The sequence below is a fragment of the Ipomoea nil genome, unplaced genomic scaffold, assembly GCF_001879475.1.
Source record: "Ipomoea nil cultivar Tokyo-kokei standard unplaced genomic scaffold, Asagao_1.1 scaffold0143, whole genome shotgun sequence".
Classification (NCBI taxonomy): Eukaryota; Viridiplantae; Streptophyta; class Magnoliopsida; order Solanales; family Convolvulaceae; genus Ipomoea; species Ipomoea nil.
The window spans coordinates 1,642,355-1,714,443 of record NW_017616571.1 but is presented as its reverse complement, the minus strand read 5'-3'; the positions used below and the strand labels follow the sequence as shown (position 1 = coordinate 1,714,443).

Below are 72,089 nucleotides of genomic sequence, written 5' to 3'. Positions count from 1 at the left end.
AAAAACAAGCTTCACTTAAGACTTATTTCTAAGGGAGGTGTATTTCAAAAGCAGAGAGACCTCACAATCATATAAGATTAAGGCTTTCTTGAATGAAATTTGAGAAGCAATGCGATCTAAGTACAGAATCACAAATCAGAAGATTGGATTCAATGTAGAAATATGCGATCCTTTCATTGAACTACTTACTGTGGTATTCGCAGAAATTTTGAGATCATATTCTCATGATTATCGATGCCCTGAACACAAACTTTGCTCAGACTTCCCAGCCTGACCTCGTATTTATCATTAAGAAGGATACTGCGAGATTGAATATCCCTACAAGGCCAAGATGAAGAAAATGATTAACATTAATGAGAAATCAGAGAGCAACGCAGCCTACCTAGCAGAAGAGAAGAGATGGAATCCGCTGTCATTTCTAACCGACAATTTCCTACACTTTTAACTACTCCGTATTTAATTTCTGCTACCAACAAGCTAACAATCACTTTCATCACAATCACCTTAAATAACACTTGATTGCTCCATCTCTCTATCCCTGTTGTATATACATTATAACCCTGAAATTCAAAACATAAAAATAAGTCAGCTAACCATCTTTCCAATACTTGTTACAGGTATTATCACTGAAAAAATATATTAGGAGTTACCTTCACTTATATGTTTTAACAGCCTGCTACCATCTTCAATCTTATAACCAATTTCAAGCCAATTGGTGATATGATAGATGTTGCAATATGCAAGAAATAAACAAACCCAATTCTGGAAAAAAATATCTATTCATGTCTGTCTGAACCTCAAAAACGAATACCAGATTCCACAATATCATGTTCAAAACCATTGCTGCCAGTAGATAAAGACTTTCTTCAAGGAATGTACACCAAATAGACAACACCGGGTGACCACCTCCTGAAGCCTCAATAACTTGAGCAACGCAGATGAACTGTCTAATCCTGTGAAGTTGCATATCCAATATCTGTTGAAAAATAGTCCGGATTATGCAATGCGATAAAATGTGCTTCATCCATATCCTTCATCTGCTCTTCATCATACCATGTTACTGCATTTAACCAGTTTATTATGTGTATTACAGTAGACGTGTACAGGAAAAAGGATTGTACATGTATAAAGCAGTGTCTAGCAATCAGAGAGTGAGATAACATTAATGAGAAAAAAAAAAGTTCAAAATAACATGGAGTAGGCACAACAGATTTCTTCCTTTATATTCAAGGCCTAACCTTTTTCAGTATAGAAAACGTTATAGTGATAGTAGTGCATAAGAAATATTATGATACCTGTGAATAAGGGGAGGATAGCATTCATGGTTTAAGTATGACAAAGCTTCTGCAGTCCCAATTGCAATTTTTAATCTTGTTATCCAGTCCAAGGATTGTACATCTTCACCTTCGGAATTTGATACCATGTACAATAGTGATCCAGTTCCCGGCCTCCGCCTCTTATTTTCCCCAGGAAATGTATACACAAATAGATCTGATGAACTTCAAAAATAAATAAAAATATATAAATATAAAATAAATTAGGCAAACTTACCGTCAATGTCGCCGGTGGCGAGGCGAAATGCGTCGGCGGCGGCGCTACTGCTGACGGACGGCGTTGCTGCTGTTGGCGGCGAGGAGGCGCGCGGTTGGCGGCGAGGAGACGACCAGAGGCGGTTGCTGTGGCTGACAGACGGCGGAGGAGCGACGATGAGTGACGATGAGCGACGAGCTGGAGCGAATTTGGGGATCGATTTGGGGGATTTTCAGATCGATTTGGATTATTTGGATTTTCATCAGATCGCGACAAGTTAAGGAAAAATGAAAAAGAAAAATTGACCAGTTATCGGCGGCACCTTCTTGAGAGGGTGCCGCGGATACCATTATTATTATATTAATAATAAAATATTCGTGGCACCTTCCATAGCGGGTGCCGCGGATTCTCTTATTATTATTTTAATAATATAATATCTGAGGCACCTTTTATAGCGGGTGCCGCGGATACTCTTATTATTATTTTAATAATATAATATCTGAGGCACCTTTACCTGGTTGGTGACACGGAAAGTTTTATCATTTTCTTTCTACAACACCTTCTTTGTAAAGGTGTCTTGGAAAGTATGTCTTGTATTCTCAATTTTGTACTAGTGTTCCCGAGTTGAAGGAACAAGATGCACAATCTGTGATGACGGTTGGCTATTGGAAGGATTCGGACTTCCTTTGCCGAAACTACATCCTGAACGGACTGTGTGACACACTGTATGATGTATATCGAAAGATAAACACATCAAAAGCATTGTGGGAAGCTTTGGATCATAAATACCGAAGTGAGGATGCCGGCTCAAAGAAATTTGTGGTTGGACGATTCCTCGACTTCAAAATGGTTGATTCAAAGACCGTGCTAAGTTAGGTAGATGATTTGCAATTAATCTTTGATGAGATCCGTGACGAGGGCATGGTGTTAAGTGAAGCCTTCCAAGTGGGATCTGTGATCCACTTGTTGCCTCCAGGTTGGAAGGACTTCAAGAACTACCTTAAGCATAAGCGAAAGGAAATGAATCTGGAAGACCTGATCCAGCGACTCAGGATTGAGGAGGGGAACAGGACGAATGATAGGAAAGTTCCTATCGTTGTTGGCGCTAAGGCCAACGTTGTGGAGCACAGTAAGAGCTCCAAGAGGAACAAGAAGGACAAGCGAAAGCTAGGTCCGAAAGGTGGCGTTACCAAGAACAAGTTTCCTGGTGAATGCTACAATTGTGGTAAGCCTGGCCACAGAGCATCTGAATGCAAAGCTCCACGAAAGAAGAACAAGAGTTCTGAAGCCAATGTTGTTGGAGAAAGTAGTCAGAAGGAAGTCGAGATTAGCCTTTCGGCTATGGTGACCGAGGTGAACCTCGTGGGCTCAAACCCTCGTGAATGGTTCATTGATACCAGTGCAACCAGGCACTTGTGTTGCAATCGAGAGATGTTCAACACCTTTGAAACCGTTGAGGGTGAAAAGGTGTGGATGGGAAACTCTGCTCAGTCTGCTGTGGAAGGCATGTGCAAGGTAGTTCTGAAGATGACTTCCGGGAAGGAACTGACGTTGAACAACGTGCTGTATGTTCCGGAGCTGAGGAAGAATCTTGTGTCTGGCTCACTGTTGAACAAGCATGGCTTTCGCATGGTGTTCGAATTGTCCAAGTTAGGGATGTTTGTTGGTAAAGGATATGTAACTGATGGGCTCTTTAAGCTCAGTGTAATTCCTGTTATCAATAAAAGCAAAGTTAATTCTGTTTACTTGCTTGAGTCTTCCAATTTGTGGCATGGTAGACTATGTCATGTTAATTTTAATTCTATGCATAGATTAATTAGCATGGACCATATTCCTAACTTTCAAATTGACACAAATAATAAGTGTGAAATTTGTGTTCAGGCAAAACTAACGAAAGTACCTTTCAAATCCGTTGAAAGGGAAACTGAACCACTAGAATTGATCCATAGTGATTTGTGCGATTTTAGATCGATACAAACGAGAGGTGGTAATAAGTATTTTATCACGTTTATCGACGATAGCACACGATACTGCTATGTGTATTTGCTTAAGAGCAAAGAAGAAGCCGTTGATAAATTCATTCTTTATAAGAATGAAGTGGAAAACCAACTTATCGGAGAATTAAGAAGGTTAGAAGCGACAGAGGTGGTGAGTACGAAGCATCGATTGGTGACTTCTGTGCAAGTGTAGGTATAATACACGAACATACGACACCTTACTCACCTCAATCGAACGGCGTTGCCGAACGAAAGCATCGTACATTGAAAGATATGATGAATGCAATGCTTATAAGTTCGGGCCTACTTCAAGATGCGTGGGTTGAGGCGATTTTGACAAGTAACTACCTTTTGAATAAGGTACCCCGCAAGAAGCTCGATAAGACTCCTTATGAGCTGTGGAACGGTAAGAAACCTTCTTACCAGTACCTGAAAGTGTGGGGGTGTCTTGCCAAAGTATTGGTGCCAACACCTAAGAAAGTAAAGATAGGTCCTAAGACGGTGGACTGTATCTTTATTGGCTATGCACATAATAGTAGTGCTTATCGGTTCTTAGTACACGAGTCCCATAATCCGGACGTACTTGAGAACACGATAATAGAATCAAGGAATGCATATTTCTTTGAAAATATATTTACTTGTAGGTCCAACGAGGGACCTAGTACGTCAAAACGAACGTTTGACGAAACTATGGATAATGATAGTGGGGAATCTGAGAAAGAACCCGAGCTCGAGCTGAGACACAGTAAGCGGGCGAGAGTTGGAAAATCATTCGGTCCTGATTTTCTAACGTACTTGTTAGAGTACGATTCGGGTACTCTAACTTGTTTATTAGAAAACGAACCCGATTTTCTATCTTGTTTGATAGAGAACGAGCCTCGAACGTATGTAGAAGCCGTGACTTCTACGGAAGGACGAATGTGGAAAGAGGCTATAAAAAGTGAAGTGGATTCTATCCTACAGAATCACACTTGGGAACTTATTGATCTTCCTCCGGGTAGTAAACCCTTAGGATCCAAGTGGGTATTTAAAAGGAAGATGAAACCTGATGGTTCCATCGAGAAGTATAAGGCTAGGCTTGTAATCAAGGGTTACAGGCATCGCGAGGGCCTCGAATACTTTGACATGTATTCTCCCGTGACGAGAATAAACCCCATAAGGATGATACTTGCCATAGCCACGCTGCGGAACTTGGAAGTTCATCAAATGGATGTGAAAACCGCTTTCCTAAATGGTGAATTAGATGAGGAAATCTATATGGAACAACCCGAAGGGTTCGTGGTTCCGGGCCAAGAAAGGAAAGTGCGTAAGTTGGTTAAATCGCTGTATGGTTTAAAACAAGCGCCTAAGCAGTGGCACGAGAAGTTTGACCATGCGATGTTAACTAATGGGTTTAAAATAAACGAAAGTGACAAATGTGTCTATGTTAAGGAAACGATAGACGGCTACGTCATTCTTTGTTTATATGTCGATTATATTCTCATCGTTGGTAGTAATGATCGGATGATCAAGTCTACCAAAAACATGTTAAATGCGAGATTTGACATGAAGGATATGGGTTTGGCTGATTTAATCCTCGGGATTAGAATAATTAGAAGACCTGATGGTCTCGTGTTGAGCCAATCACATTATATTGACAAAATCCTTGAGAAATTTAACAAGGATGATGGTCAAATGGCTAGAACACCGTTTGATACAAACATTCATCTAACCAAGAACCACGGAAAAGGTATTTCACAAGCGGAATATGCTCGGGTTATTGGTAGTTTGATGCATCTTATGAGTTGTACTAGGCCGGATATTGCCTTTGCGGTTAGTAAACTCAGTAGATATACGAGTAACCCCGGTGCCATGCACTAGAAGGCAATAGTAAAGGTTATGAGATACTTGAGGTATACTCGTGATCTTGGACTGCACTACGGGAGATATCCCGCTGTACTTGAAGGGTATAGCGACGCGAACTGGATATATGATATTAAGGACTCTAAGTCCACCAGTGGCTACGTGTTTACACTAGCCGGTGCAGCCGTTGCGTGGAAATCCTCTAAGCAAACTGTGATAGTTAGATCCACAATGGAATCTAAGCTGATAGCCTTGGACAAAGGTTGTGAAGAGGCTGAATGGCTACGCCATTTTATAGAGGATATTCCTAATTGGGAAAGACCGGTACCTCCAATATGTGTGCATTGCGATAGTAAAGCCACAATTGGGAGAGTACAGAGTCATATGTATAATGGTAAGTCTAGACACGTGCATCGTAGACATAATACCATTAGACAACTGCTCACAACTGGTGTTGTCTTGATTGACTACGTAAAGTCAAAAGACAATATAGTGGATCCGCTGACCAAAGGGTTAGGCAAAGAAGTTGTGGAGAAGTTGACACGAGGAATGGTTCTAATGCCCTTGGACTAAAAAGTTCTATAGTGGATACCCAACCTAGCTGGCACATCGGTTCAATGGGACAACTAAATTATGGAACGGAGCGCGTCACTGTGGGGGTCTCGGACTCCCTACCACTCCTCGTTAAAACAGTGACTCTCGCACGAGGCTAGCATGTTAATGCTTTAATGATTCTTGAGTATGCGGGATACTCGAGAAAGAATCACCTATGTGAAGTGAGGGTCGCTTCAAAGGAGAATTGATGGGCAACAATTCTTTAGAAACTCTCGCAGAACCAGGAACGGTGACCCACGACCAAAACGGGCACACTCGTGAGAACAAGAGCATGTGTTGGTCCCGATAGGGTGGTGAAAGTCTAGAGGGGGGGGGGGTGAATAGACTTTCAAGCTTTTTCAAACTAAATAACTCTTTGGTAACTTCAACTCTAAGTAACAAGTAAATAGAGTAAGTTAGATCTGCACAGCGGAATAATAGAATGTAAAGAGTTATGCCCAACCAATAATTTAAATGCGCATGTAAGATGGGTACAGATGATATATAAATGACAAAAATATCTTGAATATATAAAGGAGATGGTGCACTCAATATATAATAACAATATTCAAGATTGTAAATAAATATCGTGTCACGTCGAACGTGTGACGAATGTTACATGCAACACGTCAAACTTGCTTAGAATAAATCACTATTTAAGCTCGAGAAGTTTGAGTTACATGAATACGTGAAAACACACTAAACCCGAACGGTTAATATTAACTGTGAATAGTAAACGGGTTAGTCGGATAAGATAGATAGATAGAGCAAATTATGTAAGTGCGGTATGTAAATGAGAGAGACAATTTATAGTGGTTCGGAAGTGCCGTAATCTTCCTAGTCCACTTTACTCCATTCACTTCTAGGAGTAATTCATTATTTTCCACACACAGTTACAATAGTGAATAAGCGCTACACAAGCACTTCTTCCGGATGTTTTGCACACAGCTACACCCAACTCCGAGTGTCTCGCACACAGCTACACTCTACTTCGAGTATTTCGCACACAGCTATACTCAACGCCAACCAAGTGTCTTGCACACAGCTACACTTAGCAACTACGAGTGTTTTGCACACAGCTACACTCACTAGAGTATTTTGCACACAGCTATACTCTTTTTACAATTACAAATACAAAGGTAACTGTATCTCTCTCCAACTAATTTTGAGACTATTCAGATTAAGTCTCCTAGAATATTTGAGCACTTGCACTTTTGAATTTTGCACTTTTATTTCTATCTCTTGATCTATCTTGTTCACATCTTCTCGTATCTTTAAGTCTTCATGGCTTTTTATAGGCAATCAAATATATCCGTTGGAGTGGGATAATTTGATATTTTGAATTTTGAATCTTCATAGCCTGATATTGTTGACAATAGTAGATCTTCAATTTTGATTTGATTTGTCAACTTGCCTGACAAAATAATATTTTAACACAACTTGATTTTCTAGTTGTTTCTTAAAATATTACTTTAGTTGTCAATTTGAATATCCAACGAATCTTTGAAATAAATTCATCTGATAGAATTTATTTCTAGGATAAGTTTTTATATTCATGTCTTCATAAATATTTTTTTCCGTTCTGATCAAATATCTTCAGGCAATTTTGGATTCTTGTGGCATGTGGGCTGATCCAAAATAAATTCCTTCGAATTTATTCATATTCTGAACATCTTGCTTCTTTGCCACATTGTGCTCCTTTGACTTGAACATTGTGCTCCTTAGCATACATTGTGCTCCTTAGCACACATTGTGCTTGTCCAAAAACTTGACTTGTAAAAATAAATCCTTGGGGGGAATCGATCTTAGGTGTGATCGTTTTGAGTAAAGACTTCAACCATTTCGCCGTTAGGCTCATCCGGTTATTCCTTGCAACGCCATTCCTTTATGCTTCTTTCTCGGATGAATACTCGTAGGACCAAAATTAATTTCTCAAATTAATTTTGTTCTTCCTATGGTAGATTCCTTTTGATTCGATACTCTGATTTATGATGCTTGTACTAAAAGACTTAAAACTAAGGGGATCTAAAGTACATTTGGCTCATCAAAACTTACAAAAATATTCCTATCAGCATGGTTGGGAGATTCCTGTGTGAGATATGTCATCGTCTACACAAACGGCAGTAGGTTCAAAGACATCGCGTTCTACCGTACAGCCAATAGAGTAAACATGTCTTCACAAGGGAAGGTTCAAAGGGTATAGTGAATCCCTACCTATCCTATGCAGGGATCGACCGTTTGAACACAGTTGTTTCAGATTTCAAAATACCACGAAAATCAATTTTTCATTCATGTGGGGGATTGTTGGAAAAAATAGCTTAAAATGGCATAAAATGGCATGTTAAGTGGCTATTTTGTGGTACAATTATTAGTGGGGTCCATTTCTGATTTGGGTCGGGTCAAAGTGGATTCGGGTTCTTCGTAGTGAGACAAAGAGATTGATATATTGTACACTCAAAACGGATAATGGGTGAATGAGATATTGATTCTCAAAGTAGACCCATTTGAGTTGGAAAATGAAGGGAAAAGTGAGCTTTGTCCCACATTGGTTTGGAAAGAGGATTTGCCCCCTTTATATACAAGAGCTCTTTTAGAGCTTGTAGAATTGTATAGCATAGAGGCTCTCTCGTGTGGGGGGGGGGGGGGTGCAAATCAAATTTCAACAAGAAACGAGATCGGAAGGCTTGATTCAAGCCCGAGCTCGTGTGCGCCGGCACCTGCGGGGACGAATGTCGTCTGGAAATTGGTTGGCCTTGCGGGCTAAGACTGTATAAGGGCCATGGCCGAAACTTCCATGTTTCGGCCAGCACGAACCTGTCCATTTTGTGACCGTTGGGTGTTCAATTCTACTATTACGGAATTAATTCTTTGAATTAATTCCAATTTTTAATCTTTGAATTGAAATGAAACCCATGTTAATGGTTGCTGTTACAAGAAGGTTAAGGGGTGCCCTTAAGTGCCTAATTAAAAGCTATTTAAATCCTCCACCCCTATATAAGAAGGAGTTGGGAAGTAGAGATTAACACACTTGAAGAAACTGTCTTTTTGCCTCAAAAACTCTCTGCTTCTACTCTTTCTTTGCCTACTGTGTTCATAGCCTTGTCTTGTTCGCTGGATTCATTTGTTTGGGTGCTCAAACATTGAATCACAAGCAAGTTTTATCTTGGGAAGCCTAGGCCACACCGCTCCTAGCACTTTTGGGAGGTGGCAAATAAGGTTTTAAGGAAAGAGTGATCGCTTGACTCCTGCAAAAGCCCAACACCAAACACTAGCCAAATTCTCCATCTTTCCTTCCCCTATTTTTCCAGAAAAATAATAATCTTATTTTATTTGATTATTATTTGCGTCGGCAAATCAAATTCCAACTAGAAACGAGATCGGAAGGCTTGATTCAAGCCCGAGCTCGTGTGCGCCGGCACCTGCGGACACGAATGTCGTCCGGAAATTGGCTGGCCTTGCGGGCTAAGATTTTCCAACACACGCCACTGGATGTGGCCGAGACTGTATAAGGGCCATGGCCGAAACTTCCATGTTTCGGCCTAGTGGTCGAAACTGGAAGTTTCGGCCAGCACGAACCTGTCCGTTTTGTGACCGTTGGGTGTTCAATTCTACTGTTACGGAATTAATTCTTTGAATTAATTCCAATTTTTAATCTTTGAATTGAAACACATGTTAATGGTTGCTGTTACACAGGAAGGTTAAGGGGTGCCCTTAAGTGCCTAATTAAAAGCTATTTAAATCCTCCACCCCTATATAAGAAGGAGTTGGGCAGTAGAGATTAACACACTTGAAGAAACTGTCTTTTTGCCTCAAAAACTCTCCGCTTCTACTCTTTCTTTGCCTACTGTGTTCATAGCCTTGTCTTGTTCGCTGGATTCATTTGTTTGGGTGCTCAAACATTGAATCACAAGCAAGTTTTATCTTGGGGAGCCTATGCCACACCACTCCTAGCACTTTTGGGAGGTGGCAAATAAGGTTTTAAGGAAAGAGTGATCGCTTGACTCTTGCAAAAACCCAACACCAAACACTAGCCAAATTCTCCATCTTTCCTTCTCCTATTTTTCCAGAAAAATAATAATCTTATTTTATTTTATTATTATTTGTTTTCTACCAACGGATCCAACATATATACTTAGATGCCACTTATTGGAAAAGACACGCAATAAACAGATCCATACTTCATTTGTTGTAAGGTAGTGTATATTGAAAGGGTTTTGGGTGGAGATTGAGTGAAACTTCCAGATTGGAATACATGAGATATGCGATGCATGAACAAGAAATGGATAACGATGTTTGGAGTGAGAGAGAGGCCACCGTCCCAGAATCGTATTTTGAGCCAAAATGTCTTCTTAGTTATAATATGCCACTGGGATTAATAGTAATAAAAGTTTGCCAAAAAAAAAAAGAGTAATTTTTTGAAAAAAAAAAAGTAATAAAAAATATGAATAAACAAAATGTCTTCTTAATTATAAGATTATTAGTATACGTACACCTATTAGTATGACTATATTGTTGTAGAATATAGTAAGTTACTATTCCTAATTGCTCTCTTTGCACATGGTAATCAATGTTAATTTTTTTTTTTTTACATAAATCGATACATTTCATTGGTGAAATTTTGATGGTTTAATTCGAATATGTTAGAGATATAAATACCCAAATCTTCATATGTAATTAAAATAACGTTTCAATTAGTTTTAATCATCTAAACAAATTCAACTTATAGATAAATGTGCAAACGTTTATCCCGAAGCGAAAACACTTATCTGTTAGCATATATTGTTTGTTTTTCCATAGAATGAAAACTTAAGATCATACCACAAAAATCGCATTAATGGCTCCAACAGTATCATAGGGTCTCAACATTCAGGAAGATACGTTTATGGTGTATTTTACAGTTCGGTACAATCCCCATTGAGCATTATAACTCATAGTAATTATGCATTTATGGTTGTATTGTAAAACTACCACTAAGGTCGACTAATAGGTTAATTAAATATTAATATGCCAAATTCCTTAAAAAATATAGGTTTGTACATGGTCAGTTTTACGTTGTTGCGTCAATAGTTAACAATTTGTGCATCGCACGAGGATGAAACCCACATTACTTCAACTACAAATGTTGTGTACTACGAAGTATTTAATAATTTGTAATTTATTATAATAGAGTGTGTTAACTTAAATTTCTGTAAAATAGATTTATTTTAGTTCACAGTGTATAAGTTATTTTTAATGTGTGATATTAAAAATTTTATTTTTATATGGTCGAGTATATGTAGTATAATATTTAATACATTGATATCAATGTTGATAGGATTCAAGGCTCAGATTCGGACAGAGTTAGAGAGATTTTGAGAACATATGATAGAATGCGAAGAGTCGGCTATAGGTTATGTTTTTATATCCTCAATGATGTGTTGGGTTGTTGGGCTTCTGATTAGGTTATGTTTTGGGCCTTCATTTTGGGGTTTAGGGTTTAAGGATTAGGGTAACAATTGTTACCTATTTGGGATGCGATGTGGCAACATTTGTTTGAGGATGCGCAATTTCAACTACGTCAACAGTTACAAAATACATGTACACATTATTTCATAACATTGTGTTGTTACATTGTGTTTATAAATTCAATCTAAGTAAAAACAATAAAATTAAATAATAATTTTTGCTAAAAAATATTGCAAATTTAGTGATGAATGACTCTCAGAAGATGAACTTTGCCTTAGTTGAGATTGAAAAGATGTTATCAGTAATTGGAAAGAGTTTGAGGGACTTTTCAAAAATGGCAATTTCAAATTTTGAGAGCTATAGTGAATATCAAATAGGTTGATACAAGAGGAATTGACATATGATTGTGATGCTCAGAAACACGAGAATGAAGTATTGGTTAGTCAATTAACATAAGAACAAAAGGTCATATACGATGAGGTGTTAGGAGATACTGAAAGCAAATATGGAGGGTTAGTCTTTGTTTATGGGTATGGAGGTACTGGTAAGACCTTTTTGTGGGGAACATTGTCTTCAGCTTTAAGGTCTAAGGGTGAAATTGTTTTAAATGTTGTGTCTAGCGGCATAGCTTCTCTGTTATTACCAGGTGTAAGGACTGCCCATTCTCGATTTTTCATACCTATCTCTGTTAATGAAGATTCAACTTGCAACATAAGTCAGGGTAGTCCATTGGCGGAGCTTATTGTGCAAAGCAAGTTGACCTTTGGTGGTAAAACAGTTGTTTTTTGTGGCGATTTCAGACAAATTTTACCACTAATTTCAAAGGGCACACGGCAAGATATTGTTAGGGCAAGCATAAATTCCTCCTATCTTTGGAGATCCTGTAAAGTATTTAGGCTAACTAAGAATCTGCACCTTAGAAGTGTACAATCAGAGTTTGAGGCTAAAGAGATTGAAGAGTTTGCAAAATGGGTAGCTAATATAGGTGATTGAGTAGTTGGTAATTCAACTGATGGTGAAGCAGATACTACAATTCCAAATCACTTATTGCTCAAGTGTGACGATGATCCTATTTTTGCAATTGTTGATAGCACCTTCCCTTTGTTTCGACGCGGTATAAGTGATCTGTCCCGTCTTAAAAATAGTGTTACTTTGGCTACAACATTAGATGTGGTAGATAGCATTAATCAATACATGAATTATCATAATCGGGCTGAAGGTATAACTTATTTGACTTGTGATTCTGTTTGTAAGTCCAATTCAAATGTAGATATGTTAGCGAATTTGCACACCCCAGAATTCTTGAATGGTTTGTGATGCCCTGGAGTACCGAATCATGCTTTGATTTTGAAAATTGGATCACCTGTTATGCTTTTGAGAAATATTGATCATACTCTAGGACTGTGTAATGGTACGAGGTTATTGTTACAAGGCTGGTTGATCACGTGTTGGAAGCCCAAATCATGTGTGGTACGAATGCAGGAACAAAGGTAGGTCTTAATTCCCAGAATGTCACTAACATCGTCAGATCCAAGATTGTCTGCACAAATTCCAACGATAGTAATTTCTTTTGATGTTATCTTATGACATGACAATAAACAAAAGCCAAAGGCAAACACTCTCAAAAGTGGGATTGTTTTTGAAAATGCATATCTTTAACCATGGACAAATGTACGTAGTTGTTTCAAGGGTTAGTAACCCAAGGGGTTTAAAATTTTTTATTTGTGTAAAAAATGTAACATGTCTAAGTATAACGAAAAATATTGTGTATAAAGAAGTCTTCAACAATGTGTAATAAAATTACACAAACTTTATAATTTCAAATTACATATTTTTCCATCTGATTATATTATACTGTATATTCTATATACTATATATATAGTCGTGCATCACACGAGTGCAACTACTAGTTAAAGTACTATAGTAAACCCTTCTATATATTAAAGTCATATAGCCAATAGTCATGGTCAATCAAATTGTTGTATTTTCCCGCCCAATCCATATAAAACTACATAGTTTTGAACATTAGGTTGTTAAACTTCAATTTTTTTTCATTTATTTCGTGGTTTTTTTTTCTGATTTTCCTGGCAACAAAATACGGAGTAATTATTTAAACTTCAATTTTCAAATCTAATTTAGTGTTTCAAGAAAAGTAAACAGTTGTTTTTCATTTTTCAATGCTTAATAATTGATAAAGTAATTAATAAGTATCAATTACCAATGTTGTTTACTCTTACAAGTTACAATACAACTATACAAGCCATCATGCTAAAAATAATGATCACATTTTTTGAATCTAAATTCTGGTGGAAAATTGCCTATAAATACATGTTTTGAGGTGAAATCCACATTTCCATTGAAAGCACCAGGAGAGAAAAAGATCAAGAAACAAAGGTGGTAACTCATTATTTCTCTTTATTATCATTTCTATATTTATGCAAATGAAGTGGACTGGGAGAGGCAAAACTGATAGGAACCCTTCTTTAAAGGTTTCAAGAGCATATACAATACTGTTAGAAACCCTTTTGAAGAAGGTTTCAAACTCCATTGAGACCTGAAATCATCAAAAGAGTATGGTCAGAACTACTACAATAGGAGGCAAGAGGAAAGCAAAATAATCAAAGTCAGGTATTTATTTTAGTTTTGAGTTAATACCCAAAATCGTCATCGACTATAGTGGTTTTTCTCAATTTCGTCCTAAACGACTTTGGTGACCTAATACCGTCCCAGACTTTTGTGTTTCGCTCAATTTAGTCCCAGACTTTTGTGTTTTTGCTCAATTTAGTCCCTCATTTGTTATTCTGTCCATTTGGTGTTAAATAAATAGACAATTCAGTAATTTTAATATTGGCATCTCTTTACTCATAGACATGTGAACTGCGAAATCCCCTTTTTTTTTTACGAATTACTCCCAGAATTACTCCTAAAACTGCGAATATAAAATTTGATTTGCAGGTCCGGGAGTAATTCTGGGTGTAAGTCGTACAAGAAAGAAGAATTTCCCACTTCACAAGTTGAAAGTAAAGAGAGATCAATATTGACATTACTGAATTGTCCCTTTATTTAACACCAATTTGACAAATAACAAATGGAGGACTAAATTGAGCGAAACACAAAAGTCTGGGACGATATTAGGTCACCAAAGTCGTTTAGGACGAAATTGAGAAAAACCACTATAGTCGAGGACGATTTTGGGTATTAACTCTTTTAGTTTTCTATGAGATTGTATTGCACAAGGTAGAAAAAAAAAACTTGGTGTAATGACAAATACTAGGTCTTTGATGGAATTTAGATTTTTAACTTGGTGTATTTGACTAAAATACTAGGTCTTTGATGGAATTTAGATTTTCTCATAGCATGTACATGCTACTTTCTATATACTCAGGTCTTATCTGCAATTTCTGCTTCTACTAACATTGTTCAAAAGAGTCCATAGCAAATATGTTTACCTCTTTTTCTCTTGATACCCAGCAGCATCAGTTCTTCGTACATCAAGTTCATGCTTCAGAGTAGCTAATCAAATTTTCGGTAGCATTTTCTTCCTCACAAGTTGCAACAGTATGTTAAACACCAAGGTCAAATTTTCTGGAAAACAAATTTTAAATTTAAACAAAAGGGTCAAATTTTCAAGAACGGTAGAAGTCCTATATTTCTTCCTAAAAAAACCAACAATTAGGTCCCTAAACTAACCAAATTCATGCAATTCTTTCAATTTGCAGGTTTCCAACAGGTTATATTGTCTTTTTTGTGCACTATTTTTTTGTGCACTATTTTTTAATTAAATATCAAAGTTATAATACAAAATAATGCTATATATTTATTTACCAAGTATTTTATTAATACCATGAAAAAATTAAAAAATTATAATTAATAAAGCCAATCATATTAACTACTTGAGGAATTTGTTGACAAAGTGAGTATTCAAATCACATAACAAATTGAAGTGAGAATTACCTCGCAATGTCATTGTTTGACAATCAGCAGTTAGCGGTTAGCGTTAGCGGATTTGACCAACGAATTATATCAACGGTTTGGTAAAAAGATATTTGAAAAAATTAGCTGTTTAGATTAATATGTAAAATGACCTAAGGGTATACATATATTTAATAATAATAATAATAATAATAATAATAATAATAATAATAATAATAATAATAATAATAATAATAATTGTTTTAAAATAATAAAAAATATAAGAGAAAACGGTCAAATAGGCCCTCAAACTTTTCATAAGAAGTTAATTAAGCCCTCCAACTTTTCAAAGTGGCAATTAGACACACGAACTTTTAATTCCTGTGCAATGAGGCCCATTGACCGGGTAACCACCGATAACACCGCCACCCGGTAAAATGCTCTATAGACGCTGACTAGGCACCATCTTTATACATTTAGCATGCCACTCATCAAAAATTAAATTAAAAAAAACAAAATATTAAATTAAATATAAAAATTAAAAATATGAAATACAAAAATAGTAATGGGGAAATTAATTTTGCTATTCAGATTGAAGGAAGAGAACGAAACTCCATAACCCTAAGACCCTAATCTTACCATCAAAATCAATTCTCCCTTCAATCTCCAACTTCATTCACCCAAAATTGAAATTTACGAAGGAACATTGCATGCTAACAACAAGATGAATGCTATTGTTGTTGACTGGAGCTTTGAAATTTACGAAGGAACATTGCATGCTAACAACAAGACGAAGGCTATTGTTGTTGACAGGAGCTTGAAGACGAAGTTATTGGCAGTAAAGAAGTAGGAGACAACAAGACGAAGGCTATTGTTGTTGACTGGAGCTTGAAGACGAAGTAGGAGAAGTCGGACGAGTTTGTAGTAGGCTATTGTTGTTGACTGAGGCTCGAACTCACAATCTTCCAAATGGAAGTCCAACCCGGGTACCATTAGACCACATAGTCTTGGTAATAAACCTAACCCTTATTCAACTGAAGATTTTCATATTAGCAAAGCAAAAATGTATAGTGGGTTTTGTATATTTGAAGGCAAAGATATGAGTTTTGTATATTTGAAGGCAAAAATATGGATTTTGTATATTTGCAGGCATAGATATGAGTATTTGTATTTTAAATAGTTTTGGCAATGGATTTTTTTTTTGACTTGGTGTGAATTTGAATTGCTTTGTGATATGGATCCCCTACAATGTAGTTAATAATTGAGACAAACTTGGGTAGGTGTAGTCCTGCGTTTTTCTTTAGTGTTTCGCAGTTGATTTTTTTGACTTGTTGTGGTCCCCTTACACATGGTGTTTGTTTTAGGTATAATGTATATATTAACTATATAGAGTACTTAAATGTATACAATGACCTACACTGTATTGAAATATAAGCATTTTAAATCTAGGATTTGTATTGCTTAAATCTATATAGGTCTTTGTATTCTTTGTATTGCTTAAATCGGGATATATTTTAAATCTGGGATTTGTATTGCTTAAATCTATATAGGTTTTTGTATTGCTTTAATTTACATAGGTCTATGTATTGCTTAAATATAGGTCTTTGTTTGTTTGTTTGTTTTTTTAGGATGCATTCCACTGTATGTATAAGAATTCATCATGGTGGCAGTTTTTTCCAACACCCTGTTATGAATTATGTAAATGGTGAGGTTGAAGAGGTTATAATGGACCCAGATTATTTATCGTATCCTCATTTGCTGAAATATATTAAAGAGAACAGGTATGGTCAAATTCAATCTCTGTCGTATAAATTACCTTGTGAGCGTATGGAAAACCTACATATGCTCAATAACGAAAGAAGTACACTTGACCTTATTCATTTTGCGTGTTTGTGTGGTCAAGTTGATTTATTTGTTGAGCATGGTATAGACGATGCAGAGGTAGTTCCAGAGTTAGCATTACCCACACCTGTAAATGAGGTAGTTCGAGATGGTGCTGTGTTAGAAGCTGAATATGATCTTGGGGTTGTTACACAACCAGAGAGTGAACATGCTCCAACTGAAAAGCATGGTGATGAAGAGCAGTTCTTGAGTGATGATTTAAAAGGGGAAGAGAGTGATGAAGAGCAGTTCTTGGGTGATGATTTAGTAGGGGAAGAAATCAAAAATAGTGATGAAGATGATGACCTTGTGGATGTTGAATGTCATGCTGCCTCATCTAATGATGATGAAGAGAATAGAGAGGCTAGAAAGGTAGAGGTTGAACCTGAAAATGTAGTTGGAAATGTGAATGAAGAAGTGGAAAGTCAATATTATGACTCTGAAGACCCCCCAAGTTATCAATCTGAACAGGAGGATGAAGAAGCATCATTTCAGCAATCCAAGAAGTCAACAAGTAGATTTAGAAACCCTTCATATAATCCCAATGTTGAATTAATTGAGCTTGAACTGGGAACTCTATATGATGATGGGAAACAATTCAAGAAGGCGATGATAAATTATGCGGTCTACGCAAAGAGAAACATTCTGCAACAACCCAAAATTTTATTTTATAAATCCAATTTTAAGAAATTCCAAAATAGCCATTTTCACTCCAATAAAAATTTTTGCGATCAATTGGTGTTTGAATAAATTATTTTAGTCACATTTTAAATTAATTCGACACCAAAACTTATTTTTAATCCAAAATCCTAAATTTTCGGGTACTTCGCGTACCAAGTTTTAAATTGAGAAACTAATCTGAGTGAGACCGGGAGAATTTTTAGAAGCCTTAAACAAGTGTTCATCTAGAAGACTCTTTGAGAAAATTCATTTTCAACCCCAAAGTATTTAAAAATATCATTTCTAGCCCTTGGTCCATGATACAAGGTGAACCACAAAGCTTTGTCTGATACTTTAGAGAGCAAGCTAAAATTACCCTTTTGCCCCTAACCAATCATTGGCCACCTACCTAGGGTTTTGAACCCATATAAATAGAACATATTCTCCTTGTTTCTCCTGATCGATTCCATTTGCCTCTTCACTCCAAGCCTTAGAAGAAATCACAGTAACTGTTCTGCCATTCATTCCTCCATCCATTTCATTTTCATTTCAAAGACTTTGTTCATTCTTTACCTCCCATCTTTGAGTTGCCTTAAGCTTAGTATGCATGTATGTTTGTTTGAGGAAGATAGGTGGGGGAAGGTAGTAATCTCTGAAGGGGAAAGGAGAAGGGATCCACACAAGAAGAAGAAGCTACAAGAGGTATAACCCCATGGATTCCTTCTTTGTTTTGGCCCTGTGAAGCCTTGTTATTGTGTAGAAATGAGTAGAAATTATGAGATTTTGTAGTGTTTATGCTTAGAAGTGATCTAGTATTTGCCTTTGAGTTGTTGAGAATGTTTTGGACTTGTTTGGATTGTTTTTGCAGAAGAAAATGACATCTGGTGCACACCGTGTGTGCACCAGATCAGACCAGCGGCCCTAGCCGCGGCCCATCAGGAGGGCCCTTGTGGCTCAGCTACGTGACGTTTCGGACTAAGTGTTATGGGCCCTTGTGGCTCGGCACTTCGGCATCGTCTCGACGCACGTTTTGGCTTTGATATCGTTGTTTTGGATAAAAAATGAGTATGATATGAAGGATTTATTGAAGAATTGCTACACAGTTCATATAATTGTTAGTCCACTGTGTATGAGAAATGCTTGACTATGTGATCTGATGATATTTTTGTATTGAGTAGAAAAGCATGATCCTTTGAGAATATGATTTATTAGAAAGCATGACTAGATTATAATATTTGATCAATGAGGAATGAAACATATTTTGTTGATAGAAAGGTATAGGATTTTCTATGTTGCAAACCGAGCATGATATTATATTCTTGAGTACTTCATGTTGTTTTTATAAATGGTTTAGAAGCATGTTATAGAGTATTTTGGCATTTCACATATGTCATATTTCAAAAGTGCATAAAGGCCAACGTGAGCCCAAGTATTACTTTCAAAGTCATAAGCATGTGGTATATCATTCTTGAATGGATTGAGGAATAGTAGAGTTGTTACATGCATGAGATTAATGCATGAGAGATATATCTATGTATTATCTATATTGGTGAGGTTTTGGAGGATACCGTTTGAACTATGTCCTCTCCGGAGATATATATGGACATTGCGGTCCCAGTACATGTAACGCGGCGTATTCTCATGTTATGAGGTTGCAAACTGCCCGCTAGGCTTGGAATCCTAGTTAGGGGGTGCGCACACTTAAAGTTCGATACCTGATTCCACAGCGCAAGAACCACGAGATTGGTTCCATAGACGGTAGGAGATATTGAGTCGGATTTATGTCGTTCCCGATGGGGCAATTCACTCTTCGGTGAAACCCTGAGCCGTCTACGAGCGAGAAGAAAAGAAAGTGAGTCAATAGAGACTCAAGAGAAATGAAAGTGAGTCATTAGAGACTCAAGAGAAAAGAAAGTGAGTCAATAGAGACTCGAGAGAAAAGAAAGTGAGTCAAGAGAGACTCAAGAGAAAAGAAAGCAAGTCATTAATGACTTAAAGAGACCTCCACAGAACTTACTCTATTTTTACAACGAGTGTATATATATATATATATATATATATATATATATATATATATATATATATATATATTTATAGTATTGTACGAAATTGCATATGAGTATGATTTATAGTATTGCACGAGATTGCATATGAGTATGATGTATAGTATTGCACGAGATTGCATGAGTATGATGTATAGTATTGCACGAGATTGCATATGAGTATGATGTATAGTATTGCACGAGATTGCATATGAGTATGATTATAGTATTGCACGAGATTGCATATGAGTATGAGTATAGTATTGCACGAGATTGCATATGAGTATGATGTATAGTATTGCACAAGAATGCATAAGAGTATGAGTATAGTATTACACAAGATTGCATATGAGTATGATTATAGTATTGCACGAGATTGCATATTGGTATTATTATAGTATTGCACGAGATTGCATGTGATTATAGTGTTGCACAAGATTGCATTTGAGTAGAATATCGTATGTGATTGTATAATGAAAATGTTGATTTAAGATTGTACATCAAGCATGATCGTATAATTATATTTGAAGCATTGTACATCAAGTTTATGTGATGAGAATTTGAGAGCATGAGAATACCTGTTGTTTAGTTTATTATCATGTTACTACTTGTAAGCATAAGTTGCTTGTTAAGTTTATTGTGAAATATACATGTTGAAGTATCTAGATTTGTAAAGTCATATGTTTTTTAGGTATGTTTGTTGATATTATAGGTTGCAAGCATCTAGAAAGTATATGATAGATCTAAATATGTTTATGAGATGAGTTTGTTGTTTACACGAGAAATCAAATGTTTTCAAAGTATATGTTATAATATTTTACAGGGTTGAGTGTGGTTATACTTATCTTCATGCTAACGGGTGTTTTCCTATTTGTCTATGTGTTGCTTGCAAAACCCCTTTCAGGTGGGCCCAGCAGTGAGAAGAGATCGAGTTAGATTAGTCTCGTAGTTTGAGATGTCTAAACTCTAGTTATGTTGATGACTTTGTTTCCGGATTTAGACTCATGGTTATTATTATGGTTTTGATGATAATGTAGACTTTTGGGGTGACTTTTTCCCCCTTATGTTTTTCAGTATTTATTATGGAAGTTAGACATTTATTTTATTTCTAATTTTACGCCTTAGCCTGTGCAATCACCACGGAGTGGTGGTTGTGGCGGTGACATCCTCACTAGTTATTTAGTTTTTAATTCCGCTGCTTAGTTTATGATAATTGTGGTTTAGATTTGTGATTAAGAGATAGAAAAAGTAAGGTGCTACACATTCACTATGTGAAAAATGAACCAAAGAGAGTTTCAGTTGCATGTGTAAAGTCATGCCCATTTCAAGCTACTGGTTCATGGGATGAAACTCTAAAGTGCTTTCAGCTTAAAACACTAACTGCAGTACACAAATGTAATCTAAAATACAGCTTGGCAATTGTGAACCAACAGTGGATTGAAGATAGGTATGAGGATAATGTAAGAGATTACCCTACAATTGGACCATCAAAATTGAAAAGGCACATCCAATCAGAATTGAAACTCAATCTGGGCATCTCTATGGTGAGAAGAGTAGTGAGGGCCATACTAAAGAAAATAAATGCTAGTTTTCAGGATCAATTTCACAGAATCCGGATTATGCTACTGAATGTATGAACTCAAATCCTGGAACAAAAACATTGGTACAAACTAATAAAACAACCCCTAATAGTCCTTGTGTGTTTCAACGATTTTATGTTTGCTTTGGGGCTTTAAAGTTAGGGTTTTTAGAAGGGTGTAGGAAAGTGATTGGGCTGGATGGGTGCTTTCTAAAAGGACTTTTGAAAGGTGAAATCTTAAGTGCAGTTGGTAGAGATTCTAACAACCAAATGTACCCAATAGCGTGGGCAGTCGTAGAGATAGAGAACACTGATTCTTGGAGCTGGTTTCTAGGGTTATTGAAAACATATTTGGGCATCACCAATACTTATCCATGGACAATAATCAGCGATCAACAGAAGGTAAAACAAAAATAATAAAATACCACTTATGCATTTTACTGGAATAATTATCTAATATATTCTATTCTATATCTTTTGTAGGGTTTAACACGTGTGATTCAAGAGTTGTTTCCCGACTCCAAGCACCGCAATTGTGCTAGACATGTGCATGCTAATTGGAGTAAGCTACATAGAGGAAAAGTGTTGAAGAAACACTTTTGGATGTGTGCCAAGGCTACAACTGAAGCTCAATTCCAAGAACAACTTAAGTGTTTAGAAAAGATGGACCGTACTGCAAAAGCTGACTTAGAAAGGTAAACTGCTTCATATTTCTAATGCATATAAAGTGTCAATGTTTCACTGTGTGTATTATTTTAGGACATCTATGTATTAAGTTATATGTGTCAATGTGTGTTAAGGTGCCCTCCAAGGTTGTGGTGCAAGGCTTTCTTTAGGACATTTGTTAAGTGCGATGTTGTAGATAACAATTTGTGTGGGGCTTTTAATGGCACTTTGGTGAAAGCAAGAGTGAAACCCATTATCCCTATGTTGGAAGACATAAGAATAGGGATGATGAAGAGGATTGCAAAAAAAGTGAGGATGTTGAAAGGTGGACAGGAAATTATGGACCCCTTATAATGAAGAAACTAAATGCAAATATAGGTGAAAGTGTGGGATGGAAGGTAATTATATTTCTACCACTATCCCTTTCATTATGCCACTACCACTGCTAGTAAACCTTACTCCAAGTGAAACCTTACTACCAATATCACTTTATTGTAATTTTTAGTTTCTGACTTGATTTCAATGGAGATGATGGTTATGAAATTAAGAAAGGAAGACAACAATTCAAAGTGAAACTTGCAGGTAGAAGCTGCCCATGCAACTCATGGGATCTTTCTTGTATACCATGTCCACATGCAATTTGTGCAATCTTTGATACTGGAAGGGACCCAGAAGAATACATTGATTCCTGCTATTCAAAAGAGATTTACCTAAGGACATATTCACATACACTTCAGCCTATGAATGGAGAGTTATTCTGGCCAAAGACACAATCTGAGGAGATACTTGCTCCAATACCAAAAAAGATGACAGGTAGACCAAAAAGAAAAAGAAATCATGAGGCCAATGAAGTCCCAACTCGTCAGAAGCCATCCACTACTACTATCATTGGCAGTGTCAAGACAAGGGTATCTAAAAAGGGAAAACAGATGCATTGTTCTCTTTGTAAGAACCCGGGCCATTATAAAAGAACATGCCCTAATAGGAATGGCCAACAAGATATTACACCAATGAACTGACAAGCAAACTGTTAGAAACTTTTTTGTTATTTGCCAAACAAACTTGTTTGGTACTATTTGCCATTAGAATCTTTTTTTACTGTTTTATTTACTTAGGCGTTGAATTATGCCTTTGGCAATATGTAAAAAGTGGCAAAAATTTTGATTTGGCAACATGTAAACAATGACAAAAATTCTGATTTGGCAAGTATGTGAATGAAAATGTATGGCTGTGTTTTATGATTGGCAGATTGTCATTTTTGATTGGCAGATTGGCATTTTAATGATTGGCAGATTGGCTTTTTTCATACAACTTTGTAATTGTTATACTTTGGCAGATTTGGGTTATTTTTAGTGGCAGATTGTGCAATTTTTTTTTTTGAGAGAAACAGATTGTAAATAATGGAGAAACATTGATATGATATTGCACAATTATAAATAGAGGATTCAAAATATTTAAGCCACTAAATAAAGACTACATTACAGTGAAATTGTCAATACACAGCCACAAAGCCATATGTCAATAAAATTAAAGTAAACATCATATTAAAGTGCACCAATGGCAACATACATCCATATGGTATTGCCCTTTTGTTGTGCAAAATCACATACACACCTATCACTACAACAATTACTAAACTAATTATTATATTTCTCTGCCTTTTTTTGCTTTCATAAACTTGAATAGCCTTCTGAACATCACTTCGCAATCGTCGAATTTCCATTTTGATATTCGAATCAACTTCAAGCTTCCACTCCTTTGATAATAAACTTTTCCACAAAAAAAAAAAAAAAAAAAAAAACCACAGCCATCTTCCTGGACAAATCCATCCATTCAAGAAAAACATAAACTTATAAACAACAAAAATGTTGAAAACCCAAACATATTTCAAACAATAACCTAGAAAATTTGAAAATTAAATAATAACCCATAAAATTTTATTTACAACAAATTGAAAACAATAAAAGTACCTTTCATCGTTGACATCCAAAAAATTGTTGTCCATTATCTCATATACACATAGTGGTGATTTCAATCCACAACGGCAATACAAATACAGCTCATATTGTAAATTTGGCCTCAACTTTGAGGGAGACGACATTGGTGGACCATTCCAGCCAGAAGATGCAAAGTCCAAGAACATAAAAATAAAAAAAAATAAAAAATAAAAAAAAAGAGACGTTTGACACTAAGAAGAAGAACATAAGAACAAGAAGAAGAAATCCTAAGCCCTAAGGAACATGGTGATTGCTGTTCGCTGGTTCGCGTAGAAGGAGAATGGAGCGTATATTGAGGAACCTCGTATATATCCTAAGCCCTAAGGAACCTCGTATTTCTTTATTTAATATTTTGTTTCTTTTTTTTTTTAATTTAATTTTTGATGAGTGGCATGCCAAATGTATAAAGATGGTGCCTATAGTCAGCGTCTACAGAGCATTTTACCGGGTGTTATCGGTGATTACCCGGTCAGTGGACCTCATTGCACAGGAATTAAAAGTTCGTGTGTCTAATTGTCACTTTGAAAAGTCAGAGGGCTTAATTGACTTCTTATGGAAAGTTTGAGGGTCTATTTGACCCTTTTCCCAAAATATAATTAAGTCAATCATATTAACATTAACAACTTGAGGAATTTATTGACAAAAAGAATATTCAAATCACACAACAAATTGAAGTGGACTTATTCAACATTGGACATTATCCCAATCGTGCGATGCGCGTAAAAAACTAGTCACTTTATAACAACCAAACTTTTAGAGTTAAATTCAACCTCATTTGAATAAAATCATCCGAACTTAATAAATATATAACTCCATTGAATTAAGATCTCCCATGTTAAATTATCAAAGATGACCTCGTTAGATTGAGTTGTCATGGCTCAAGTCATTACAAAATAGACCATTAGACCAATTAGTCCATTGCTAAGATTATCCTAAAATATCTAAAGTGAAGAAAAAAAAAAAAAAAGTATAAGATCCCAAAAGATAGCCCACGTGTCTTTCGGAAGCATCACCAACCTCCTCGGCGAACTCTCCCTTTCCACCTGAAGTCCTGCAATCCGACAAACAAATCAATAAATCACAACAAATCAAAACCGCTCTGCAACCATGGCTGCTAACCACAGCTTTGCTTCGCTTTCCCTATCGCCGCCGTCGCACTCTCCCTACGCGCTCACACATTGTTCCAACCCGATTTCCCGGAAACAAGTTTCTTTCTTTTTCAACTCCCGCTCTCGAAACGCCAGGCGCGGGCCCAGGCCCGTTTCGCTTCGTTCCCAAATGCCCGATTCCGATTCCGTCAAGGCCGACCCGAATGGGGCCGGATTCGGATCTGGGTCCGGAAGCCCCGCCTCGTTGAGTCAGGATTGCAGCGCCGCCGGAGCTTCGTCTTCCCCTTCTAATGCCATTGATTTTCTCACGCTTTGCCATAGTCTAAAGGTATATATATACCCTGGAAATTTTGTTCTTTCGGATAATTTTTTTTTTAAAACTTCTTTTGGGAATCATCTAGTTGGGCTTGTAAGAGTGGGCGATAACATTTTAGTCTTGCAGGGTATGTGTATGAACTTAATAAATTAATGGGTAGAAAGGCTGTAGAAATGGGAGGAGATTTGAGGGGATTTTATTCAAGAAAACTTTAGCTTGTTAAAAGATTATGAATTGACAGAAGGAATCAAGGTCTAAGGAAGGTGGTGTTCAGATTAATGTGAAGCATAGGTTGATCATCTTGATTGTTGAACAAGAAAAATCAAAAGTCTCTGTTGTGTGGCTAATTAGCAGATGCTTGGCATTATGAAAAAAAAAAAGAAAAGATTCGACTAAAAGCATTTTCAAATTTGTTTGCTTAGTGATGAGGAATGAATTTAACACAATTTGCCCCCTATGTGCACTCCCATTTTGTAGACTACAAAACGGAAGGGATGGATAAATCATGGGATCAGAGGCCCCGAATCCATCGCTGATCACATGTATCGCATGGCCCTGATGGCCCTGATTGCTGGTGATCTTCCTGGAGTCAACAGGGAAAGGTTGGACTCTTCGACTTGATTATATTAATGAAGGTTCTGATCATTTCTCTTTAAGCTTATAGCTTACGAATATGAGTATATGACAGTGTGTTGGTACCCTATCAGTTGTGGCTAATGAAAAGAAAAGGGTAGGATTGGATTAAAGTGTTAGTCACCTTACAGTTCTTACCTTTCATTTCAAGGGCAATAAAGTGTCGAAACATCAGAGTTTTGTGTGATTGTATATGCAAAAGTATCATTGTTTTGCTGTAATGAATTACTGTAAAATGAATAAGCATCAAATTCTTCAGTGCTCTCAGTTTACTGTAAATGTTTTACCTAATACCTGTTTCAAACATGTTCATCCAGCCCCAAATTCTTCGGATGTTTACGGTGTTATTATTGAACAACAGCATCAACAACAAAGTAATAATAGTTGGATATTACAGTTTCCTCATCTTGTAATGTCTATTTGGATGCATCTTTAAAATTGCGATAGTATTGCCAAGATGATGTGCACTTAAGGAAGTCCTTGGTGATGGTTGAATGAAAGAACTCATTTATATTTTCAAACTCAAAACTCCTATAAGTTAATAGTTTCCTTGTTAGTTTTTTCTCTTGATTAATTCTTGTATATTGAATTATTGATTGAAGTAATGGTAGTTGTTTTGTTTCTTAATTTATGTAACAGGTGTATTAAAATAGCCATTGTTCACGATATTGCAGAAGGTATTTCTTCTCCTTTTTCCAATATTTCCATTTTCTGTGTTTAACAAGCATTAATATTATTCTATGATGTCTTGTCACGAAAATAAATGATCAAGGGTGCATTATAGAGACTTTTGGCAAAGCTGAGATCTGGAGATAAAATATTTATTCCATGTGGTCTTATAACAATATAGTTCTTAGATATCAGATGATCATCCAGCCTAATCATGGGTTCACCGTTCATTAAGCTTTACAGGATTTTCTAAGAATTTTACCTTAAAATGGAAAATTATATGCTTTCATATTTTCCCTTTCTACAATAGTTTTTTACGCAGTTTGAGTTGATGTCCATTTATAATTTCTATAGCAATTGTTGGAGATATTACTCCATCTGATGGCGTGCCTAAAGAAGAAAAAAGCAGAAGAGAGAAAGCTGCACTGAATGAAATGTGCGAAATTCTTGGTGGAGGAATGAGAGGTAACGTAAATGGCTAAACCTTCTCTTTTCTCCACGGAAAATGACCGATAAACATTATTTTCGGCTTATAAAGTTTTGCATCTCTCCGTATATTGTTTCCAGCTGAAGAGATCCAGGAACTTTGGGCAGAGTATGAAAACAATGCTTCCTTGGAGGCCAATCTCGTAAAAGATTTTGACAAGGTATGCAATCACTTTCATCATCTGCTCGTCTTACACAAAGATTCACATATATTAGGGACAATAAAAGATTGCATTTTACCATTTCCATCTTTAAATTGACCAAGTGTCGTTGGTTTCCTATATTTGACCATTTTAATGGGCATCCTCCTCTTAACCCCCACCCAACAACAACAATGCGTTATTATTCCCGTCCTTCAGTTTCCCCTTAAGTAATTTTTTAATCTTCTGTATCTCTGCTTTTGTTTGTTTTGTCCCGTCTTTTTGGTGTGCAAAATTATAAATTTATAATAGGAGTTTGCTTGTTCCAGTTCTTCATGTTTCATTGGCATTCTTGCATCAATGAAAATTTTAACGCATTCATACTTCTCCAGGTTGAATTGATTCTGCAGGCTCTGGAGTATGAAGCGGGTAATTCTCAACTTCAACAAACTAGCTTTAATTTTTCACTGTTGAACTAGGTTACCACTAAATTTTATTGCGTTGTTTGAACTATTGCTGTGCTTTAACAACATTTATATACTCAAAACATATCTTCTTGGGGGGCAACCCGTGGCCGAGTTGGTCAGACAGTTGCCTGATAACCACAAGGTTCCAAGTTTGATTCCCTATGGGAGCTGTCAGCTGTCTATTGGCCTTCTTGGTTTGAGTCAGTCAGCTATGGGCAACCTAGGCTTGTTGCCTGGGTTACCTTCTTGTGGTTTTTTGTTGGCTAGGGTCACAAGGCGAGCTTCACCTAGAACGTACCTTTGGAGGACATGTATCTATGTTGGACATGCGTCTAAAATTGACATATCGTGGCATGATACATGTTTTGAACACACTTTAACGTAAAGATTTTCTGTTCCACTCTCCTAACGTCCAATTTATTTGTGCCTTGTTCCATATAAATTCTTAACTCAGTGGTGTGAATTTTTTTTAAAGAAATCTAAAAATGCTGCCGTTTAAAGCAAAGATAAACAGTAAAAATTTTGTATTATCTTCGATTGTTATTTCAACATCTTGAGAAGAAAAGGGTAATGGAAAAATATTTCCTAAAAGATGCGTCTGCATTTATTCGATGTGCCCCACTATCCATTTCTATCTTACTTGTGGAAGATGCCACGTAATCATATTAGTATTGTCAATTTGTCATGGTTTCTAAAGTCCAATATGGCAATATCTCTTATGCTTATTGTTCAATCCAAACCGTTTATACTATTCTGTGCTTGTCTCTTAGTATTTATCCTGAAAGACAATGGCAGTTTGAGTGTCCTTGTTCGCATTGCTGACCTGACATTTACGTTCTTGTGTTAAAATGTCTTCACAGAATCCGGGAAAGTACTCGACGAATTCTTCCTCTCGACTGCAGGTGATTGAGTCTTTTTTGCAATTCCGTGTTTGCAGTCATATGTGCTGAACGTGCTAACCGGTTGTTTACCTTATATTTGAATTGACATGCAGGAAAAATCCAAACTGAACTCGGGAAAAGCTGGGCAGCGGAGATCCATTCCAGGAGAAATGCGATATTGGCCAAAAGGCAGAACTGATCCTTCGCTCCATGCCTCCATTGTTCATTCAAGTTCAGATCGGACCTCTACAATTCTTTTCACCGTAGCCATTGTATGGACAAAACCTTCCTTTCTTTCGGGTGTTCACTCCCATCTGAGCCACCCGATTCTTCTCTTTAACCTTTGACATGTTTGCTCGAGTAGAACAGTAAGAAAATATAACTGAAAAATCTGATCAAAGAAGATATATCAAGTGGTTCTCGTCGTGCTAATGCCTCCCATGATTAGCGACATCCTATAATTGTATACTTTCGTCTTGAAACACTATTAGAAAATTCATGATTTGCAACAACGGGAAGTTGCAATCGAACGTATGTAGAAAGACTTTGCTGTATGTTTTACTTAACATCAACTTAAATAGAATGGCAGGACCCTCAAGGTGCTTAGTGAAGTGTTCTGATTACATTTGTTCTTGCCAGCTTCTTGGTTGATAAAAAAAAAATGTTGACTTTAAAGGATATTTCATTTCATTGTTCTTTCTTTTATGTTTCAGTGTTTTGATTTTAGTATTTTGGCATACAGGTGGTTGTTCAGTTTTTAGTTGTATTGTTGTCAAGTGATGTATTGCAAGTGTTTCACTCCTAATCTGTTACAACATAAGATTTACATGAGAATTCGAGAATGGAGAGAAATGTTGTCAGAGAAAAGAGCTTTTTTTTTTTTTTTTTTTCGTGACAAAGGAAACTCATACTGGAATAGTAAATTGTACTAGAAAGATCCTATGTAACTAGGAGTATTCGCGAACAGAGCTTTTGGTAAACTATTTTGTGTTTGTGTTCGGTAAGTTTATTAAGGTAAACCAACACTAACGAACAAATTTTAGAACTTATTTAATAAACAAACAAAGTTTGGGTATTTGTATACTTGTTTGTTAAGAGCTCATAAACACATTTGTTAGTACTCATTTAATACTGTTTATGATCAAGTTTGTTTAGTGTTCATTATTAATAGGAATAAGGCTCAAATTGGTCACTGAACATAATCGAAAAATGCAATTAGGCCACTGAACGAAAAAAAGATGCAATTAGACCACTGAACACCCAAAAATGTGCAATTAGGCCACTGAACACTCCAAATGCAATTAGGCCACTGAACGAAAAAAAGATGCAATTAGACCACTGAACACCCAAAAACGTGCAATTAGGCCACTGAACACTCCATATGTATGCAATTTCACCGGATAGCAGGTTACCATCAATTTTAGCGTTGAGTGGGCATTTTTAATAATTTTTAAATAATTTTTAATAACTTTTAATAATAAAATTTTTAAAAAAAAATTGAAAAAAAAAATAAATTTTAAAAAAAATAATTTTGTTTTAAATAATTTTTTAAAAAAATTTTATTATTAAACTTTATTAAAAATTATTAAAAATGATAACTCAGCTGCCACGTAAGCAGGTAACCTACTAAAATTGATGGTAACCTGCTATCAGGTGAAATTGCATACATTTGGAGTGTTCAGTGACCTAATTGCACTTCTTCTTTTTTTCGTTCAGTCGCCTAATTGCATTTTCTGGTTACGTTCAGTGACCAATTTGAACCTTATTCCTTATTAATAATGTTCACAAACATGCTTGTTTAATGTTTGTTTATGACTTTTCAAGGTCATATTCATTTAAGTGTAATTTATTTTATTCTTTAAATTTTAAGATACTATTTTAGTTTAGCCTAATTTTTTATAGTTGTTATGTTGTTTGTTTGGTTATTGTTCATGAACATAGAATATTTATTGTTCACAAACAAATTATGATAATGAACATGTACATCTGTTTGTTTGATTAGTGTTCATAAACGTATAATGAACACATTTGCAAACATTAACGAGCACTAAGGAACACTTAACAAATCAACACAAACAAAATTTCAAGAAACATAACAAACAAACACGAATAACCTATCCTTTGTTGATGTTCTGTTCATTAACAATTCTATTTGTAATAAATTTAATCGATATGCTGTTAAACAAGAATAAACTCATGACCTCCAAATGTGGCAAAGAATTTTTATTGATGTTTGTATCGTTGATAGGTTTCAAATTTAAAAAAGAAAACAGTTCATCAATTGTTTACATGGACATTGTTGACTTTCTAATTTTTAAAAGGAGTCTTCACCAACCTTTAAAATCAATCACTTGGGCACCTGCATATTGTGCATGTGGAGTCTAATAGTTATTATATAGTGAAAAATTGTAATCTATAGTTTTAAATTATTAAAGTCTTTGTGAACAAGTCTATAAATTAAAATTGTTAAGACTAATATCTTGTAATAAGAGAGATTAAAACAGTCATTTTATAAAAATTTAGAAGATCAATAATGTGCTGAAAAATATAAAGCATTATCTTTTTTTAATATAGGGATGAAAATTATTGTTTTCACTTAAAAGTTTTACCAAATGATCAGTATTTACCTAATTATATTATATACTATTGACACTAGCGAAAATTCTTACATATGTGTGTATGCATAATGGGGGTGAGGGTTGATTTTATGCTACTTAGGTTTTGCTTATATATCCTTGCAATACTATTGCGTATCATATGATAAGGGTTCGGGGTATAAGATGGAAAAGAAAATACACACGCTTTACAATAGAAACAACCAACTACACACATTGACTAGCCCCAAAAAAAAAAACACTCTTTCAAAAACTCCATCAATGAAAATGCCCTACCAACTCATACTTTTTTCTTGTTTTATTATCATAGATTTATTTATTTTCTACATATGTATGTATGCGTAATGCGTGTATTAATAGTGACGATATTCACAAGTTGAGCATAAGGTACACTCTGTCGCAGCACGTGTTTTGAGGCAGAGATGGTGCGTTTGGACGGACTATTATGTATTATTCTAAATTAAAGTTGACAGGGCAGGCCAAAGTGGTGAGTGCTGGCTGACATATATAGCAACCGACAACTTGTGCCACATTTTCATTCATTTCCTATTCTTCACTATTCATCAACTTTCTTGCATTACTAACCAATTTCATATTTCTTGATAGGTACCATTTTCATATTTTTCGTCACGACATGGACATAAATGTTTCCTTTTCTATAAACAAATCATTGCGTGCCTAAAGAAATGATTGAGTAATTTAATTTTATACTTAATGATCAAGAGTTTGATTCTTATTAATACCTTTTCAGTCGATAATCGAGCCATTATCTGAGCGCATGCACTAGTTAAACTTCGCTTATGTGTAATAGTCAGCAAACTGTAAATCATACAGGTGAGATAAACATCACTAAGAAGACTCAATAATTTGTAAATTATACATGAGAAGTAAATCGCAATAGGAAGACCCAATAGCTCGTTAATTAATCACACATAAGAGGTAAATAAAATACTAAAATCGAAGACCATGTGTAATGGACTTGACTAAAAGAATGTTAACAATAATCGAACCTATGACTTTTAAATACTAGAATTATGATTTACCAACTTGATCACCCTTGTTGGGCATGTGAATGATTCATTATGTGTAAACAAACCAATATGTGGCTGAAATATGATTGAGAAGGAATTTTCGATAAACCCTTCTTAAACTTCTTTTCGAGAAAAGATCATATATCTCAACATATTGTCGGAAATATATAATACTACAGAAATTAAAATATTATTCCCGAAAAATAACAAGCACAAGGAAATGAAAGCTAGGTATGGGTTAGTTCAAGTCGTGCAAAACAAACTTTTATTAAAACCTTATTTGCTACATCCCTTTGGTAGTAGGAGCGTTGTAATGCCTAGGTTTCCCAGGATAAAACGAAAGTCAATCTATAACCAAGCTTATACTGCGTGCGAGAGAGAGTATCTATGATATACAATTCAACTTCCTTCTAAAAGATACTTGTATGTATAGTGGTGCAAATCCACTTCACAAACCAATGTGGACAAGTGCTTCTTCCAAGCCTTTCCACTTTCATTTTCAAACTCAAATGGATCTACTTTGAGAATCAATTTCTCATTCACTCATTATCCGCTTTGAGCGTATAATATATCGATCTCTTTGTCTCACCACAAAGAACCCGAAGATGACCCGAACCAAAATAGAAGACCTGTGGACCCAATACAAGGGACCCAGATGATGCTACCTGAACAGTTGTACCCATGAGTAGGGACTCGGGGCTGGCCTCGAGTGATCGCCATTCCGCCTTGAAGCTCGTCTTTGGGATTAGAACAGCTGGGTTTAACCCAACCCCGTGACCTATCGTGCGGGCTTTGACCCGGTCTTGTGGCTCACCATGGAATTAGCTAAATTAGTTGGATTGTATAAATAGCATATGTTGTCCTAATTTAGAGAAATCATGTTCTACTCTTACCACCTTCTTATATAATATTATTGCATTAATCCATTCACTATTTCTACAATTCTCATCGTTTACCATTTTACCCTTTATATATTATGTGAATTTAGTTGATCCACACATAAACCGGCTCAATTAGTTCAACCAAATATAATAAAAATATAACTCATAATAATCAAAATAATATTTATGAATTGAATATTAACCCAAAAATTATAAATTTTTAAAAATATTTGGATGGGTTGATATAGTGTTTGGATCATGAAAAGTTTTCAAGTATTATAACATTCTAAAAAATCTCACATAACTTAATAAATTTTTTTAAAAAATAGAAATATGAGATTTTCATCAATATAACAAACAATGAACTAAAAATCAAATTTTAAAATCTTTGGTTGTATCTACTTCAAATATCTAATTTCATTTTCCCTATTTTTAAAATTTTTCATTATGTGTGTAAACAAAGAAAATTGAATATATATTTAGAAATTCAAAATTCTAGAGTTACATTGAGTATCAATCAAGAAGGTACATGTCTCTGGATATCCTCTGATTCTTCAATTGGTGCCTTGAACACTCCACCATTGAAGGGCCTCCGGGTTTCAAGTTCAAAGAAGGGCTTGTATATATAGCTTGTTCTTCTTAAAGGGCCTCCGGGTTCAAATGGCTTGATCTTCAATGGAGGTTTGGATCAATAGGCATAGGCATGATCATTATGGAGGAGAGACTTCTACTTTCAGTATCACATTTTTATTGTGATCCTGAATAATATTTTTCTAGATGTTTACATCACTTTTCCTAGGATGTGTCAGATTACATAGAAATGAGAGCTCCTATTTATAGCTGTAGGATAGAGAGTTTTGATAAGCTCAAACTCTTTTGATATTATCTAATTAACAAATTAGATAATATCAATATTATCCAAAATATTTCAAATATATTCAAATATACTAATATTGATAAATAATCAATATTTATCAAAATTTAAGTGTCTACAAATGCCCCCTCGAGACTTGCTTGTACACCACTTGAGAGCATATAACACTTGAAAGTATGTAGTGCAAGAAAGTCTCGACACTACAACTTAAAGATATAAGGCCGTTTCAACTCGTGCCAAGGAGCCTTGAAAGATATGAGGCCGTTTCAACTCGTGCCAAGGAGCCTTGAAATATATGAGGCCGTTTAAACTCGTGCCAAGGAGTCTGAATATAAGGCCGTTTAAACTCGTGCCAAAGAGTATCATTTAGCCTCCTCCATTTCAAATTTCATATGGGATTTGCCCCCATACCGGTTGAAAGTGCCTATGAAGAGATGAGAGGCAGAGCTGTCCCACTGGGCGTGCCAATTTGTAAACAAAGAAAATTGAATAAAATATATTGATATTCAAAATTCTGGTTTAAATATCAAGTATCAATGCGGTGTGGGTACATGTCTCTGGATATCCTCTGATTCTTCAATTGGTGCCTTGAACACTCCACCATTGAAGGGCCTCCGAGTTTCAAGTGGCTTGATCTTCAAAGAAGGGCTTGTATATATAGCTTGTTCTTCTTGAAGGGCCTCCGGGTTCAAATGGCTTGATCTTCAATGGAGGTTTGGATCAATAGGCATAGGCATGATCATTATGGAGGAGAGACTTCTACTTTCAGTATCACATTTTTATTGTGATCCTGAATAATATTTTTCTAGATGTTTACATCACTTTTCCTAGGATGTGTCAGATTACATAGAAATGAGAGCTCCTATTTATAGCTGTAGGATAGAGAGTTTTGATAAGCTCAAACTCTTTTGATATTATCTAATTAACAAATTAGATAATATCAATATTATCCAAAATATTTCAAATATATTCAAATATACTAATATTGATAAATAATCAATACTTATCAAAATTTAAGTGTCTACAATGTGCTTTCTATTTTTCAAATGTAAATACTACATAGTAAACATATTCTCTGTTTTCATTTCGCTATAAAAATAGAGAACTTCTCAGTTACTACATGAGAGTGTGCACAAGACAAACACAATATATTTTTTTATCCCAAAAGGCTGAATCTCCAACCTTAAGGGCCCCCCACACAATATATTTTATAAGTCACTACATGAGTGTGCACGAGATAAACACAGTTTTATGGAATAGTGTAAATCACATAAAAATAAATAAATCATATTAGAAAGATCTTATGTGACACGGACGCTATCGAAAGAGTTTCATATATTAATTATTTGATATAATATGAAGTATGAACCAAAGCTTACAAACGCTTAGGACCCATCTCTCCCTTCTTCTAAGACAAGCATGGCAAAAAAAGTGAAACAATGGGGCCTAAACCCCAATTATTGTCCTTAGTGAACAGAGAAAAGTGAAAAACATAAGATAGAGAAAAAAAATCCAATTTAAAGATAATATACGAAAAAATTATTCTAAATAATAATAATAATAATAATAATAATTATTATTATTATTATATATATATATATATATATATATATATATATATATATATATGGTCAAGTTTCAATGCGGTCAGACCTTAACGTGCGTTCAGTACGATCGCACTATTAGGTATGCAAACACGCACCAATAGTGTTAGAAAACGTACGATAACAAAAAATGCACCAAATAACGCACCATTAATTAAGTATACATAAACGCACCACACAGTGTTTGAAAACGTACAATTAGGTGTGGGGAGGTATGATGCATTTTTTTGAGTGTGTGATGGTTTTGCAGTGCATTTTATTGTTGTGCGTTTTTACCTATCTAATTGTGTGACCGTACCGACCACATGTTAAGGCATGACTGCATTTGAGCTGAAATATATATATATATATATATATATATATATATATATATATGTGTGTGTGTGTGTGTGTGTGTGTGTGTGTGTGTGTGTGTGTGTGTGTGTGTGTGCACTCAACAAATAAAGTTCAAATGAGAACTAATAGTTAATTACGTAAGAACGTGTGAACTAATATCATTCGTTCATTTAGAATAAATGCGGTAGCATTTCTGTAATTATGATGATGCACTTAAAAATATTTGACAATATATTCACATATAACTAATAGTTCATACACATGAATGCATTATCATAGATCCTTACCCCAAATTATCATAGATCCTGAATATACGATTAGGCGCTTCCAAAACATTATCAAAATTATGAAAATTCATTAATTTTTTTATTAATTTATAATCTTTGATCATCATCCTATATGAATGAATATCAGTCTATACGGTCTCACAAGTCACAATACTACTAATTCTTATCCAATCTTAACCCTACACTCGATAATTGATTTCTTTTTCCTTTTTTTTTTTCCAGTCAAAATAGCCGAAGGAATAGAATAATTCAAATGGACCGACAAGGTCGTAGTCTCGTAGATTACGATACTAAAAGTTCATGTGGAACCCTTTGAGTCTTTGACGAAATCAAAGTTGATTTTTAATTTTTTAATATGCTAATTAAAAATTAAAAATAAATAATAATAATAATAATTAGTTACAAGTAGCGGAAAAAAGCTGGATATTGCTAGATTTGTACACTATGCGTCAGATTTATTTGTAATAATTTTGTAATTATGGTTACATTTATTTATTTTTTTGTCAAAATTAAAAAAGGAAAAAAGGGAAAGGTGATTAGCAAATTATTGGAGTAGGACCACTGAATCCTAGACTCATAATTACATCGTCTGCAACTGATTAAGTGATTAGTGGGTTAAACATACGTCATAACAATACTATAAATATAGAGTTGATTGTAACTAAAATAGGATGGCTTACTTATTAGCAAATCCTCCATTCGTAAAGCAGTTTCGTTAACGTGAGTGACTGGCCTGTTCGATAAATGGTTTTTAGCTGTTAGCGGATTGAGTTAATTCGAATGTATAACTAGTTGATAATATTAGCTGATTGTAGAAAAGTGTTTGGTAAATTAACTGTTAGTCGATAGCTGTTTGGTATAATTTCATTTTTCAAAAAAGTTAATTGAAAAGGTTGCTTTATGCAGCTTTTTGAATTTTAGCATTTTGCAGTTAGAAAAAGCTAATTAATCAAACACTTATATTAATTTTTTAACCAAGTCAAATAATTAATAGTGGTCAAATAAGTCAAAATTGGCTTATAAGCTAACTATTTTACCAAACATGTCGTATCTCTTAAAAGATGTTGGGAGTTCAAAATAATCCTCATCTCGTATGAAAAAATCAACATGACCAGTACTTTGTTCCTTAATCAAATCGATCAAGTACAAACGATAATTAGTTTGAGTATAATACCGACTTATAAGTTATAGTTAGGACCTACTCAGGATATCTTGTAACTTAAAAAAAATTGTTTGGTTAACCAATTGTGTATTTGGACATGTTTAGGGTTTGATGATCTTGGTTAGTTTCTTCTCCTTTTGGAGATTCATCATGTTTTTGCAGATAATTATTTCAATTTTTCTCGACTTAAAGAGTGTCAATCTTGATGAGAATTTTTTTTTTTTTTTTTTTTTTTTTTTGAGTTCTGTATCTTACTCGATCAAAAAAATAATATCATATACTAACAAGGGATGCTGTCACTATCAGCATGGTAAAATTTCGTAAATATAACTTGTGTTTAATAACATTTTATACTATTTTGTATGTAATTACTAAAATACATATTAATTTTATAAAAGATACTCCGTATAAAGTATAAATTATAATTTCCAACTACTAATTAATCACTTAAATCTAATTGTTAATCTATACCATTTTTTAAAACAGTAATTGATAGTCCCGTGACCGTTTGTTTTTTTGGCAGTATATAGCACTGTATAATTGAATAATTTATTTACTTTTTTAATGTAAAGTTCAGCTTAATTTTAATTTGATTAAGACAATCTCAGCTTAGTGATATGGTCTTAATCTGAGCTAGTCAACTATGATCAACTTACGTTATTTACGTCATTGTAATTACTTTGTTAATGCGGGTTTTACTTAGATTGCATATTCGAATAGCGGTGGTGAACTTTTTTATAAATTAAAAATTAATTTAGATTGAATTCTCAATTTTTATTTTTTATAAGACTATGATGGTATTCTAAATCCAATAATAATAATAATAATAATAATAATAATAATAATAATAATAATAATAATAATAATAATAATGATGAAAAATGATATAAATGCTTAAGGTGCTGACCTAGTGACTAGACCTGTATTAAATGCTTTCAGCAGTTGCGTCTACTTTGCGCATACTTTTATTTATTTACGCATTAATAAGTTCAGTATTTTTCTTTTATTTATTTACGCATTAATAAGTTCAGTATTTTTCTTTTGGTAATATTTCAAAATTATTATTCATACCAAAAAAAAATATTTCAAAATTATTAAGATTACTTTTAAAATATAAAAGTGTAATTGTTAGGTTTTAAAAAATATTTTTATTTAAAATTCTAAATTAGAATACTTTTTTTTTTTAGAAAAGGCAAATTATTATTTTTAGTTATGAGAAAACATGCAACAACTAATCAAAAGTGCACTTGAGATAAAAGCACTACCTAATTGACTCAAACTAAGAAGATTTGAGACCTTATGATTATCGTCGAGTCATTTAAACTAAAGAACGCTAAAACTGATTGGCTCAAATAAATAAATAAAATAAACCTTGAAACCTTATCACTTAGAATTATGCGATTTATTTAATCAATTCGATGTGATTTTCACAATAATTATTATTATTTTTCTCTTCATAAAAAGAATGTAATGGTATTACATCTTTTTCCAAAAGACTTCTAGGGGTCAGATAAAATATTTGGGAGAATGTAAATTTCGATGACTCAATAGACATAGTTAAATATCTATGCATAAAAAAGTTGTCTACTTTAGACATAATTTTTATAATGTTATTATTGAAGTTTGAATATTGTCTCGTCTCTTAAATATTGTCTACCAAACCAGACAGCTAAGAAGATGTAATAGAAGTGTATTTGCGCGGTTGTCATTTACTCATTTGTCTGCACTAGATTTTAGAGACCCCATTTTCCGTGTATTGGGTTTTGAGTGGCTGCTTGAGTTCAAAAGCATCATTCTCTCTTTTTGGGTGACTGTACGATGCAGATTGGATGCGATTTGGGTGAAGTTTAACCTCCAAGTTTGTTGTGGAGAGTTAAAGGTGAAGTCTTTCTGAGAAATTTCACCATTCGGATTCGCTTGAGTGGGCTATCGGATTTGATTTGCGCTACAGTGGCTGTTGGGCGTGCATTGGTGAATCAGTCGGCGCGAACAGGGTTTCGGTTTTTTTAAAATTTTTCTGAGATTTCTGCACGGATTTATTGATTCTTGCATTTTGCTCGCTGGCGTAGAGTTTAGCTTTTTTGGTCTGTTAAGTGTTTGATGATTGGTTTGCTTGAACTTTCCCGGACGCGTTTATCGATTTGTTGTGAACTTGTGATGAATGAATGATGGGGAGGGGAGATTTGATTTGTTTGGGTGTTGAATTGTCTAAAAACTTGAGCTTGACTAGGGATTGTTGAATTATTGCGTGAACTTTAATGCATCTGAGAAATGGTTAGATTTGGTTAAAGGATTGACAGTGAAATGTCTGGTAGTTCGTCTCCTAATTCTGCCCCATCGCCTGTTCCACCAATAGCATCTAGCCCACCGCCGCAGCCCTCACCTCCAAAATCTCCGGCGCCGGAATCCTCTTCTCAGCCCAATGCCAACGGTGGCACTCCTCCTTCTTTACCCCCACAGTCCCCTTCTGTGGCTAATGTGACATCTCCTCCTCCAATTTCAGTATCACCACCACCAATGGCTTCGCCGCCTCCACCTATAACATCTCCTCCCCCAACTAGTCCACCACCTTCAATATCCAGTCCTCCACCTGCACCATCTGACCCACCACCACCACCACCACCGGCGGTGGTGAACTCACCACCGCCACCGGTGGTGATGAACTCACCACCGCCTACATCTCCTGATCCTCCAGTTAGTTCGCCTCCACCTTCATCTAGTTTACCATCTCCACCTCCTCCAACATCTAATCCGCCGAGTAGTTCACCGCCTCCTCCAGCTACTAATCCATTACCTAGTTCACCTCCACCCCGAGTGGAACCCCCGAAAACTGGGGCTTCTCCACCGCCAAAGTCGCCTGTGACTCCAACTCCACCATCTACTCAGCCTCCAAAAAATTCTCCGCCCCCACCACCGTCATCTAGGCCGTCGGAAAATTCCCCTCCGCCACCAACTGCTGAGCCGCCTAAAAGTCCAACTCCAACTCCACCTTCACCATCTAAGCCACCCAAGAATTCACCTCCATTTCCAGAATCCAAGCCTCCAAGAAGTTCACCTTCTCCTCCAGAATCAGATCCTACAAAACCTTCACCCCCTCTGCCTGCATCAGTACCCCCTAATAACTCTCCCCAACCACCAAGTCTTGTCCCTTCACCACTTGCTCCATCAGCACTTCAACCACCAGGAATAATACCCCCATCTCCTCCTTCAACCTTAGTTCCTCCAAATGAACCTGCTGACAACAGTTCTAGTAGCAATGCCAGTGGTAGCCCCAATTCCTCAGGTGGTGGGGGCATTGGTACCGGAGGGACTGTAGTTGTTGGCTTAGTTCTTGGTCTTCTCTTGCTTGGTCTTGTTGGAGTAGCAGGATGGTGCATATGGAAGCGTAAGAAAAAGGCGTCTGTAGTCAATGGTGGTTATATCCTGCCAACCTCTTTTGCCTCTTCTCCAAAATCTGGTAAATTATCTAAAGCTATTGTTATCATTTCTCACTTTTTAATTAATAAATATAGATGCTTATATGTTTCATCTATGCAATGTTATGTGCTTTAGTTTTTGTAATGAAAAATTAGAAAAACTGTGACTTCTCTACAGATTCTGCCTTGTTAAAAGTGCAAGCATTAACACACGGTTTTGGAGGTGGTTCTGGCAGTGAGTTTGTCAATTCACCAAGGGAACAAGGTGCATTTGGCAATTCGCGGGCATGGTTTACCTATGAAGAACTAGTGGAGGCTACTAATGGTTTTGCCGAACAAAATCTTTTGGGTGAAGGTGGATTTGGTGCGGTGTACAAAGGATGCCTAGCAGATGGGTCAGAGATAGCAGTAAAGCAACTAAAAATTGGTGGAGGCCAGGGCGACCGTGAATTCAGGGCAGAAGTCGAAATCATAAGTCGAATTCACCATCGTCACTTGGTCTCTCTTGTGGGTTACTGCATCTTGGAGAACAAAAGATTGCTCGTTTATGATTATGTCCCTAATGACACCCTTCATTTCCACCTTCATGGTAGATGTTATTTATTTTTTCAATTTCAAGAAAGGATTTGTCTACCGGGTTGCTAAAGCTATGTGTTGCTGTTTCTGCTTCCAGGGAATGGGAGACCAGTTATGGATTGGCCAACACGTGTAAAGATTGCCATTGGTGCAGCTCGCGGAATAGCTTATCTCCATGAAGATTGTGATTAATCTTTCCCTTCTCTCTTTTAAGTATTATGAATCATCTCATGTCAATGTGCATGTCATTTATTTCAAAAATTGCAAAAGCACTGAAGTATATGGGCCTTCCATTTAAGAACAAAATTTTGTCTGTACATATGATAATGGAATTACTTGTTGCATTCGATTGACATATGACTTGATTCCATCCAAAAGAAAAGAAGAGAGAGAAAAAGGAAACACATAGTTTGTTTTAGATGCATTAGTGGCAACGTTTGCAATTGATCATTTTCATTTTGAAAATGTCACGCCTCTGTAGCTTAATATTTCAAGTTATGTCTATAATAACCTCTGCCCTATACTGTAATTGTGTCAATCCTTTAATGTGGACAAAACCCTACTATCATGTTGACAAAGAGCTACAAAGTAACATAAACTTAAAGCTGCAGAAGTCACGAACATTTGTTGTTTACTCTAGAATGTAGACTGGTGATTACTTTGTTATCAATAGTTATTCATTCTTTGTTGTTTGAACTTTTGAACTGCAGGTCATCCACGGATTATCCATAGAGATATCAAGTCTGCAAACATTCTTTTGGATAATAACTTTGAAGCTCGGGTATGCTTACCAGCCCACAAATTTCAAATTTCATGTTTGCTATCTTTCATAAATTTGTTGATTAAAAAATAAATTAAATTTTTTTTTACAGGTTTCTGATTTTGGACTAGCTAAATTAGCTTTGGATGCGAACACACATGTTACTACCCGTGTAATGGGAACCTTTGGGTAAGTGGTCATCTATTATTATCTCAGTGCCATATAAATATCAAAATGGAACCATTAGGAAGTACAATTCTATTTCATATCTGCATTTGATATAAACCATGTGATATCCTGATTAATGTATAAAATAAACAAATGATTATTGAAATACTATCTCCCATCTCTAACAGCTTATGCTTACAGTTAAAATGATGGAGCAAATAATTCAAGACTAATTTCTTTGGTTGCTTGGATTTAGATACATGGCTCCTGAATATGCATCAAGTGGCAAGTTGACAGAAAAGTCCGATGTTTTTTCATTTGGGGTTGTGCTTCTGGAGCTAATAACTGGACGCAAGCCTGTCGATACATCTCAGCCTTTAGGGGAAGAGAGCCTGGTTGAGTGGGTATGATCATGATCATAATCTTTATCTGTATGTTTGCATATCAGCTTAAATCATCTGTCATTCAAGTATACACAGAATTATTATGTGCTTTTCCGTATCCCAACTTTCATATTGCTAGTTTGCTAGTTTTTGCATCTTTAACTTGTTCTGTAGACACCAAATAACTTGACAGATGGGTCCAAGAAGTGATGAAACCCATTCTTAGGTAGCTGTGCCCTCAATTCTGTTTTAGGGACCTAAATGCTGGTTGAAGGTCAATCAGAACTTGATTCAGGAAAAGTTGAGAAAATCTTGCGCATCTAACTTATAGAGGGAGCCTAGAGTCGGAGCGGATTCCATAGTCTGTGACCTGCTTCAATGTTCAGACTTCCTGGACATATGTTCTAACTAAATTTGATAGGGCCAACTGTCAAAGTGGAGGGAAATGTGAGATATCATTTAGTAAAGGGATGGTGAGGGAAAGAGGATTTAATGGACTACTGATATTACCCGCCTTAAGAACTGTAAAAACAAGCATTATCCATGACGCTGAAAGATCAAGTTAATTTCTGTTTTTGCCTTCTCATTTTCATCCGAAGTTGTCAGTTGAAGAGTTGTAGCAGGAAGTTTTTGAATATCTCATTCATAATTGTCTTCCTGGCTGAGTTTCATATCAGCCAAAAATTGTCATGCAATCAAATTGCTAGTTATTGGTTATAGTCCTGACTTGGTGTAATCTATTAATTTTTCAGGCTCGACCTTTGCTGAGTCAGGCTCTTGAAACCGAGGAATTTCAGCACCTAACAGATCCAAGGCTAGAGAAAAATTATGTGGACAGTGAAATGTTCAGAATGATTGAGGCTGCTGCAGCTTGTGTTCGCCATTCTTCCACAAAAAGACCACGAATGGGACAGGTAACTATTATCAGTTATCACCAAAATAGTTCCCTGAAACCCCTTTTGGCTGCATATGTTAGAAGTTTATATCTCCGGTATTGTTGCAAATTTCAGGTTGTGAGAGCTTTTGATAGTATGGCCATGTCGGACCTCACGAATGGAATGAGACTCGGTGAAAGTGAAATATTCAACTCCGCAGAACAATCTGCAGAAATAAGGTTGTTTCAGAGGATGGCATTTGGTAGTGGGAATTACAGTACAGATTTTTTCAGTCACAGTAGTTGGAATAGTTGATTCATGGTAAATACTGTTGAGGTAGTTACCGAAGTATCGACCACTGGGCTTGCCCTGCAAGTTCATCCGTTGATAAGTGGATAACTATACTCAACTGCCAAGGTACATATTTTTGTCTCTGAGATCACAGTGCTGAAATTAGAATCTTGAACTTATAGAATGAATAGATTTTGTAAGTAGTTTCCATTTTTGGCTTTCTTAGACGTATTCATATTATTCTTTGCAGAGATTTTTTCCTGTAAGTAGCTGAAAATATTCTTGTCCATACATTCATTGTTTTACAATATAGTCCTTTTTTCCCTTCAAGATTGTGTTTGCCTTACTGGAAAACTTGTACTCAACAACTTTTTTTTTTTTTTTTTTTAATAAATTTTTTATTTTTTTTCTTCTGATTTTCATGTATTTATATATGTAAGTTCAAAATGAAGAGTGTTATGAATAACAATATAGATTCCTTGGGAGCAGCCTATTGGTTCTTGGTTTGAGTCGGTCAGCTAGGTTGGTTTACCTTCTTGTTGTTCTTTGTCGATTACGGTCACAAAGCGGGTTTTCCCAGTGTGTACCCTTGGGTAGTGACTGCGGGTTTCCTCGCAACCCCCAAAAAATATAGATTCCTTTGTGTAGAAGATAAGCTGAATGAGACTTGTAATACAAGTTACTAGAGATGACAGCTTATGTTTCCTTAGAAAAGAATTCTAGTTTACAGCTTTGTCAGAAGTCAAATGACTCATTGGGTCTGTCTTCTTTAGCTTATTGCTTCACACTTCATAAACCATCCAAGGAGGAGAAAGAACATATTCCTGAAGAAATGGCACCCATTAATCTCATTCACAATCTCCAATCCTTTGTCCTCTCCTCTCTTTCAGAATGGAGGATCGAAACGCCCTTGCTGCAGATTGCATTGTCATATCATGCTGCTGCCAGTGCCTGATTCTGCAGGTCATCATCTTCATCTTGCTTAGGCTTCCATCGAGAATAATTCGGAAGACAAAACGGTACGTGAAAAGGCGGCTGAGAAGCAGGAAGAGGGCGGAGAAGGTTGTGCAGATCGAACTGTGTGGATATGGAGATGAAAGCTCGAGAAGGCGTGGAGGGTCACCTGATGATGGGTTTCCATTTAGTGACTCCAGTTTTGGATGCTGTATGGATGAAGTTGAGAGGGTTTTGGAGGAGTTTTCACAGAAAGGGGAATTTGCTTTTGGGAGCTTTTGGGGTGGTGATGTTTCAAAGAGAGTGTTTTCTTATTGTCAACCCAAACAAGAAGTGGTGGATTATGATTGTTTTCATCATCATTTGATAGAAACCTTTGGTTCTTTCAACTTCAAGCAATAGCCTTTCCTAGCATTCAAAACCTTGTCTCCGTGAATATCCAATAATTACATCATATAGAATGGAAGATTATGGTCTATAATGCATTAGAACTCTTCAGGGTAAGTGTTTTCACGCATATTGAAAAACAGAAACACCATACCCTACGTTTCAAAAATGTTTCGTATTTGACGGGGCAATCCCAACAAAGTTGGTTGAGCAATTTACATGGTAATAACAAGGTTTCAAATTTGACTTCTCGTAGGAATTGTCTATTGACCTTTTGGTAAAAGCTAATAACCTATGAGCAATTTAAGTTGATTTACCTCATTATGATTCTTTACTAGCTAGGGTCACAAGGCGAGCTTCACCCAGAACGCACTTTCGAGTAGTGATGTGATAAGTGCAAAGATGTATCTATTGAAGGGTCACCTTGGGAGATTTTATGCTTGATTTAGATGTTTTTGACTTGATTGAGAGACTAATGCACACAAATTACTATGGTTGAAGCATTTGGAATGTGGGAAGATGCACTTTGTTGTTTTTGCAGGACTTTTGGATAAAAAATGAGGAAATTTAGAGCATAAGAGAAGAAAGTTGCATAGGAGCACGACCAAAATCGTGCAGAGCATCGTGGGGAAGAAACTGTAGCCGCCACGATTGTGGTGTCAGGCGTGACGAAGAATCAGCACGTTGCATGATTACCACCATGATCGTGGTGGTATGGTGGCGGGCTTATGCACGAACAGCGCCACGATCGTGGGGAGAATCGTGTAGGTGGGCGCAAAAGTATTTAAGGGTCTTTTTAGTTGGTTTTGAGGGGTTAGACTTAGTTTTAGTTTCCCACTTCTAACAACACTTTTAATTATCCCAATTCTAGAAAGAGAAAGAAGCTAAGGTTCAAGACAACACATTGATTGGATTTTGGATTCTCTTCTTGCTTTGGATTTGAAATCTTGTTAGAGATTGATTGCAATTTTCAATTGGAGCTAAGTAATCTTGTAATTTCTATTTCTTTTACTTCAATTCTTACATTTCATTGTGCAATTGCTTTTAATCAAAAAAATATGTGTAGCTAGAAATCACTAGGGATTGGATTAGATTTCTTTTATGATTATGCATTCTAGACCTTGATTGATCGATTGAGGAGACTTGATGTATCGATTGACCTAATTGTTTTTGTTGGGAGTGAAATTAGTATTGATCCTTGCACTTTGATGGCTACATGGTGTTAGGAGTTTGAGAGGGGATACTTTCAAGAGATTGAAGTTTCTCCATAGTCTTTTTCATTTGCAATTCCTCTTTAGATTCGAGAGGGCAAAGTCTGAAAGGAGGTGTAACCAAAATGTTTGATAAAATGTCTTAGACAAAGAAATGTCTAAGAGACTAGGACCGTATCCGCCTAGTGTTTGTAAGCCATCTTCCAAAAATAGTCAAGCAACACACCATCTGAACTCTACCTTAGGCAAACCAAATGTATAAGAACAAGAGAATCTAATCCATTTCACTTCAAGTTGTCATCTTTTGAGAACAGCACTTCCAGGAAACCACCTTTCCTAACCTATTTTCCATTCAGCGTTAAACTTCAACTCATTATGATACTGCCAAGTTCTCTCATAAATCAAAGAAATGTTTCAAATCCTAAGTTATGTTTTCTATTTCCGTGCTATCTAAATTATGGCAATCTAAATAAATGCTTAAATTATTTTCTTTTTTTAGAAAGACAAGAGAAACCTGCAACAACTATATGAGAGTATGCACTAGGTAAACCTCTCACATATGAGAATTATGTTACATCCACTCAACTACCCCTTTTGGGGCATCAAAAAATGGTTTGAGAAATAAATTGGTGCTTATTTATTGTGACAAAATGTTTACAAGAGGATAGTATTGAAAGAAACATCTAGGGTTACAAGGAAAACCAACCCCTCTCAGTCTCTTCCTCATGGAAAATTACATTTCCTTATCTGCAACTCATCTCCAACATCTATATAACTCCCAACAATTTTACACTGTAAAATGAAAGAATATATATAGCTAAAATTGCAAAACTTACAGAGATTGTCTGTCACCAATCTCCAACACCTAAGAAACATGATACACTTGAAAGGTGCTTCTGTACAAACCTGTATGTATACCTGCACAACCACCCCCCGCCACGCACTCATGTACAACGGGCAGAGTTCTTCGGGTTTTACAGTGCGTTGTTTAAGGTACAACATGTTCCGTTCCGTTCTGTTCTGCCAGGGACAATGTGCTATCTGGTGCTGCGGGTCCCGTCTTCCAACGGATTCGTTCTCGCCAGAGAACGAGCCGTGAATCCGACGGTTGTAGGCCTTATCGATCTCTGCCTCACCATGTTGCAGTACTCGGGGTCCTCGGTTTTTCCCTCGTACCTTAACCACTGAATCATCCCGTGGTACATCGGGAAGAACTGGGCCTGAACCGCATTGTAGGCGAAGTACGGGATCAGAGCCGCCATTACGACGAACAGGGTGATTATCCAGTACATGGGGGCCGGGGCGAGGGCCTCCACGAAGATTTGGTATGCGGTGGTGGAGAACGTTGTCGGGAGAGCGCCATAGATCAGGAGGAAAATATACCATAAAGCTATCCCGCCCCAGATGAAGATGTGCTGGATTAAGGTGAAGTAGCTCACGGCGAGGGCCATCTGGCAGTTCACGACCCAAACGACGCAAGTGTACATTGTTGCCCCGACGACTGCATATCCGGCTACTTTTCCATCCTTCTTGTAAGATTGAGGGTCTAGCGCGTTTATGCAGAGGAAAAATATGATCACAGCCGAGCAAACCCCGTTGAACATCCACCCAATTATTCGCTTCCAGCTGAAGAGAACATTCTGAACGCCTTCTTGATAAAGTAAAGGAAACTGCAAGAACCGAGTATAGGTAGAGCCATTCAGCGCCACAAAGAAGGTAGGAGGAACCGAGGAAGAATAGAAATTTTCAAAATTGTCATTTTCTTTAGTGACGAGAGAAACCCGTAGTCACTACTCGAGAGTGTGCATTGGGTAAATCTCGCCATGTGACCCTAACCAGGTAAACCAGCCTAGGTTGCCCATAGCCGACCTATTCAAACCAAGAAGGCCAATGGGCGGTTCCCACTGGGAGTCAAACTTGTAACTTTATGGTTACCAAGCTACCAGTCTGACCAACTTGGCTGGGGTTGCCCCCGGAATTGTCATTTTTTTTAGTTACGAGAGAAACCCGCAATCACTACTCAAGAGTGTGCATTGGGTAAATCTCGCCATTTGACCCTAACCAGGTAAACCAGCCTAAGTTGCCCATAACCGACATACTCAAACCAAGAAGGCCAATAGGCCGTTCCCACTAAGAGTCTAACTTGTAACCTTATGGTTACCAAGCTACCAGTCTGACCAACTTGGCTAGGGTTTTGCCTCCAGAATTGTCATTTTATATGCATTTCCGACATTCTTTCACAATTAGTAGTTCACATAACATTCTTGTTTCACAATCGATAATGTAGTGCTTAGTGCAGACACGAAACAATCATCTATATTGTGCTTTGAGATTACGTACCTTGAGGCAATATCGGGCAGACACATCTTGATCGAAAACCCCCAAGGCAATCACGGGGAGTGATGTGAAGAACACGTTGTAAAGTGAGAGGAACCAGTCATTGTATGCAGGTTGCCCGGAAAACGATGCATATGCCTCGTACAAGAACACAGTAACCCCGAAGGTGATATTTTTGTAGAAGAAATAGCATATCTGCAAGGGGAAGAAGAAGGAATACATATTTAATCAACTCCACAATTTTTTAGACAAGGATTGATCAAAACACGTTGATATGGAAGCAAATCGATTACCATTGAAGAGATCCTTCTGTAACACCAATGCCCGTGCACTAAAAGCAAGCGCTCCAAAAATCGGAACTGAGCAATTGCAACATCACTCGACATGACAGCCTGCGTTTGCCCGGCCATAGAAAACACAAAAATTAGGAAAAACGGGGAGATATGTTATATATCAATCATTGATAGAATTGAAGTGTGACCGTAAAAACGTCATATAGATTCATACCTGCATTCCTTCAACACCGCTGATTCCAATTCCAATGTCCGCTTCTTGGAGCATTCCTACATCATTAGCCCCATCACCAATCGCCAACGTCGTTTTCCCGGTCCCAGTTTTAACAAGTCTTGTTACCTGTAGATTCCCGAAAACGTTTCGAGCAGAGAAAACGAACATTAGAAAAACGGGAAAGAATCCGGGAAAGGGAAAATATAATCGACGAGGCACGCATCGCGACTTACCAACGCCTTCTGTTTTGGCGATGAGCGGCAGCAAATGACGGAAGCACACCGAATGGCAAGTTCTAAAAACAAGTTTTCTATGTCACCTTCGAGCGCGTAAGTGAGCGATTTTCCATCAACAATCAGAGCAAACGCCTCGTTGTTCGATGAAGCAAGCAGAGCTTTCCCATCAGTAAGTTGCTTAAGGACACTTTTTTTTGAAGCCTATAGACATTAAGTTCGGAAAAACATACATATCAATACAGCATTGAGATTATCGTAGCTAATTACAAATATAAGTATAGTTAGGATAAAACTAGGCATTTATTTACCTTGGCTATTGCTCTTTTGTCTCCGGCTTTCTCCAAAGCGATGATTTCGGGGGCATCCAAGTTTACGATTATCTGCTTCATTCCTTGTCTAAGCAAGCTACACGCATAACTGCAAAAACAAAAACCAAAAGAATTTGAATAAACTATACTCTAGACGATACTCGCCTAAAATAAGTAACACGAAAACGAAAAGAAAAGCATCGTATCATACCCAATATTAATGGCGGTTTCCATCTTATCTCCGGTCAAAACCCATATCTTTATGCCTGCTTGGGCAAGCTTGTCAATACACTCGGGAACCTGACAAAAATAGCAAAATATAAGTAAAACAATACGTATCAACGTTTTGATCTATTAAAAAGCGTCTTAAAACTCACCCCTTGTTGGAGTTTATCCTCAACGGCGGTAGCCCCAAGGAGAATTAAGTCTTTTTCAACCCTCTCGGTTACTTCATCAATCATTGCATCACGATCAGCACTGATCGAGTTCTTGGCCTCCGTAATTTGTTCGTTAAACACTCTGTATTCTTCCTCGGTGAGCTCACGATAGGCAAGTATCAACGTCCTCAGGCCTGCATCAGCATACTCGTTTACATGCTCTCTCGTCTTTTCTTCAAACTCCCTTCCGTTTATAGCAAGCCTTTCGAACATGACACTGCAAGTAGACCAAACACGAAAATTCGAAGAGATTAGCGTGGGACCTTATAAACCCTTTATGTTCTTTCTTATTTTTTCAATGTGGGACTCTTAACAGAGGGGACGGTAGGTATTGCTAACCTATCGGCGCCTTTGCAGAGCAGCAATATCTTCCCGTCCTCATCTTGAACTACCACAGACATCCTTTTTCTTGCACTGTTGAACTCCAAAACGTTCAAAATCTTATACGACCTGCAAGCAAGAACGATTACGATTTACGAGTGAGTATTTTTAACGTAAAAGCACAAGTATTCCACCGTTTTAGCACGTCATATGTACTAACCTTACAACTCTTTTGTGAGATGCGAGATCCAACTCACTCACCGAGACACTACTTTGTGTTCTTTTATTGAATTCGAAGCCAATCTCTCTTGCGGCAATCACAAAAGCCGCTTCATCTGGAGACTCGGCTTCGTACGAAACCTTACCCGAAGCCTCATCGACTTCGGGTATGACAGTGTGACAGACTGCCAATAACTGGAAAAATTTCTGTATTACATCCGATCGGGGCTCGTTAATCCAGCTCCCACCCATGACCCGTTCATCATCAAAGTTGAAGCCTTTCACAGTTGATTTCCTCACAACATCCGGAGAATCCTCGAGCTCCCTACCATTAACCATCAAAGGCGATCCTTTTCTTTTAGCCATAGCCCTCTCGACTTCTGTAATACCTCGACCATATGCAGTTCCCGCCACGGAGCATTTAACAAACTCCATGGAATTACACGTTAACGTGCCTGTCTTGTCAGAAAGAATCGTGTCGACTTGGCCAAGTTCCTCGTTCAAGTTCGAGGTCCGGGCATATGCTGGCCTGTCGGTTTCCTCGTAATACATATTGATATCTCGATTAATGAAGATGCTCTGAAGAACTTTGACGATTTCAATCGACACGTACAAGGAGATTGGAATCAAGTAGCTGTACAGCATCACGGCGGTCAAGAAGTGATAAATGGCAGCAGCTGGGGCCCGGTGAGGATCGAAGAAAATTTTAGCACTGTCGGGTCTTAAATACCATCGTTGGTGCCCATCATCCAAGTCCTCTCTAGTCGTAATCCCGAAGTAGATTGACCCAACAAGAGCGAAAGTGAACAAAACTCCAAACAAGAAGTATATGATCTTATCCATTTTCCTCTCGAGTTTGCTTCTCTTCGAAGGGGGTTCGGTGGCATTTTGCATAACCTTCGTGTCATGCCCGGTGAAGATAACTACCCCGTACACGTACTCTGTGTTTCGTAGCTTCGAGTCCCTCAGAAGCAGTTGTTGCGGGGAAAGCGGGTACTGCTGACCCGCAAACTCCATGCTCCCAACAAATGTATACAAACTAGCATTAGGATCTTCGCATTTAACCTCAGCCTTAAAGTCTGTGAAGTTCGAGTCCTCGTGTAAAGACAAAGTAACCTCCAATGCCTGTTTAAGCTTCAGATTAGTCTCCCCGTCCAGATTCATCGTCTCAACATAACAGATCGCGTCCTCGTAATTTGACGAAAGCAAAAGAAGGTCAGCCGGGAAAAACTCATCCTTCTGCACCTTCACCACAGCTCCCACTTTCAAATTCCTCCACTCGGTATCCTCAAACACACCCCCGCCTTGATGCACCTTAACTTTCCTGCTGTTCACCTCGATATCCTGAAAAAACGAAATGTTTTCACATAACAGCTGCTTGTAGGCAAGAATGATCATATAAGATAATAGGTATATTCCTTTGATCAAAGAATTATGCACAAGAATTATCCAAGAATCATCCAGCATCAGGTGGAAAAAGATTAAAAGAATCACTTTTTGTATGTAAAAAAAATGCTTTTCAAGTAATTCCAAATTTCCCATCATCAATTAAGTTACAGTATCCCAAAAGGCAAGAAATCTTGACTTCCACTAACAAGCTAAAAACAATTCAGTTCCCTTAAAAGACTGTATTAATTGAAGATCTAGAATAAGAAATTTAAAGAACTTTGTTTTTTTCTTTGAGAATTTAATTAGATAAAAAGAGATAGAAAGTAAAATAAATAAATTAAATACCTGTTGTTTTCTATGCCAGTCTTCAATGCCCTCTTTCACCATAGTTGCCCCAATAACTATGATGAGAGGGAGAATGGCACTGACAGCAGTATAGGGAGCCAGAGAAGTGAAGGACAAGATGCCTGTGACCAAGAAATAGAAGTTTGCCACTCTCCTGAACTGTTCAAACAAGGATTTAGGCAAGAAAGTTGCAGCTGTGTACTTGGTAGTCCTCACATAATTCCCAGAATAATTCCTAAAACTAGCCTCCTCACCATCTGGTTCATTGCAGAACACCTCTCTTGAAAACCCTTTTCCCCCTATCTGTGATTGGTCTTCTTTGTTAAATGATGCCTTCCCACATCTGAATGAGTAGATCTTGCTCAAATGCAGCTTTCTTCTCCTGCCTGTCCTCATTTTTTCAACAATCTTCAGCAAAACTCACTGTTATTGCACTTTCTCAAATTCCCAGAAGCCTAAACCCCCCCAGACTTAATTTCACTCACCACCCAACAAATATTCCCAAAATCACACAAACCCTGACAGAAAAACTTCACCTGGATATAAGTTTCAGAAACACTCCACTGGAAATAGCTTGAGGAGACAAGAGGCAGAGACACAAACTATAAAAGAGATTGGCTTTTATGTGTGTGTCTGTGTGAGAGAGAAGAGAGAGAGAGAGGAGGAGGGGTGGGGGGTGTGTGGGTAGTTAAAGTTTCAGACAACCCAAACCCAAAACCAAAACCAAAAACAAAACCAAAAACAAAGCCAAATGGAACCTAGTACCTCCTGAGTCCTGAATAACACAAAAAAGCTCCAATCTTAGCTGCTTCCAAAACCAAAAAAGATTCCTCTTTAATTCTCAGCTGAATGAACAAAAGAATGACAGTGAAAAATGAAGAAGAGAAAGCAATCAAGAACCTTGTCCTTAAATACAGTATACTAATGTATATTCTTATGTCATAAATGGTGGGAAGAATTTTCCTTTGGCACAAAAGCTTTGAACATTGACTTGATCTCCCTTTCCCTCTCTCTCTATTCTCTAACACCCCCTCATTGACTTCACAAAATTTTGATTTGAACACGCGCAAATGGTTTCGTCTCCCAACGAAACTTCCAAATCACTCACCCTACTATTATTTCAAAAAAAAAAAAAAAAAAAACCCTTTTTTTTTCCCAATAACTCAAATATATAAATATATATCATAAAATATACAGAAAATGTAAAATACAAAATCTTTAATATATATGAGCTAAAGGTGACAATGGTCGATGTGTATATTTATGGCTTTTTGTAATCTGATCTACTGATCTCCCCTTTGAATCTTAAGCTTTACAAAGGGGAATTCCTCACTTGCAGTGTAGCAGGTTAACGACACTTTTTTTTTTCTCTTTTTTTTTTTTTTTAAACAATCTGTATTATTTTTTTTTTCTTGTTTGTAGATCTCTGGGTTTGGTCTTCTCCCTCTGTTATTAGGAAGTTTCACAGAAAGAAAAAGACAAAAGAGTGTATGTTCTCTCTAGAATCTCTCTCTCTCTCTCTCTCTCTATATATATATATATATATATATATATATATATATATATATATATATATATATATATATATTACCCACAATATGCCTTTTTGTTCTTTTTTTTTTTTTTTTTCTACCAAAAAAAAACAGAGAGAAATAATAAAAAGAAAATAATTGTCTTTATTGGTGAAGTAATTATAAAAATAATATTAAGAAAGACAACCTTTTGGTCTCTAAGATTAAAAACACCCATGTTGAAAAAATTAGCTAGGCGCCTGGAGACCCGCCTAGAGTGCTTAGGAGACCGATCGCCTAGCGCATAGGCGTAATTTTTGCAACAGTGAAAAACACAGAGCATTTGACCTTGTCTACTGAGCTATTGAGTCACCGTGATTTACATCCTCCCAAATACTCTATGTGGAGAGCTCTTGAGATTGGAGATTCAACCTTTTGGAGAAGAAGATTAAAAATGAAAGCAAATTGTTAATTTTGTAACCCCATAAGCTTTCAAAATGAAATCAAAAATGTTTTCCAAAAGGAAAATGTTTTCCTTGAATTTGATGAAATCTGGATTTTCCTTTGTTTGGTTCATGGAAAATATTTTCCTCAAAAATGAGAAAAACATTTTTCATGGTCCCCCCTTGGTATTTTGTTTTCCATGGAAAACAAGTAAGACAATTATGAACTTTTCTTAGAGTCCATTTGGAAAGCAGGAAAATGACTTCTGGAAAATGAGTCATTTTTAAAAAGTCATTTTCCTTTCCTGTGTTTGGCTGCAAAATGGAAAATTGTCTTTTGGTGTTTGGCTCATTTTCTGGAAATGATGTAGAATTGTATAATTAAACATTTTATGTAATTAATTATTTTGTTTAAAATATATAAAATTTACAATAATATTATAAATAATAATATTTATTTGTAAAATCAAATAATATTATTTATTAAAAATTTAAAAAAAAAAACAAAACAAAACAAAAAAATGACAGAAACTAGAGAGTACAAAACTCTCTGGTTTCCGCCGTTCTCTCTGGCTTCCAGCCGGAAAGGCAGAAACCAGAGAGCTCTCTGGTTTCCGCGGCCGGAAACCAGAGAAACCAGAGCCACTGGTTTCCCCAGCCGGAAACCAGAACTGGTTTCTGGCTGGGGAAACCAGTGAAGAGATGGTGTTGTTGAACTTGTCTTGCTGGCTGAATGTTGAAGGAGGAAGTCTGGAAGAAGCAGTGAGCGTTTGTGTGTGTGTTTAGAAGAGGAAAATGACTTCCCCTCCAAAAAAGGGGAAGTCATTTTCCAGAAATCAACCCTCATTTTTCATGGACTATCCACCATTTCCTTTGATCACTTCATTTTCTCCCTACCCAAACACTAGAAACCCGGAAAATGATTTCCAAACAGACCCTTAATTACCATTATTATTATTATTGATATTATATTATTAATATTATTATATTATGTAGAGGTATAATTGTCTTTATACTCACTATTCCTTACAATTCTAAACTCAACCAAACAATGGAATCGATATTCCAAGTAATTTATTTTCCACCAATTAAACAATGTAATTAATCTTCCCGGTAATTTTTTTTCCATAAAATTTCAATTCCATTTTCCTTCAAATATTTTTCGCGAACCAAACGGACCTAGTGAAAATTGTTCATTGGCATTCTTACCAAACTCCATGAAATTGCAATTCCATGGTTTGGTTGGAGGGAATTGTAATTCCGCGGAATTACATTTCCCTCCAACCATGGAATTGCAATTCATAGGGTCCCCCTAGTAATTGCAATTCCTCACTTTGTGAAATTGTAATTCCATGACAAATTACAATTTTATCCTTCTTATGATTATTATACAAGCACATTTTAATTTTTATTTACTTCCCCTCTTTCAATTCTCAATCATACCAAACAATGTAATTTAAATTATTATTATTATTATATCACTTTATTATTTTCCTACGGAATTACAATTAATTTTCCCCCTAATTCCCTCATTCCAACCAAACGTCCTGGTAGTGTTATTTAAGCCGGTCAATTATTGACAATCTATGTTAGTATATTTTTGTGTACTCATTTTGATGACAAAGATCATAAGACGAGATCTTGAGTAGTAACTGTGAGTTTCCTTCGTCACTTAAAAATATACGGATATTACATTAAACAATAAATAAATGAAGGCATTGCATATACCGTATGTATAGGTTAAAAGAGCCGCCATGTGAGGCTGCTGCTGCGACGTGTAGAGAAGAGTCAAAAATGAGAATGATGATTGAAAAACACGTATTGAATGTTTCTTTGATTCACATATAATAATAATAATAATAATAATAATAATAATAATAATAATAATAATAATAATAATATAGTTAGAGTTTCTTTAGTATTACTTTAGATCTGGTTTTTAGTTATATAATAATATATTAATTAATATCACAACGAATCAAAATTTAGGTTCTCATCATCATTAATTGAAACTAGATTCTCTTTAAAAAGAAAAAAAAAAAAAAAAAGTCAACATAACTATTTTTCCAATGTAAAAATAAAATTTGGAATGAAATCAACGTTTACATATTTTTAAACTTTTCACCTTATAAATTTTAGTGTTTTACGTATAATAATTATTGTCATAACCGAAAATAATCACTATAGTCACATACTTTAATCACATGTCAAAATTTAATTTGTATTTACTTATCTACTTACTTACCAATTATCACTTACTTATTACGCCCAATGATATACTACATTAATTACAGTTAGTTATTACTTGTTTATTTTCGGTAATGTGTTTACTCATGTAACATACTTTTACCTACCTATACCTCACCATAACAAATACGCGCACATATACACACACATACTTACTTACCAATTATCACCACATTTTTTGTTTTATTTTTCCTTTTTACAATTGAAAATGTTGATTCTTTTATGTTTCATTTAAAAAAAAAAAAAAAAAACTACTTTAATTTTGAGTATACAATTCTTATATTTTAGTTTTAAATTAATTATTATAACGAAAAAAAATTACTTATTTTAGCGTTGAGATAAGAGTGTACATAATTTATGTTTTTTTTTTTAATATTCGAGTGCTCGAAAACACATTCTCCATGCATGCACAAGAAAAGGATATATACATATACTTTGGTACAATGTGACAGAAATAAGTACAACGTAGGAGATTGGGAAAAAAATATACACGTAGGATTATAGGATTCTCAATAATTCAGTTCTAGAAAGATACGTAGGATTATGAGTTATCCCCACACCTGCTCATAAAAGTAGCTAATTATTATTCCAACCAATCCGGGTTCACACTAGAGATGTAGAGGAAGAAGATTCAAATTGCCTCGAAACGAGTGGTTAAATACGCGAATCATGATTTTGGGTACTTAAAGCATCCACACTAGTGAATAATATGGGGTTAATGTAAGAAGAAATAATTTGAATGGGGTTATTTACAAATGTGGGGTGGGGTTAATATTAGAGTAATTTCTCCTGCAAATGATAAAATATTTCTCTTTCCAAGGAAAGAGAAATATCAGGAAAGATAAGCTGCTGTGCGTGTTTCGCGCACAGCAGCCAGCCACATTGCACGCGCCAGTTGGCGCACTCTGACCATGTTTTTTTTTTCTTTTATTTTTAAATTTGTTTTGTTTTTTTTTTTCTCCCCTTCCCACGTTTTCTTTCCTAATCACTCTTACATTATCTCCCAATTCTCTCCAACCATTGTGGATGCTCTTAGAAGAGCAAAAGTTATGAGTTTGATGCGTGTCTGCACTTTAATTTCTTGGTTGATTTATCGTGTAAGATCTTTCTAACGCGATTTACTTGTCTTGTGTAATTTACAAGTTATTATACATGAATGAGATTTAATCTTTGACACATCGTCAAATAATGGTTGTGAGTTTTCCGGTCACAAAAAAAAATAAAAATTCAAGTTATACTGACCTAAATTTTTATTATTTGCTATAATACTAAAGACTATGACTCTATTTGGCACGCCTAATTGAAAATTGAAAAACGGGAAAATGATACTTTCCCCCCTGACTTATATACTTATAATATTTTTTTCCCTGAATTATTTAAGTGGTTGTTATTCCCCTGAAATGTTAAATGGACATATTTACCTTTAAAATAACTATTTTATTTATTTTTCTTCTCCAACAAATTATGACCACAATTTGGTTCAAACCAAACAGACACTATAGCAACCAAACCGAAATATTCTAATTACAATTTAGAATCGAAACCCGATATAGAGTTTATTAAAATCGCGAACCGAGACAACCGGTTCATGTTCCGAATTGAAAAAAAAAATACATTTATTGTTGAATTTAGACTATTTTAAAATAAAGACGGTTCAAAATTGTGAACCGAACCGCCGGTTCACGGTTCAGGATCCAGTTTTTTCAATTTATAATTTTAATAAACTGAAATCTAAATATTGGGTCCTGGATCTGAATCATAACCGGAAATTTTTAATTCGATTGCTATAGTGTCCGATTCAGTTCGAATCGAACCGTGGTCATCCCTATGTATACGCAATAATTTGTTGGAGAAGAAAAATAAATAAAATGTTTATTTTAAGGGTAGAAATGTCAATTTAATATATCAGGGGGGGAAACCGCCACTTTTAAAATAACTGAGGAGGCTAATGTGCTTACATGAATAATTCAGAGAAAAAAAGTGCTATAAGTATAAAACTCAGGGGAAAAAAATGTCATTTTCCCTTGAAAAACTAGTAGCTTATAGCTAACTAATTGAAATTAAAGTATTTAGTAAAATTCTTCCCTAAGTGTTTAGTAAAATTAATTCTTAAATTAGTTGATAAGTGTAAAAAGAAATAAAATGATAAACTAAGATATTAGGATTTTGTATTTTTGCTAAACACTTTGTGCTCAGATGACATGTAGTGACCTCTCCCATATGGGAGGTCATGAGATCGAACCTAGGCGTTGAACAGATACTACAATGTAATAGAGTTAGTAGCATTCAGAAAAAATATATTAATAACGATAAAAAAGGGAAAAAAAAATACAAAGTCAAGAGCTTATTTTAAACTCCTCATGTTTTACAACACATAGGAATTAATTTCATTTTTGGTCTCACGATTTTTGAGGTGTTATCACTTTTGGTGCACAACTTTAATTTTTTTTTTTTTTAATTTTTGGTGCCTAATTCGTTATTTTTATCAGTTTTGATTCTTTCGGCCAAATTGACGGTGAAATGTTGTCAAATTTTATTTTTTAGGGGCAAAATCGTCATCTCAATGAAAAAGAAGAGTTTGTCAATCGTCGACACTATAAATCCATAAATCTGTGTCTAGTTTCTGCCCGTCTTCCCCATTATTCTTATCGATCAAACACCTATAGATATGATTTTACAGTGATTTTATTTAGAGATTGAAGATGTTTCATTGGGATGACGATTTTACCCTAAAAATACAAAATTTGACAACATTTCACCGTTAATTTTGCCGATAGAACCAAAACTGATAAAAATAACAAAATTAGGCACCAAATTAAAAATTTTTAAAATTATGTACCAAAAATGATAGAACCTCAAAATTTATAGGATCAAAAATAACATTAATTCAATACAAAACTTATAACTTATTTGTAGCTTACAATAAATTATAAATTCTAAAATAAGTTAAATCAAACATAATCTAATTAAAGAATTGAAATAAACATCGATACATATTTTCACTAGCCTACAGGCCCCTAAATGAATTATACAATAAGATGAGCGTTGAAAGATTATGGTACGTCCTTTTAGCCTCATACAGGAAGAAATAAGAAAATGGATATATTTACCTGAGAAGTTTCTATTTTTATTATCTACGTACTTCGAGAATTTCATGTGTTGTCAGGTGTAGAATGTAGACCAAAATATGGATGGGGAAAAGTTGAATGGTAATTGCAACATTTTTGAATTGCATGGGTCTTTCTAACTTTCTTCTCTTTTCATGTCGTATTCCCATGTTACACGGGTTAGACTTATTGTATAATTACTAGTTTAAGGTTCGTTGTATTGTTACATTATTTTAGTAAATTAACAGAATTTGAAATTGAGATAGATTTAAAGTATATAATAACATTATTTAAGAAATTTCAAATTCATGAAAACGACAGAAGATATATAATAGTTTAATTTTCATGTTATCCAACAATATCGTTCATGGCTAAAAACGACTGCAATAATAAATTTCAAAAATGAGTTTTATTTTTTGGAAGGTAGAGAAAAGAAAATTAGGAAATTTAGGTGACGCGCTCTATTGCACTCACACGTACCTCTTTTAAAATAAATAAGAGTTAGTGACCGATTTGGTACATTGCACTCACACGTACCTCTTTTAAAATAAATAAGAGTTAGTGACCGATTTGGTACATTGACTATAGCGAAATTACCGATTTAGTTTTCGACTATCATTCTTACCAAATTAAGTTCTCAACTTTAAAAATTTTACCTAATTTTGTCCTCCAGTCAATTTGAGTTTTCGTGTTCAAATACTTTATCAACCTACTGATAACACAAAGAACCAATAACGCCTCCACTAAGGCTCAAACTCACAACCTTCCAGATGAAAGTCCAACTCGGGTACCATTAGACCACATAGTCTTGAGCCGTAGAATGATAGTCAATTTGATTCATATGATGACAACAGATGACGAAATTGAGTAATATTTTTAAAGTTGAGGATTTAATTTGGTAAGGATGATAGTCGAGAATCAAATCGGTAATTTCGCTATAATCAAGGGATCAAATCGGTCATTAACACTACAAGAATAAAGACATTTAGTGACGAATCAGTTGTGACAATTCGTAATTTAGTCACAAATAATACCATTTTTGTGACAAAAAAAATAATTTGACACTATTGTGTAGTGTAATTGTGATAACTTTTTTTTTGTCACAGATAATATGGTAATTGTGACGAGTAAGTATTTGTTATGAATAAGTTGTCACTATTACTAGAATAATAGTGTCGTAACATGTGTTGTCACTGTTTGTTGTCACTAAATGTATGTATATTTTGGCGACATTATAATTATGGCGGGAACGAATGTAATTGGTGACGAAATATAATGTTGACACAAATTTTTGTACTTTTGGTGACAAATAGTTGTTTGTCACTCTTTTTTATAATATTTGTGACAACTTTTTTTATCAATAAAAATACATTTAGTCATTACCATTAGAAATGAGATACGATTGTGACAAAAAATATTATTGTCACTCATATTGTCATTTTTGTGATGAAATTGTTATAAATATTTGTGGCGCTCTATAATTCAGTAACACATAGTATTAAATTGTAACAATAATTGTGTTGATTTCAAGTTTTGTGACTAATGCTATGATAATTGTGACGAGTAATTATTTGTTGTAATGAATTCAAGTTTTGTCTATTATTTGTTACCATACACATGCATGCACAACATCTTTTATTATATTTTTTTAATGGTAATGACCATGGTCCACCTAGCACTGTGAATCATGGTCCACTGTATAACAATTGTCTAAGTGCTATGAGGGCAGCATGGCCGGCGTGCAAGATGGACAACAGCACAGGGTCTCAATTTTTAGAGGACCCAATATTTATTTTTGACCTAGGTACATACTTAAGAAAAAAAATATACAATTAATCCTAAAACTCATCAGTTTTATCCCAAATCACTTCTCTCTTCTAATAATTATGACATAATTAATTGAGAATGACCATTCTGTTTCCCCAACGGCACAAATGATGTCTCAAGCTCGAAATCTAAAGAGATAACTTAAAACCTGTACCATTCACCACCAATACCATTCATCATTCATCATTAAAGATTGTGCTTATACTTTTGGTAAGACCTCATTCATTTATAAGAACCGAGCCACAAAAATCCAAAAATCGGTCCTGGAGGACCGTTGCAGAGGACTTATATATATATATATATATATATATATATGTGTGTGTGTGTGTGTGTGTGTGTGTGTGTGTGTGTGTGTGTGTGTGTGTGTGTGTGTTTCGTTTCAAGTGTGAACCATTGCTATCATGCGCCATTGAGATGTGAGATCGGACGGTCAAAATCTGAGGAGTAGTGCATCCGGTGCAAATTGCGCAGTGGTGCAGTGATGTTGTTGTTGTTGTTATTATTATCAATAACTTTTTTAACTATTAACTTCTTGTATGCACTTATGGAGATCTCCTTGTCAAACAATTTGCCAATTCTTGAAGTGACATTGCATTCAATTGGTACACTAATTTGAAACTCGATTCCATTGATAGCTAGCATAATATGAAGTATGAGTTCTTAAACTATATTGCTATAGCACAAGAAGGATCATAAGTTTCTTAGAGATTACTACTACTTGGTAATTAATTGAAAGGTGAACCCACCATTATTTATATCCAACAATGGATATAGCTATTCTTGAGTTGCAATGAGAAAAAATCTCAAAGCTCTGTCATTGACGTGTATACAAAGTATATGCATTTTGAACTCTCATATATTTGAATTGTTTAGTCGTGCCCATGATATAAACTTAAGCATAGTAATTAGTGGTGGACCGGCTATATCTATTTAGAGCCCTTACAATAGGCAAGAGTCATGATGCTAAGAGTATGTAGAGACAAACTCTTTACAAAATATAAAAACATGAATACCAAAAATGCGAATGTTTACCCTATTAGGATATTCACTAAAATGCTATAATGGGAACAAGAATCATGATGCTACAACCCTTGATTAATTTGTGATGAAATTCACTAATTCATAGGTAATCAATAAAAATAAAATAAAGAATTTTCATTTTTTAAATGCCTTATATATAGATAATGAAAAATGTTTTTTTTTTTCATATGAAAAATGTGATAGTACTTTTTTATAACTTAATTAAATTATTATAGGTTTTGAGGAAAAAAATCTCACGAAATTCTTTTTTTTTTTTCATTAAAAAAAAAAAAAAAAAAAAAAAAAGAAGGAAGATCAAGATTCAAAAGATCACGCATGGTTGACTGATTTAATTAAGAAATTAAAAAATGTGTGCATAAGCAAACGTAAAACAGAGTGTATATCTTTTTAAATTAGGTTCTAGAAAAGTACTATAACTCCTTTTTTTTTTTTTTTTTTTTTTTTTTTTGGTAAAAGTACATAACTATATATGGATTACTCCGTATAATTAATTAATATTTATTTATTTATTTATTTATTTATTTATTTATTTATTTATTTATTTATTTATGAGTATATATGCGTTGACTTCATTAAAGTTGGTCTTGTTTGAATTGCTGTTACGTTTTTGACCCTTGATTTAAGGGTCTAAAAGAGAAGAGGCAGTGAAGTACATACTACTTTCAAGTCATCATCCACCAAATCAATAAGTTTATTAATTGCTTCTTAAGAGCATCCACATTAGTTGGGGAGATTTGAGAGATAATGTAAGAGTGATTAGGAAAGAGAGTGTGGGAGGGGAGAGAAAAAAAAAGAAAAAAAAAGAAAAAAAAATAACAAAACAAAATTAAAAAAAAAAAAATAATATAAATCTGTCGCGTCAGGCGCGCTGTCAGCGCGCCTGACGCGCTACACGGGCGCGTGCATTGCACGCGCCCGTGTAGACAATGGCTGTGCGCAAACGCGCACAGCATGTTTTTTTTTTTTTTTTTTGACATTAACCCTTAACTTGCAGGATAAATATCTCCCCAAATAACCCCACCCCACATTTGTTATTATCCCCACCCAAGATAGTTCATCTGACATTATCTCCCTAATATCCACTGATGTGGATGCTCTTAAATGCCCTGTCGGATCGGGGTGTAAGGAACCATTAGGGATGAGGTTCAGCCTTTTGAAAGAATAAGTTTATTAATTGTATTGCCAACACAAGTCGTCGCACATTATCTTCTTAATATAATGATTTATTTTTCTTGTATAATTTACATACTATTACACAAAAAAAGACTTATTTAATGTACATTCTCAAATAATGGTTGCAGATTTTTCTCATTATCCAATAAAATTAATTTTACTGTATTATTTTAAAATGTGATTTTTTTTTTTTTATGGTGAACTATTTTTAATATAATATTTTTGGGCTATGGTAAATGACAACAAAATTTCATTATTTTTTGTTCAAAATGATGATTATATATAAATATAATATTTGTCATTTTTCATGTGAATAAATTTTTATCCTCACCGAGTTTTATTCTTACTCAACTTTACCATAATGAGGAGTGTGCTTAATTACAAATAGTCCCAAGGTACTAGATTATTTTTTACATATTTTTTTTCCTATTTTTAATTAAAATTTATTCTAAAAAGAGAACATGTAAAACATTAACAAATTTATGCACCATACTACAAATTAAATAATTAATCGATGAATAGTGATAATTAATACTCCGTAATAACTTATCACAACACCTAATCATCATATAAATAATAATAATAATAATAATAATAATAATAATAATAATAATACATCGAATGAGTGGCCAAGTGGATGGGTGGGGGCTATATATCACACAAGACATTCTTAATGCGGTTTATCTCTCATGTATGATTTGCGAGCTATTACGTACATAGTAACAGAATTTATCCACTGCACATTCAGTCTCGGGTTGTGCATCCAAAAAAAAAAAAAAAAAAAATTAACACCCCATCGATCAAACCCATTAGATAAGATTTTCATAATGTGATTTACTTCCCCATGTGATTTGTAATAGTGAGTATGGCTTCACTAATAAGTAAAATTAAAATTATATATCTAGCTATATCACCTCATCAACTACCAACCGTCGGCAAGTTGATGAGGTGGTATAGCTTGCCTACTACATATCTCAATATAAATGATAACAATTATTGTATTTCATTTCCCAAAAATAATAAAAAATAAAAAATAAAAATAAAAAAACACCCACGCACAGAGAGTTGTATGGCATGCCACATTTCACTAAGCACGTGTCTAGCTCTGAACTGCGAATGAAGCAAAGACGAAGCAGCCGCCAGGCTGCAAATTAAAGCAAAAAATAAAAAATAAAAAATAAAAAAATCAATAATAAATAAATAAATAAATAATATTGTGGAGGAGCTTAAAGACAACCTCATCGAATCAAAGAAGATTGAGAATTAAATGTTGAAGCAGAAACGAGAAATTGCATATTAATGATGATATATTGCATGGGCCAGCATGCATATGCATAATATAATGCATTGCCATGGCGCTAGGGTAACAATTATGTTTGTAAATTATTACACACCAACTAATGGATTATTGAGCCATTGAGGATAAATATTACTCGATAAAATGTATAATATCACAAACAATTTAAGTGTATAATTAAAGTAAAATATAACTTTTGATTTAGTGTATATAATTTATTTTATATAGCTTTTTTTTTTTTTTAAAGTTCGAATTTGAATTTATGTTTGTAGCTTTATATTTGAATTATGAGTTATTTATCATGAATTGCTTTTGAATTGAGATGTGGGTTTTTGATGATGGAAGTTGAGTGATTCGAAGAATTCACAAAGATTTTGATTGGTTGGGTAAGAATGAACAATTTAATTAGGGAATTGAAATACATTAACTTTAAGGTACAAGTGACACTGTATAAGTTACATAAAAAAAAAAAAATATCAATATGCAGACTAGCTGAGGAATATATAATAAATGTATTCTCAATGATTTCCATGGACCAATTCACTTGGGTGTGTTTGAAAACTCGGAAAATGATTTCTGAAAATCATTTTTCGCGTTTCCAATGTTTGAATGTGCCTGAAAAATCAAGTGAACGTAAATTATTTTCTCGTTGACTTCAAAAATATGATTATTTTTTAGGAAAATGACTTTTTCAAAATTTGACGGAAGTCATTTACCTCTGACAAAAAAATGATTTCTGACCACAATCGTTTCCGACAATAATCACAACCTTGATTTTCTTCAAAAACCAGAGCTCTGGTTTCCGCCCGAAAATCAGAGGTGTTTTTTTTAATAAATAACATTATTTTCAATATTATTATAAATATTATTATATTTTAAATAAAAAATAAAATGTTTAATTATACAATTCTACTCATTTTTTAAAAAATGAACCAAACACATCAAGACAAATTTTCAGAATGTAACCAAACACTAAAAATGAAACTATTTTCTAAAAAATGATTTATTTTTGAGAAGTTATTTTAAAACTCACCGTATTCACCTCCAGAGGGCTTGATGCCACTGCTTTTTTATGATCATATTAATTAGCTAGAATGATATAACCTAAATTTATGTAATTATCATTATTTTCCTTGGTACGTTTTTTTTTTTTTTTTTTTTTTAAGAAAGATTTTGCATTTGTGAAGTAAGGCTATTTGACAAAATTTATGAATTCTTTTTAAAGATAATACTTTATAATTAATTTTACATATAATTATTTATTAGTTTTTAGGATAACGTATATTATCATGTACTTTATTAATTTAATATTTTCTAAAAATAGATTTTGTTACTTGATGTAAACTCAAATTATTTAGGGTCCATTTAAAAAATAAAAAAATGATTTTTTAAAGTCATTTTCTAAATTTTGTAATGTTCGCTTATGATAGGAAAATGAAATCATCAAAATACTCATTCTAGTCTAAGGAAAATTGCCTATTTATGTAAAAAAAATGTCTTCCTAGTCCCTAGATTTGTACTCTTATTAATACAGCTTCATGATCTCTTTCTCACACACAGTTCTCTCTCTTTGAGTGGTGTCAAATTGTCAAGTTGGCCGCCATTAGTTTGGTTAGGGTCTACAATGCAAGGTAGATCTTAATCCATAGTATAATTTACCGTGGACCATGATCCATGGTATAATGATTGCAAGTTTATTATTATTTAAATTGGACTAGACTAACCCGATTAAACTATGGCAAATTATTATGTGGACCCGGTCCAAAGATACACAATTACATATTAAATGATCACTTCATAATTTGTGATGACTCGGCCTGTATTGTATTGACAAATTTCCAAAACTTAGAAACACAATTTATATTCTAGAAGTTCACAATTTCAATACTAAAAATACACAATTTACAAAAACTTGTGTGAGACCGTGTCGAGTCAAGATAAAATGTAATATTTAGTATTACATTTGTTAGTATAAGTATTACATTTGCATTTTAACCCGACCCCTTCTCGCGAATAAAGATTCATGAGACGGTCTCACACAATTGTGACCCTACACAATTTAGGACCATGGTCTACCTTGTAAGGTGGACCCTGGTCCATGGTATAAAAACTGTTAAACTATGGTCATGGTCAAGTTGAGTTGAGCTGAACAATAAAATTTTTGACTCATACTGACTCACAAGGCATATTATGTTGTGGACCCGTGTCCACCTTGCAAGATGGATCCGAGTTATATTTATAATTTTTGAACTTTATATCCACAATTTTTGAACTCTATACTCACACTTTTTGACCTTTATATTCACAATATTAGAACTGAATATTCACAATTTTAGATCTCAATACACAAAATTACAAAACTCTATATTCACAATTGCATAACTCTATATTCACAATTTTTGAACTATATATTCAAAATTATAAAACTCTATATTAATAATTTCATAACTCTATATTCACAATTAAAGAACTTTATATTCACATACAGTACTGAATATTTACTCGCTGAGTTGTTTTCAATAATTTTTTCTTAAAAAATCACTGGTCGTGAATATAGAGTTCAAAAATTGTGAACATAGAGTTTAAAAATTGTGAATATAATTCGAATCCACCTTGCAAGGTGAACCTCGATCCATGGCATAACTATCCGACTCACAACCCAATTTTTTTTTTAAAAAAGTAAGTTTTTTTCCCTTTATTTTTATTAATTTATAGTTATTATATTTATCCATTTATATATTTTAATTTATAATTTTATTTTAATATAAATAATCATTATTATCATCATTAAAACAATTAACATTTTATATCAAATAACGTTGTAATATATTTTCGTTAATTTCTTAGAAAATAAAACAAAAGAAAAAAGTATAACTTTTTTTTTTCAACCAAATAAGAAAATATTATATTGCTTTCATACCTTCAACCAAACCCAAAAATGTGGAAAAAAAAATTAAAATTATTTTTAAAAAATTATTCTCTAGAAAGTTTTTTTTTTTTTTTTTTTTTTTTTTTTTTTTTGAATTTTCAAACCCACCTTAATTTAACAAATTTTATAGTTTCAACAACCTCATATAGAGGTTGATCAGTTGATGTGATATTTTTTATATTATACACGAGGCAAGCCAGGCCCCTACACCGGTCTATATCATATCATTTTCTTCTTTTCTTTTATAAAAATAATATAGTAAAAATATTATGTCATAATTAGCTAGTAGTAATTACTATGAGTTAATGACATGATGTCTTTCCTGTACAGTAATTTTATCACGTTTAGTTCTAAATTTTTAAATTGATTACTCGTGGTCCTTCGACTTTTAAATTATTATCTTCTGTGGTTCAAGTTAATCAGCCATTGTGTTTCAAGTATCAAAATTTTAACCACCCATAATCCTTTCAAAAAAGACCATGACTGGTTAAATTTGAAAAATTGAAGGACCATGGATGGTTATCGTGGACCACAAATGGTAAAAATTAAAAATTTAAGACTAAACGTGACAAAATTACTATACTCAGAAAATTTCAGATGGTTAATTCTAATTACTATCTATTGATATCTAGTTCGTTGAAGGATTTCTTCTTCTTTTTTGACTAATATAATATATAGCTGAAGTTTAGTTTGAATAAGGTTTATCAATTAAAAACATTCTCGATGGTCGCTAAGGAAATTCCCAATAAAGGGACTATGCACATGTTTTAATAAAATATTGCCAATATGGAAGGGTAATAATGAGGAGAGCAAAGGCTAGAGTTGTTATTGCAAACTAGTATTTGCGCCCGTGCGATGCACGGAATAGATTTGTTGTAATATATTAAGAATATTTAGATTAATATATAATTATTTAAATTAGAATGTCAAATATTATATAGTTCAATTGAATATACGGGTTGGATCATTTATGTGTTTTTATATTATCATTGTATGAATTTAAGCAAATAATTGCTCAAATTAATAGCTAATGTGTAAATGTATACATGCAGTGTTATAACTTTGGAGATTTTTTTTTATCATTGTTTAGTATTTTTTTTTATAAATTAGATAAATGTGTTCGTTCTCTAGCAACTCAGTTATATGAATGAATTGTTATCTTAATTCATTTGTATGGAGGATATTTTTTTTGTCTATACATATAGCAATTTTGTCATTTAAAAAATATAATATCAACGATTTTATTTACACATTGTTGAAATCTCTTTGTAGACGACATTGGTAGTAGCAACACAATCTTGTCCATCATCGTCTAGAGCTAACACCTTCAATTGATCAGGATGGGTGACTCGGTGAAAATATATAATGGTATAATATTAGTCAATTAGCGATCCTTTTATATTTTAAATAAATTAGTAATATCATATTCATATTCAGTCAATTATTCTTTTGTATTTTTAGTCAATTAGAATATTATATTGAGTGATATTTTTACCTAATTTGTGTTCCATTTTTAATTGAGGATGTATAATATTATTATTAAAATATTTCTGTTCCATTTGTAATTTACATTTACTATTGTTTAAAATATGCATTTACTATTTATGATGTAGAATATTATTATAAAAATATTGACGTGCAATTTTAGTTTCCCTTCCATTTTAATTAAAATGCAATGATCTAACCATTTATTTTTTTCATATTAGTCAATTATGGATAATTTTTTATTTGCAGTCAATTATTAATATTCATTTCCTTTTAAATTTTCAATCCATTAGTAATATCATATTTATTTTCATCCAATTATTTCTCTTTTATTTTTAGTCAATTAATCAATTAGCGAACTAAAATATCAAATGCAATGATATTTTTACTAAATTTTCATTTCATTTTTAATTGATGATTTAGAATATTATTATTGAAATATTTCCATTTCATTTTTAATTTTCGTTACATTTTTAATTTACATTTACTATTGTTTAAAATATGTCTTTAGTATTGATGATGTAGAATATTATTATTTAAGTATTTCCTTTTCATTTTTAATTTACCTTTACTTGATAGTGTAGAATATTATTATTGAAATATTTACATTCTATTGTTTAAAATTGTGAAAAATTTATGACATACTTGTGATTTGATGTATTATACTGTATAATATTATTTTGAAAAATTAAAATACAATGATCTGACAATTTTTTTTCTATTTTAGTCAATTATGAATCTTTTCTTATTTTCAAACAATTATTAATATTCATTTCCTTTTTCAATTAACCTAATGTTTATTGCTAAGCACCTTGTGCTCAGATGGCATATAGTGACCTCTCTCATGTGGGAAGTTATGAGATTGAGCCTTAGTGAAGGTGTTGGCTGAGAAAATATGTTTGAACAGATACTTATTTATTTACCTAATTTTCATTCCATTTTTAATTGATAATATAGAATATTATTGTGAAATATTTTTGTTCTTTTTTTTTTTCATCTTTTTTTTTTTTTAATTTACCTTTACTATTTACTATTGTTTGGGCGATAAATCAAGTAAATAGAATTTTGTTTTTAATTATATTATACATTTTTTCCTTTTTCTATTGTTTGGGTGTGAAATTAAGAAAGAAGGATTTTCTTTTTAATAATGGTATAGATTGAGAATCTTTTTATATTTTCCTATTTAACTGATTATTATTAGTATTAATCAGTGACTTTTGTTTCTTTTTCTATTTTTAGTGAATTAAGGATCCTTTTATATTTTTCTATTTTAATGCTAACTTTTAATTTTACTGATTATTATTAGTATTAATTATTCAGTGAATTCCATTTCATTTTCTATTTTCATAAATTATGAATCTTTTTTTTTTCAATTTTTTTGTAGGATTGTTTTTACTGTTATTTTTATTATGACCCTTTTTTAAAAAAAAAAAACTTTTATTTTCATTGAATTAAGAATTCTTTTTTATTTTCAATTTTACTGATTATTATTAGTATTAATCAGTAAATTTCGTTTATTTTTCCATTTTTAGTGAAGTAAGGATCTTTTTTTTCTTCTTCATATTTTACTGCTAATTTTCTGACTGATTATTATTAGTATTAATTAATCAGTGAATTCCATTTCCTTTTCTATTTCTCGTGAATTAAGAAACTTTTTTTATTATTTTAATTTTTGGTATAATTTTCTTTTTTTACTGTTATCCTTATTATGATCTTTTCTTTTTTCACACCCTTACGTTTCTTTTCTCCATTTTCATTTAATTAAGATTCATTTTTTATTTTCCTATTTTACCAATTATTATTAGTCATAATCAGTAAATTCCGTTTATATTTTCATTTTTAGTGAATTAAGAATCTTTTTTTTTTTACTGATTATTGTTAGTTTTAATTAATTAGTAAATTAAGGATCTTTTTTTTTTATTTTAGTACTAACTTTTTTACTAATTATTATTAGTATTATTAATTGGTAATTTTTTTTATTTTTTATTTTATTGTTTGGACGGGTAAGTAAGAAATGGGGGTTTTGTTTTTAAGAATAATATAGAATTTTTGTGAGTTAAGGATCCTTTTTATAGAATTCTCTTTCAATATTTAAATACATTAGCATAGTAATTACACGAAAGAATAAAAGAAAAATTATTAGAATAATAGTATTTTTCACCCGTTCGATGCACGGAATGGATTTTTTGTAATATATTAAGAATATTTGGATCAATATATAATTATTTAAATTAGAACATCAAATATTATATAATGCAATTGAACATATGATT

General features: G+C 34.5%; 5 protein-coding genes and 2 long non-coding RNA genes across 9 annotated transcripts in view; 4 read left to right on the top strand and 3 right to left on the bottom strand.

Moving 5' to 3' along the window:
- LOC109171797 overlaps positions 1–1,057 on the bottom strand; it is a 3,013-nt gene extending 1,956 nt beyond the window's left edge. Inside the window, exons 1-3 of the long non-coding RNA XR_002052660.1 lie at positions 651–1,057; positions 504–560; positions 190–318 (exon numbers count right to left, since the gene is read on the bottom strand). This is a non-coding gene — a long non-coding RNA (uncharacterized LOC109171797). The remainder of the gene's footprint in view (positions 1–189; positions 319–503; positions 561–650) is intronic.
- Positions 1,058–1,222: 165 nt separating this feature from the next.
- On the bottom strand, positions 1,223–1,851 carry LOC109172454. Its single transcript, XR_002052752.1, has 2 exons — positions 1,552–1,851; positions 1,223–1,456 (listed from the first exon to the last, which is right to left on the bottom strand). It is a non-coding gene; the product is annotated as an uncharacterized LOC109172454 (long non-coding RNA).
- A 9,801-nt stretch (positions 1,852–11,652) lies between these two features.
- On the top strand, positions 11,653–12,401 carry LOC109172310. Its single transcript, XM_019321490.1, has 2 exons — positions 11,653–11,785; positions 11,896–12,401. Exons 1-2 carry the CDS (start codon positions 11,653–11,655, stop codon positions 12,399–12,401), a joined length of 639 nt encoding a protein of 212 aa, XP_019177035.1.
- A 12,724-nt stretch (positions 12,402–25,125) lies between these two features.
- Positions 25,126–29,548, top strand: LOC109171782 (HD domain-containing protein 2). 2 transcript variants are annotated; one of them, XM_019320863.1, is made up of 8 exons: positions 25,126–25,582; positions 26,048–26,172; positions 26,843–26,880; positions 27,227–27,337; positions 27,440–27,519; positions 27,891–27,927; positions 28,813–28,867; positions 28,960–29,548. In XM_019320863.1, the coding sequence occupies exons 1-8, from the start codon at positions 25,253–25,255 to the stop codon at positions 28,973–28,975; spliced, it is 792 nt and encodes a 263-aa protein (XP_019176408.1). In that variant the 5' UTR covers positions 25,126–25,252; the 3' UTR covers positions 28,976–29,548. The 2 variants fall into 2 exon arrangements, with proteins under 2 accessions (XP_019176408.1, XP_019176402.1); XM_019320857.1 differs by having other exon boundaries at positions 25,129–25,582; positions 28,826–28,867.
- A 9,798-nt stretch (positions 29,549–39,346) lies between these two features.
- On the top strand, positions 39,347–45,454 carry LOC109171772 (proline-rich receptor-like protein kinase PERK9). Of its 2 annotated transcripts, XR_002052658.1 has the most exons (9): positions 39,347–41,093; positions 41,231–41,641; positions 41,726–41,812; positions 42,339–42,409; positions 42,501–42,577; positions 42,813–42,960; positions 43,692–43,853; positions 43,950–44,231; positions 44,996–45,454. XR_002052658.1 is itself a non-coding variant. In XM_019320842.1 (8 exons), the coding sequence occupies exons 1-8, from the start codon at positions 39,941–39,943 to the stop codon at positions 44,127–44,129; spliced, it is 2,289 nt and encodes a 762-aa protein (XP_019176387.1). In that variant the 5' UTR covers positions 39,347–39,940; the 3' UTR covers positions 44,130–44,429. The 2 variants fall into 2 exon arrangements, 1 of the variants encoding a protein (XP_019176387.1); XM_019320842.1 differs by lacking the exon at positions 44,996–45,454 and having other exon boundaries at positions 43,950–44,429.
- LOC109172301 lies at positions 44,997–45,461 on the top strand. Its single transcript, XM_019321479.1, has one exon. The coding sequence runs from the start codon at positions 44,997–44,999 to the stop codon at positions 45,459–45,461; it is 465 nt and encodes a 154-aa protein (XP_019177024.1).
- Positions 45,462–47,270: 1,809 nt separating this feature from the next.
- LOC109171763 (putative phospholipid-transporting ATPase 9) lies at positions 47,271–53,728 on the bottom strand. Its single transcript, XM_019320830.1, has 11 exons — positions 52,757–53,728; positions 51,024–52,366; positions 50,822–50,932; positions 50,423–50,699; positions 50,257–50,345; positions 50,046–50,154; positions 49,735–49,938; positions 49,502–49,627; positions 49,288–49,386; positions 48,998–49,189; positions 47,271–48,327 (listed from the first exon to the last, which is right to left on the bottom strand). The coding sequence occupies exons 1-11, from the start codon at positions 53,150–53,152 to the stop codon at positions 47,695–47,697; spliced, it is 3,579 nt and encodes a 1,192-aa protein (XP_019176375.1). The 5' UTR covers positions 53,153–53,728; the 3' UTR covers positions 47,271–47,694.
- Positions 53,729–72,089: the final 18,361 nt, after the last annotated feature.

Coding starts and splice junctions, on each gene's coding strand:
- LOC109171772 (XM_019320842.1), top strand. CDS start 39,941: ATGTCTGGTAGTTCGTCTCCTAATTCTGCCCCATCGCCTGTTCCACCA. Junction 42,410..42,500: donor ATAATAACTTTGAAGCTCGG/GTATGCTTACCA, acceptor TTTTTTTTACAG/GTTTCTGATTTTGGACTAGC. Junction 42,961..43,691: donor AAGAGAGCCTGGTTGAGTGG/GTATGATCATGA, acceptor TTAATTTTTCAG/GCTCGACCTTTGCTGAGTCA.
- LOC109172310 (XM_019321490.1), top strand. CDS start 11,653: ATGAATGACTCTCAGAAGATGAACTTTGCCTTAGTTGAGATTGAAAAG. Junction 11,786..11,895: donor CTATAGTGAATATCAAATAG/GTTGATACAAGA, acceptor ATGAGGTGTTAG/GAGATACTGAAAGCAAATAT.
- LOC109171763 (XM_019320830.1), bottom strand. CDS start 53,152: ATGAGGACAGGCAGGAGAAGAAAGCTGCATTTGAGCAAGATCTACTCA. Junction 52,367..52,756: donor ACTGGCATAGAAAACAACAG/GTATTTAATTTA, acceptor TCGTTTTTTCAG/GATATCGAGGTGAACAGCAG. Junction 49,387..49,501: donor GCGGTGTTGAAGGAATGCAG/GTATGAATCTAT, acceptor GGGCAAACGCAG/GCTGTCATGTCGAGTGATGT.
- LOC109172301 (XM_019321479.1), top strand. CDS start 44,997: ATGGAGGATCGAAACGCCCTTGCTGCAGATTGCATTGTCATATCATGC.
- LOC109171782 (XM_019320857.1), top strand. CDS start 25,253: ATGGCTGCTAACCACAGCTTTGCTTCGCTTTCCCTATCGCCGCCGTCG. Junction 26,173..26,842: donor CCTGGAGTCAACAGGGAAAG/GTTGGACTCTTC, acceptor TTTATGTAACAG/GTGTATTAAAATAGCCATTG. Junction 26,881..27,226: donor TGTTCACGATATTGCAGAAG/GTATTTCTTCTC, acceptor TAATTTCTATAG/CAATTGTTGGAGATATTACT.